The sequence below is a fragment of the Callithrix jacchus genome, chromosome 2 (genome assembly GCF_049354715.1).
Source record: "Callithrix jacchus isolate 240 chromosome 2, calJac240_pri, whole genome shotgun sequence".
NCBI classification, from domain to species: domain Eukaryota; kingdom Metazoa; phylum Chordata; class Mammalia; order Primates; family Cebidae; genus Callithrix; species Callithrix jacchus.
The window spans coordinates 22,883,823-22,955,911 of NC_133503.1; the positions used below are offsets into that span (position 1 = coordinate 22,883,823).

The following is a 72,089-nucleotide window of genomic DNA, read 5'->3' on the forward strand; positions in this document are numbered from 1 at the left end:
GGCTGGTCTCAAACTCCTAACCTCAGGTGACCCACCTGCCTCAGCTTCCCAAAGTGCTGGGATTACAAGCGTGAGCCACTGCGGCCTAATTTTGTATTTTTAGTAGAGACAGGGTTTCTCCATGTTCGTCAGGCTAGTCTCGAACTCCTGACCTCAGGTAATCCACCTGCCTCGGCCTCAATGCTGAGAATACAGGCATGAGCCACCGCACCTGGCATGAACTTATACTTTTCTTTCTTTCTTTCTTTTTTTTTTTTAAGATGGGGTTTCACCCTAATGGCCAGGCTGGTCTTGAACTCCTGACCTCAGGTGATCCACCCGCCTCAGCCTCCCAAAGTGCTAGGATTACAGGCGTGAGTCACCACTCCTGGCCAACTTACACTTTCTTATGTGAAGGCCAGCATCAGTATATTTTTCAGTTGCATCTATGGGTTGCATCAGTCTCGTTCTCTGCATCTTGTAGGAGTTGTATACATGACCAGGATCAGTATGAGTCTCATGTAGTCCTTCTCAGATAAGAGCACATGGCTTGTTAATCTTCCCTGTCCTCTCTGTTCCATTTATTTTATTTTATTTTATTTTTTTGAGACTGAGTTTCGCTCTTTTTACCCAGGCTGGAGTGCAATAGTGCAATCTCGGCTCACTGCAACCTCCGCCTCCTGGGTTCAGGCAATTCTCCTGCCTCAGCCTCCTGAGTGGCTGGGATTACAGGCATGCACCACCATGCCCAGCTAATTTTTTGTATTTTTAGTAGAGACGGGGTTTCACCATGTGGACCAGGATGGTCTCGATCTCTTGACATCGTGATCCACCCGCCTCGGCCTCCCAAAGTGCTGGGATTACAGGCGTGAGCCACCGCACCCAGCCTTTTTTCCTTTTTTTTTTTTGAGACAGAGTCTCGCTCTATCGCCCAGGCCAGAGTGCAGTGATGTGATCTCACCTCACTGCAACCTCCACCTCCTGGGCTCAAGTCATTCTCCGCCTCAGCCTCTCAAGTAGAGTAGCTGGGACTACAGGCATGAGCCACCACACCCACTAATTTTTGTTGTTGTTTTTTTTTTTTTTTTGGTAGAGATGGAGTTTCGCCATGTTGGCCAGGCTGGTCTTGAACTCCTGACCTCAAATGATCCACCCACCTCAGCCTCCCAAAGTGCTGGGATTACAAATGTGAGCCACCACGCCTGGCCTGTTCCATTTTCATTAGTGAGAAACTTGAGAGAAAAAAGATATTAGCAGAGCCAGATTCCTGTGGTATCTTTTTGACACTCATTTAAATAAACTGAAATGGGAGAATGTTTGAGATTAAAGCCTTCATGTACTCTGGAATAACAGGCAGCCAAAGGATTACTTTTCTGAAACAGAAAATAAAGTACACTGACCTAAGTTTCTGGGTCAGTCCTGTGAACTGTCTGTAGGTTTTAAAAGGCTAACTTTTTCCTGATAACCAAGTGTTTCTGATTTTTCGATCAAACCCTTGACCTCTCACTGAACGTGCTGGGCTCTTAAAGAAGCAGCCATTTATCCATAAGAGTCGGATACCTTAAAATTAAAACAAAAGAAAACAAAATAAACTCAGCAGTAGATACTTAATTACATCCGACTCTGAAGGGCAGGTTGCTTGTATGGAAAAGCAGTTAATGTGGCAGGGCACGGTGGCTCAAGCCTGTAATCCCAGCACTTTAGGAGGCCGAGGCAAGCAGATCAAGAGGTCAGGAGATCAAGACCATCCTGGCTAACGCAGCTAAACCCTGTTCTGTACTAAAAATACAAAATATTAGCCAGGCTTGGTGGTACACATCTGTAGTCCCAGCTACTCGGGAGGCTGAGGTAGCAGATCACTTGAACCCATGAGGCAGAGGTTGCAGTGAGCTGAGATCGTGCCACTGCACTCCAGCCTGGGCAACAGAGCGAGACTCCATCTCGAAAAAAAAAAAAAAAGTTATGTTTGTGCACAGGGTCCTAATTAAACCGTTCATCTTTCCTCTATCCTTGGACATAAAGAGGTCCCATAAAATCTCTTAGTGATTAGAAACCTACAGGCTGTTCTCCTTAGGAAGCACTGCTACTCAAAACAGCTCCCTAAAGTATAACTAGTGATTGAATTGTAATAGTTACCAAAAAAAAAAAAAAATCTTAAAAATCTAACTCCTAAAAAGTAAACATGGTTTTTAAATAACTAATTTTTTAAAAAATCAAAGACTTTATTGAATAAAGGTTACACAACATTCTTTAACATTTAAAACTCTGAGCATACTTCAGATGAGAAACAATTTTTATCATTCAAGTCTACAAAACAAAATAGGCTTATGAAGATTGAAATACAGACAAAAGGTAGCATGAAGCAAAGCTTAAATATTAAGCAACTAAAGCAATGAAAGTGAAATAACAACATGGTATGTCTAGATTTTAAATACCACCAAGTTTCATTTTTTTTTTTAATGAAAATTTGGTTTGTAACACAACAGCTTTGAGAATACACCATGAGAAAAAACAATTTACATAGTTAAAACCTGATCCTCCCAATTCTTTTGCTTTATATTATTACTTCTTGGTCATTTCCATCACTCTACACAAATAAAGAATTCTAAAGCAAAATTAAAAATCTTAATTATACAACTCATATAATTCCACCATGGCTTGGGAGTTATCTGGTTCTTGAAGTAAGCCTGAAAGGTACTGCTGGTGTTGTTATCTGAAAGAACAAGATTGACCCAAACCAAAGCTCTAGGCCACATAGAGTAGGGCACCCCTATAGGTATAGTTCATGTCATCTTTAGAATCCCCTGCTGCTACAGTTCCTGAGCTGACTTTTTCTGATCTGATAAAATATATAATGACTCCATATATGGAATTTTTCAAACAGACAATTGTAGAATGCAATCAAAACTTTAAATTATTTGCAGTATAATAAGAATTTACATTAAGCTCATTAGAAACAAGACTGCCTGCCTTTTCTTCAAGTTGTAAAACAAATCATAGACATATTAAACGTTTAAAACTCACCCAGAACCTTTTATTAATCCTGAGCCTGGGGTTAATAGGTAATTCCAAACTTATATAGTAACATTATGGAAAGTTGGACTACTTGAGCCAAGTGCTCAGTTATCTGTTACGTTGCTTCATAGGAATTTTACGGTTTTCTATTTTTTGGCATATTTTCCCTTTTTTTTGTAATAATCAATATGGATTATCTTTCTGGCTTAAAAAATAAATCAGTATTGCCACTAAAAAACTTCAGTTTTATTATTAAAAGTACGGCGCCATCAAATATAAAATGCCTTACAAATGTAGTACTAACAGGTCCATCTGGTTTTCTCATGTTTTCTCCATTCACTAAAAAAGAAAAATTAAGGTTTTTTAAAATAATATTTACCAAAGACAAGAAAAAAATTACAGTCTCTATTAGTAAGAATTCATGCTCCATGCATGAAAAGTTTGACACTGTTTTGAAGGATCCTGTTCCTGCCACTTGTCCCCCAGGGCCAAGCCCTACTGACACCTGTTAGAATTTCTTGCACTTAGGAGGGGCTCTCTGTAGAGAGAGGTTCACACCAAAATTTAGACGATGTCACCTTTTCTGAACTAGATAAAACCAGTAAGGATACAGACAATAATAAAAGGCTCTCCAGCTCAGCAGAATTAAGAACTAGCTCTTGGAGTATATATCTGCACTCCAAGATCAACACTAACCTATCCATTTTGAGTCAAAATTTGAAAGATAAGAATGTAATTATGAAAATGTGCACAAAATGTTAAATACTAGTGGCAAATAAATATATCTTAATATGTTCTAACAAGCAAACATATATTCAAGATAATACAGCCCTGCTTTATTAAAGAAAGAAAAGATCCAAATTTTGTTTGTGGGGTAGGGCGGGGCACTTTGCCATCCTTTCAGCAGGATGTTACTTTCTGTTGTTTCTACTGGCACCCTGAAGGAAACACTGGCCTTGGCATCTGTGACTATTGCTGTTTTATAGGAGAGCCATTTTAGAAATACCTTTGCTCATATCTGAACTAGTTAACCTAAACCTTGGAGAAAGCACAGTTTAAGAATGAAAAATAATTTAGCATTTCTGCATCATCCCATGCCTTTTAGGCCTGTCCAAACTGTACTGATAAGAACTTCACATTCAAAAGAAGTTACTGTCAGTGTTTCTTCATACATAAAATTCAAGTGAGCTCTTCTATGTGTATTTCACATCGTTTTCCTCCTCATCTCATGTATAATTTATTGCAATAGTTTATTTTTTATAAAATATTCCCTAATACCTTTTCTTCGGTTTAATATAGCACAATTTGCAAGTGCCCCTTTATAGACTGTTGTTTTTAACCACTGCCTTAACATTTACTTCTTAGAGCAGCTTTAAAAACTCCAATTTCATTCAGTCCTGATGCTCTGGTGTTCTCTGTGTCATTGTGGTACAGGTCCATGAAACCAGCAGCCTGCTAATGTCTTTGTGCTGAAATATAGTAAAGAAAAGGAAGAAAATGTAGTTAAGCACAAGCAATTATATGAGAAAAACGATGTCCTTGTTGTTTAAATTAAGCCCTATATAGATTGTGGGATCACACCTGATTTTTTCTTTTAAATCGGTTAAACTTGACCAATGTTGTTTTGCGAAAACAACTTACTGCCACTCTAAACCAGCAGAAATATTCATGTTATTTCTAAAGTATTATCAGGTCAGTTTCCAACATAAGTAAAACGGCTGTCATCTTTACATAATCAATGTGCACTTGAATGTTTTTTTTTAAATACTTGCTTATAAATATTTGCCTAATGACAGGGAATTTAACTTTGTTCTTTATATTGCCATTTCACAGTATAATACTCTGAGAGTCAGCTAAGTTGCTGGGGACTGCTATGAAGCACCAACAGCTTTCTACTAGCACAGACTAGCCTACAGTTTTAAGGAGCAAATTTATATACAGAGCCAGGCTATGTACAAATTAGCAGCAGGTCACACTGTCCACATATTTGCAAAGAGCAAAAAAAGAAGGGAGTGGAGAGTGCCTCCTCAGAAGTAGACACAGCATATCAGAAGGTATCAAGAGCACCATTTTGATACTAGAAGACAACACATGTACACTGGTTAGACTGACCAGTATCCCATGTTACACCAGTAAACCTGATTATCAGCAGAGGCCTCTTCACCATACCTCCAACAAGAAGGAGGACAATAAGCAGAGTATTTATAAAGGGCAAGGCTTGTAAAAATACCTGCTAAATAGCATGAGCAGAATGCCCAACACTACCAACCTCCCTCTATTACTACAAAGTAGAAAGAAGCCCACCGAAACCCTCTACGGTCCCTGGTTATGCCTCTCAAACCTGGAAACCCAAGTACCAATGCGTGTTTGAATTCCAAAAGTGATGATCCGTGGAAAGAAAGATGAATTTTTTTGGTCAAATTCATTTTTAAAACAAAAATGGTATTTCAGTGGAGTAAAAACAGACACAACAAACACAATGCAACAAGGAAAACAGAAAAACCACTCGTCCTTCCCATTCTTTAACTTCCAAACATCTCACAGGAGGTATCTTTCCCAGGATTTAACAGACTGACTTGATTCTATGTTGCCTTCTGGTGTTGCCATGCTTCATTCGCTTACTAGATCAAGGCCTACAAAATAAAATTCACAGGGTATTCTATCACGTTTCCCCTCAAGCAATGAAAAGTGACCTTTAGGGATAAATACTACACACATCAAGATGAAAGGTGAATGTAGTCCTTGCCTCTGGGAAAAAAAAAAATGATTTACACTGTCTTAAAATTTGACATTCAGCTCAGTTTTTACTTTCTAAAACTAAGATACTGTATTAATATGATTGCAATACTAAGAGGTTTAGGCTCACACAGAACTATGGAAGCAAATGTTCCCATTTTATAAACTGAAAGAAAAAAGGTAAATAGCCAATCCCATGTACAATTTCATTTCCTTTTATTTATGACTCTCAATATTTGGCTTCAATTTTAGTGAGGCCTATTCAAGTTCAGTTGAAGTCTAGGGCAGGAAAGGCAAGGAGTCAAGCAGATCTTACTATTCCTATGAGAGGTGCAGAAAAATAAAAAACAATATTCCCTCAAGAGATCATCTTAAGGGTAGCTATCACTCCTTATAAGTGTAGATAACTGTCCAAAATCCCAGCTGCAATCTCTAACTCAAAATTTGCCATTCTGACCCAGCTCGCAAATTACAGCTTCCATCCAAGTATACAGCTCTTCACAAGCTGTACAGCCACCAGAGTATTAAACAGCCTTACTTTGAGGAAGCAATAAAAGTCCTAAGTTTCAAAGCAGCACAAACACACACAAAGAAATCCCTGAACTTTTGCTGCCCTGTAAGGGCCCAAAATAAGCCTTTTAGGCATTATCCAAGGAGTTATTAATAAATGTACTTAAAGAAATAGACTACATTTCAGCACTATCTTTTACCACCCTCAGGAATTTTGACTTGCTTTATGTAAATGATAATGGTTTTGAGACTAATTCACTAAGAATATATATACATATATGTGTTTATATATATATTCTTATATGTACAGTAAGAAGTAATGACTAAGAAGTTTAATGAATATAAAAGTGACAAAAAAAGACTGAGATAGTGAAAAGATAAAAGAAATCCAGTATTTTCGACTTTCCATGGAGACTCAGTTGCTATTTGACATAATTCTACAAGGTAACACCCAACTTCTACCACCTTAAGAGAATCTACTCTCAACTCAAGGAAGCTCATAAGAGACTCCTCTTTTTAGCATGGCAGGTAGTATCAATGGAAAGTTATTTTCATTCATTAAAACTATCACCTACCGAGGCACACCCAGCTACCAAGGCCAATGAAAACTAAAGAAAAAGAACTAATGATTCTTTTAAGTCTAGCCTAATCTACTTCAGGAATGATTAAGTGATGACATGATGCCCTCTTCACTTTGTGGCAGGGCTTAAAACAGACAGACCTGCCCGTTTCACTGTTAACTTCAATGCTCCCAGTCTGAATCCACAGTGGTCTGTCAGACACTGTAAGGGAGCAGCAGGACTCGTCACTGTCTGATGTAATAGCTGCCATTTGTTGAGACCTATGGTAGAAAAAACCAAGTTAACAAAAATAAAGCATTTGAGTGTTTTAATCCATCCATTTTACCAAAAAATTGTTTTAAAATAAGACCAAAATTCAGGTGAATTTTCATAACAAATTTATTCTGGATAACTTGCTGGCTTCACAGAAAGAGAAGCTTTGGTACTAAATGAAAACAGACTTGAGAGCTGTGTAGACACAACAGCCTTGGCCAGGAGAGGGCCGGCCCAAGTCAAATCCGCAGCAAGATGCCAAGGGCACACCAAGATTCTGCCCTCCAAGCAAACTTACAAATGAAAGGGGAAATGCTAACTCACACTGAATGGTCCTAACAAAAAACTTTTTACTAATCTAACATTAGCCTAGTGTTGGAGAAGTCCTGATCTTCTCAGTCAGTATTCTAATATAAGGCTCAACCTGTCATCCTTACCCATACTACATAATAAATGAGCTCAATTACCCTTTTGTGTATTTTTTGAGACAGAGTCTCACTCTTGTCACCTAGGCTAGAGTGCAGTGGCTCAATCTCGGCTCACTGCAACCTCCACCTCCTGGGTTCAAGCAATTCTCCTGCTTCAGCTTTCTGAGTAGCTGGGACTAAAGGTGAACACTACCACACCCAGCCAATTTTTGTATTTTTAGTAGAGATTGAGTTTTCACCATTTTCACCAGGCCCGTCTTGAACTCCTGACCTCAGGTGATCCACCCACCTCCCAAAGTGCTGGGATTATAGACGTGAGCCCCACGCCTGGCCTCTTTTGACCCTTTTTTGCAAAATGACCAAAAACTTCCTGAACCTCTTTCTGCTTTAATCCCAATAACCACACTTGCATACTACGCAGGACCTAAATTTACTGTGTGAGGTAATACCTCATTGAATTAATAGTTAAAACAAGATTTTTTATGACACTTAAGCTTTCAAAACAAACTTCAAATACTAAGCATAATTTAAATGAAGGACTGCTATCTTAAGCCTAATTTTTAAACATATTTGCTTGTTTGCTTACTTTCCTAACTATAAATAAAAAAACCAATTCACCTATCACATCAATGTAGTGACCTCTGGGATCATTAGTTAGATAACATCCAGTCTTTATAATAATTGTTGTTTTTATTGCTAAGTTAAATTAAAGCAGTAGTATATAATGAAACTTTATAAAAGACATTTCTGACCTTGAAAAGGAAAGATTTTGTATATACCTGATCTAGAAAAATAATTACTTCTGAATTTTTAATTTTTTTTTTTTAAAGATGGGGTTTCACCATGATGGCCAGGCTGGTCTTGAACTCTGACCTCAGGTGATCCACCCACCTTGGCCTCCCAAAGTGCTAGGATTACAGGCATGAGCCACCGTGCCCAGCCAATTCTGAATTTTAACTCAGGGGAAAATAATTTTGTAGGTGAGATTTAATAATGAGGTATTTATCCTTCTGTTCATGGAAAAACTTAATACACCATTAACTATAACCCAGCAGCAATCACACAAGAATAAGGAAAGCTGAATGCACTGGAAGTTATCTTTTGAACCTTTCCCTCCATAAGTAAAACTTGTTAGGTTTCAACAGTTCTAAAAAATCTCCTTTTCAATTTTAAGCAAGGAGTCAAGATGTATCAGAGAATGATCTCATCTTTCCCTGTGTAATTCCTCACCTGCAACCCCCTGAAATATCAAAATATTAACAAGCCAGTCCCTGGTCCACAGTGCCTGGCTTGAGTCTTGTGCTAATGTTTAAGATAATCTTCCCCTCAATGCTTTTAGAATCTCAAGGCTTTGCTTTAGAAATTTACCACTAGTACAGGATATCCATTCATTAGGAAGAGCCAAGGACACCCAGCTGTGATGCAGTAAGTGGAGGGATAGACCAATAAAAGGTGGCAGTTTCATCGGAAATTACTTATTTTGTCCTTCAAGAGAAAGCTTAAGTGCAACAATGGCAACTATTGTTGGGAAGCAGCAGAACTGTAATGGGGCAAATCAGGAAAGGGTAACCCTCAATCTCCCTGTTAGCATGCATGAAAGTAGAGCATATTAAAGAAAGCCCACAATTAAAAACTAAAAACTTAAGAGCACAGACATGTACCTATTATCTCACTGAACACTCAAAATGAATTTTAATACAGTAAAGTATGATGCAACATGAACAAGCAGGAAAACCATCAACAGTATCTCATCTTACAATAGCTCTTCTGGTTTTCTAACCTTAGTGCTATTTTTCTAACCAGCTCTTTTACTAGAGTTTAGACAAACTGCACGTAATTCTTCCCAGCATACCAAGATGTGCCACTCCTAGCCAGATTTCTTGCTAAAATCTAAGCTGTTGGGGGAGATGACATATTTGTGATTAAGAGCATCCCAAAAATGAGCCATGAATAAAAATGACTATCCTCTGGAAAATATGGCCACACCACACACAGATCAAGGCCTTGGAATGTATGGCATTTCCCGCCTAGAAAGAGGAGACAATCTACTCAATCATACAAGCAGCAATAAAAACGAAAATGTTCAAATTAATCTCCACTTTTTCACTATATGGCAAAACATTAAAATAATAAAATGCTACAGTTCCAAGGGAACACGCCATCTATGCAAATCAGCTAATTTACCTAAAAGCTGACAAGTGTAGCTTTGTACTTCTAACATCTTTGTAAAGTTCTCCTAATAGGACCTCCACTGCATTGAGCCCCACAATCTCAGATACTTGTCATGTGTCATGGGAAGGATATGGGATGTGCAGGGCATCTGAGATGGCCATCGGTCATTAGGACATGTCTGAACGAGAATTGCTCATCATTCATTCACAAGAAGACAATCACTTCTCCTCATGCCAGGCCCTGTGTTTGGCATAAGGAAGAGCAGAATGGGAAAGTGAGCACTAGATCACTGGAATTTGTGTGTTAAATGAATGGGGCAAGAGTTGAAATGTGTTAACGCAGGTCTCCTTTAACCACAATCCTCATGACCTTCGAGTCAGTTAACCACTACAAATGTGTATTAAACTTAATGAGTTCATGCTACTTCCAGAGACTTGTGAATGATCATGCTATGATTCTTGAAATTTTCAGGAATAACATTGTTATAACATATTTCCATTTATACTGAGTACATGTTGCAGAAAGATACTATCAAAAGCTACCAGAATTTGCTGTGCAATACAAAGTGATTGCAGTGGTAGTAATGATAGCAAGTATGTATACAGCCTCATGCAAGACATTTTTTTTACTGCGCTAAATACTCTTCTAAATTCTCACAATTACCCTATGAGGAGATATCATTATTCTCCCTATTTCACAGGTGATGGCATTGGAGTAACCTGCCTAAGATTACATAGTTTGTAAATGGCTGATCCAACTCAGGCTTTGAATCTAGCAAGTCTGGCTCAAAAGCTTGTACTTTGAGCCATGTGCCTGAAACATGAAAGGGAATCTTTTTTTTGCTCAATAAAATCCTGCTATTAAGCACTGCTGTTGCAAAACTGCTTTTTTTTTTTTTCTTTTTTGAGACGGTCTCATTCTGTTGCCCAGGCTGGAGTGCAGTGGCACGATCATGGCTAACAGCAGCCTCAGGCTCCCAGGCTCATGTGATCCTCCCACCTCAGCCTCCCAAGTAGCTGGAACTACAGGCACAAGCTACCAAGCCCACCTAATTTTTTCTTATTTTTTGTAGAGGCAGAGTTTCACCATGTTGCCCAGGCTGGTCTCAAACTCCTGGCTCAAACAATTCTCCTGCCTCGCCTCCCAAAGTGCTGGGATTACAAACATGAGCCAAGGCACCTAGTCCTAAAAATGTTAATGAATGCTTAAACTCACCTGCATCACTGGCAAGTTATATATATATACTCCTAAGTATCCATTTCTATCTTTTACATTCAAGTCGATGACACTCACATTATAAAAAATTTTCCGCAGACAATCAAAAAGAGCTATGATATTTTACCTGACACTCCTAGGCTTTTTCAGTAGCTTTTAAGTGAATCTAAATGAGGGACACTGAGAAGAAAGGGAGGGAGGAAGGAAGAGAGGGAGGGAGGGAGGGAGGAAGGGGAGGAGGGAGGGAAGGAGGGGAGGAAGGAAAAAGAGAGGAGGGAAGGAAGAGAAAAAGAGAAAGAAAAGAAAGTAGAGAAAGAAAGAAAAAAGAAAAAGAAAGCAAGCCCTTGCTAAAGCCTGATATGCATTTTTTTTTTTTTTTTTTTTTTTGAGATGGAGTCTTGCTCTGTCACCTGGGCTGGAGTGCAGTGGCACAATCTTGGCTCATTGCAACCTCTGCCTACTGGGTTCAAGTGATTCTCCTGCCTCAGCCTCCTGAGTAGTTTGGACTACAGGCACTCACCACCACGCCTGGCTATTTTCTTTTGTATTTTTAGTAGAGATGGGTTTTCACCATATTGGCCAGGCTGGTCTCGAACTCCTGACCTCAGATGATCCAGCTGCCTCAGCCTCCCAATATGCATTATAATTACAAGGTTTTTATTTGAGAAGAGGAAAAAGTGTGATTATAAAGCTAACACTTTAGCTATGAAGTATTTGGCTTTTCCTTGTAGATTCTGACAACCAGGGTAGAAAAAGTTATGAGAAGTTTTAATCAAGGTTTATGATTAAGACTCAGATTTCCAGCCGGGCATGGTGGCTCAAGCCTGTAATCCCAGCACTTTGGGAGGCCAAGGCGGGTGGATCACGAGGTCAAGAGATCAAGACCATCCTGGTCAACATGGTGAAACCCCGTCTCTACTAAAAAAATACAAAAAATTAGCTGGGCATGGTGGCGCGTGCCTGCAATCCCAGCTACTCAGGAGGCTGAGGAGGGAGAATTGCTTGAATCTAGGAGGCGGAGGTTGTGGTGAGCCGAGATCGTGCCATTGCACTCCAGCCTGGGTAACAAGAGCGAAACTCAGTCTCAAAGAAAAAAAAAGACTCAGATTTCCAAGGCAGCATAAGGAAATAACGGTCACATTCATATGATACAAGGAAACTTCCATATTTAAATAATGACTATGTTTTCAACTTCTTTTTAATGATCCTTTACAAAAATATCAGAAATGTGAAAAAAATAATTTAGCTGGGTAGCACTTTGGGAGACCAAGGTGGAAGTATCACTTGAGCACAGGAGTTTAAGACCAGCCTGGGTGACATAGTGAGACCCCGTCTCTACAAATACGTTTTTAAAATTAGTCAGATGTGATAGTATGTGCCTATGGTCCCAGCTATGAGGCTAAGGCAGGAGGATCGCCTGAGCCCAGGAGGTCAAGGCTGCAGTGAGTCATGATTATACCACTGCAGTCTAGCTTGGGTGAGAATGAGACCCTGTCTCAAAAAAAAAAAACAAAACCCAAAAATATTTAATTCACATTTAAACCAAGTTTGCAACTGGTCTGTTTTTACCATCAAAGCTTTAGGGGCCAGGCACAGTGGCTCATGCCTATAATCCCAGCACACTGGGAGGCTGAGGCAGGTGGATTACCTGAGGTCAGGAGTTGAGACCAGCCTGACCAATATGATGAAACCCTATCTTCCTGCCTCAGCCTCCAGAGTAGCTGGGACTACAGGCATAAGCCACCATGTTCAGCCTCAAAGTTTTTTTTTTTTTGTCATATTTTAATAATACGGATATTATTTTTTGAAAATTACTTGCTTTTTCCATTAACTGTTGGCCATACAGTTAATGGAAAACAAATATGCCTTGATATAAAAGTTTATGCTACTGGAAGAGAACAGTTTTAACCCAAACCAACTAACTACTAGGTACGTGTAGTCACATTAATTCACCTAAAAATTTGTCAGTTATACTTCTTAAAATGGAGGCACTGAGGCCGGGTTCAGGGGCTCACGCCTGTAATCCCAGCACTTTGGGAGGCCAAGGTGGGCAGATCATTTGAGGTCAGGAGTTCGAGACCAGCCTGACCAACATAAAGAAACCCTGTCTCTACTAAAAATACAAAATTAGCCGGGCATGTTGGGACATGCCTGTAATCCCAGCTACTTGGGGGGCTGTGGCACGAGAATTGCTTTAAACTGGGAGGCAGATCAGAGATCATGCCATTGCACTCCAGCCTGGGCAGTAAGAGCAAAAGTCCGTCTGAAAAAAAAAAAAATGAAGACACTGGCTGAGCTGAGCATGGTGGCTCATACCTGTAATCCCAGCACTTTGCAGGGGCCAAGATGAGAGAATCACTTGAGCCCAGGAGTTTAAGACCAGCTTGGGCAACAAAGGGAGACTTTGTTGCTACTAAACATTTTTTAAAAATTAGCTGGGCATGGTGGCAGACACCTGTAGTCCCAGCTATAGTGGGAGCCAGGGCCTTAAGGCTGGAGAACTGCTTGAGCCCAGGAAGTCTAGGTTGTGATCTTGCCATTGCATTCCAGAGTGCAACCCTGTCTCAAAAATAAAGAAAAATGGGGGCACCAATTGGCATTGTAAGCAACAGTTATTTCCTTGTATAGAATGTAGGTTGATCAGGAAGGAATCCTGGGAGTGGGACAGTGCCAGCAGCATATTCCAGCCACACCACTGACCAAGAAAAAAACACTCCTGTAACTTAATTTCTAACACCTTCTAGACAGTGACATCCCAAATTGAAAAGATTTCTATCAAAATCAAATTACAGATGGAAGGTGATGGTTGAACAATATTGTGAATATATTTAATGCCAGAGAACTATATAATTATTTAAAATGATTAAGATGATAAATTTTACATCTATTTAACCACAATTTTTAAATACCACATACAAAAATCACAGTGCTCTGTTAATAACAAGGAGAAAATGATTTCCATGCAATGCCACAAGACATAGGAAAAAAAAAAACCTGTTTAGATCTCTAAATGTTAGGTCTCTAACTTGAGTAAAGATAAGACAAAGAGTTGTTTCTGTTATTGTCATTTATCCATGGTAAAGACATCAAAATTCCCTGAAAAACTAAAAATATACAGATCAGCTATATCACTGTGACATTAAACTTCCTATTCCTTCATTCAAAATAGCACAAAAAAGCATATTATTATTAGCTAATGCTTTCATTTTTTAATCCTGTTCATTTGTTAAATGAAGGATACAGTGAATCTGCACAAATTGTATATTTGGATATTAAGGGCCTATGAACTAACTCAGATACAGGTAGAAGTAACTAACGTACCCTCAATGTTTTATTTTCTCCTGGAAATTGACATAGCATCAGCCTCTTGTTGTATATCTGAATTCCCTTATATATCCCAAGTTTGTTTTTCGGTTTTTTGTTTTTTTTTGAGACAGAGTCTTGCTGTGACCCAGACTGGAGTGCTGTGGTGAGATCTCAGCTCACTGCAACCTCTGCCTCCCGGGTTCAAGCGATTCTTCTGCCTCAGCCTCCTGAGTAGCTGGGATTACAGGTATATGCCACCCACCCAGCTAATTTTTGTTTTTAGTAGAGACAAGGTTAGTAGAGATGGGTTTTCTTTTTTTTTTTTTTTTTGAGGTTTTGCTCTTGTTACCCAGGCTGGAGTGCAATGGCACGATCTCGGCTCACTGCAACCTCCGCCTCCTGGGTTCAGGCAATTCTCCTGCCTCAGCCTTCTGAGTGGCTGAAATTACAGGCATGCGCCACCATGCCCAGCTAATTTTTTGTATTTTTAGTAGAGACGGGGTTTCACCATCTTGACCAGGATGGTCTCGATCTCTTGACCTCGTGATCCACCTGCCTTGGCCTCCCAAAATGCTGGGATTACAGGCTTGAGCCACCGTGCCCGGCCCAGAGATGGGTTTTCACCACATTGGCCAGGCTGGTCTCAAACTCCTGACCGCAGGCGATCCACCTGCCTCAGCCTCCCAAAGTGCTGGGATTACAGGAGTGAGCCACCATGCTCGGCCATATCCAGCAGTTTTTAAGAGATTGTTTTAAAAGCTGTAATATTAGAACAATAACAAAATGAAAACAAAATTTGCCCCAACTTAGGAATTGGGTCTTCATTCTCGCTGGAAAATTCTCTATTGGAGGCCATCACTAGGCACAAATTCCTGTATCAAAACATTCATTTTTCTAGACATTTATCCATATCTTCAGCTGTACTAATAAAAGGGAAAGCATGCAGCACAGACCATAGAAAATTCACAACTTAAAAGGAAAACCTAATTTTAGATACAAATTACAGACAAGGCATTTCCGATTCCCAATTCAGTTATTCTATAGACTTGTGACCTTTCCTTCAACGTAACCAATTTTTAGAAAAGTACAACCTGCTTTAATAGGAGTGTAACTCAATATTTTGCAATTTAGATACTCAGCCTCACTACATTTAGTGATTTTAGTCCTGTCCTTGACTACAGTCTGTTTTCACATCAAAATTCCTGCCTATTCAACTTAGTGCTAATCTACATATTACTACTTCCAGATGTTTTTCTCCATCAGAACCGTCTAGGAACACACCATCAAGTCATGCAAAAAGGCTTCAGACTAGTGAATCCCAGTTTCCCTATATCACTGATGTATAGGGTTTTTTTCAGAGACAGGGTCTCACTCCTGCCCAGACTGGAGTGCAGTGGTGTGATCACAGCTCACTGCAGTCTACTACTCCTGAGCTCAAATGATCATAGCCTACCAAGTAGCTAGGATACAAGCAAGTAGCTGGGGCTGTAAGTGTATGCCACCATACCCAGCTAAATTTTTATTTTTCTGCAGAGATGGAGGAGGGTATCGGGGGGTCTATGTTGCCCAGGCTGGTCTCAAACTCCTGGCCTCAGTGATCATCCCACCTTGGCCTCCTAAACGTCTAGGAATATGGGAGTGAGCCACCGCACCTGGCCTCTCATCGTTAATTATTTGATCTTTGGTTCCACATCTGAATGGATGTTCCTTCCAAATGATTATTCAGCTTCCTGGTCTATAAATTCTAGAAAGTAAAAAGGAAAAAATACTCTGACGCTTTACATTTTTGAGAATTTCTAGAAATACACTCTTAGCTTTTACATCTCTTCACTTGGTTGCTCCCCTTGCCAATCCTTTGTTTTAGCCACAACTCTTACACCACAGATTTGGTCTAAGCCAGTTTATTCCCACTGCAAGGGGAAAAAATACCCACTTCTGTTCTCTCCGTATCAAGAATAAGTGCCTTCTTTTGTCATTTCAAAGAGAAATATAAAGTGGCTACAACTACCCAATTCAACTCTATCTCCATCTGCAGTAGATACTGGACAGATTTACCTAAGACATTTCCATTTGAATAAGTTTTTAATATATAGCTATTGGATTAGTGTTTAGAATACACATTTAAGATTATAGAGATTCTTCAAAACTTGCTTCCCTACTGAAACTACAAATGAAATATGCCAGACTGCCAATTTAAAGTGAAGGGATCATTTGGCATAATATCATTTGTGATATGCTCAACCTTTTCCTCAAAGGTATGTTCTACAAAACTATTATAGTCAACAATCATGATTTTTTTTCTTCTCTTTCCCCATGGCTTCTGAAACAAATTAAATTTGGTTTATGCCACAAGAGCACATTTACCCAGCACTTGACCATATTAGTAATGTACACTTCAGATGATAAAACTCACCCAGATCAGGACACAAAGCCTTGGAATTACTATTTTGGTGACTTTTAAGACTTTCTAAACTTTAGATTGCAAACTTTTAAAAACACCTGAATGAGTAAGTTCATTAATCTGAAACAAATACTTGGAAAATATTTTAGGATAGTTTCTTATAACTTCTTAACCACACTGTGAATTTCAATCAAATAATTTTTTAAGTATAGTTGTTTCTGTTTGCAGGAAAGAATATGTTCTACTCAAGTGAAACATCTATTTTTAAATTGTGTGTTTATTATAATCAAAAAGCATTGACTGAGTTCCCCAGAAGAAATTCTACTTGCTTTTGCAGAAATTCGTAATCAGTCCATAACCTTAAGAAAGCTGACAAGACTACTGATTTTCAATCTCCATTAATCTTTTCATTATGAGTTCACAGTAACTAAGACATTTCAAACTGGATTTAGAAATCCACAAAAACTGCTAAGTCTTAAATTTCTAAAAGTTTTGAAATTAACTGTCCGAAAGTTGTTAGACATAAAAAGTACAAAAGCAACTTTAAAAATCTTGAGACAAACTTTCCTCCACAGCCAATCAGATATATTTCTCACTAATAATACAAAGCTAAAACTGGAAAATAAGAAATCAAATCGTAGGGACAGATGGACCATGTAGAAAAATAGTAAGCTATGTTACTAGCCCCAAAAGCAGTGATACATGAGGCAGAAAACCAAACAGAAGACACCACTTGTAATTACCCAAATGTAAAAAAAGGAAGCATGTGATGAAATATTAAGGCTAAAAATTAAAATTCACACATTTATGAGAAATTGGCAGGAAGAGGATATCAAATCTAGAAGCATTATCAAACCTCTATACTACAAAATCTTATTTTGAGAATACAGTAATTCATCTCTCATTATTTGAAGTTTTCTAATCTCAGATAATATATTCCCTGATAGGGCAAATAGCAAAATAAAAGTTTGATTTTTCATCTCTTCTAAACACTCTTACAAAGAATAATTTTCTACCATCTTGAAATTTTTCAAAGCTTTTTGAGAAACACACACAAATAATTTGGATTTAGTTGATTTTATTTACAGCTTTTTTGTTTTTGTTTTATACATTTCAGAGCATTACACAATTACATTTTCTCATTTTCTGACCTGCAAACAGATACCTTAAACGGAAATTATTTTTTTTTAATTATCAAATTAGGTTACATCCAAAATGCAACAATTACACAAATAACAATTAATTCACAAAGTGTAATTTTACTGGGACATATCCTAAGAATTTAGGAACAGCCAGTCAGGAGAAATCTGACCAAATTTAGCAATCAACTATTTACATATCCAAAGTCAAACCTATCTACACTCCCAAACCAGAAGCTTGAAAGTATTGATTAAATACCCACTGGACAAACGACAGTGATGACTAAAACCTATCTAGTCTTGACAGTTTTAATCCCAAATACTGGGCTATTTCCCCAGTCTGTAACTGAACAGCAAGCATCTGTTTGTCAAACACCTAACCATCTAACTTGTACACCGTTATGTGCATAGAAAGGCTAAGTGTTCATTATTTAAAAAACAAGTAGTCATTAAATATCCACATTATTCCCCCAGCTCACCAAGCCCTTACTGCAATCCCAAATACGCAACCTGTGTCACATAGTGACAGGCTCTATTTCAAATATATATGTATATATACGTATATATACAGTATTAGGTACAAATGGCAATTAACAGTCCCTACAAAAATTCAATTCAGTTGAGGCTATGGCTCCTATGCCTTGGGATGGTTTTGGACTTCAAAACTGAAAAATACTGCTAAAATCTCAACACAAAATTTGATTATATGTTCAGTTTAAGCTTCTCAGTCTAAAAATGGCTATAAGGTTAAGTATTAAAAAGCCAACCGAGTGCAACTTCTCTCTCCAATCTGGCCAAGCTATTTTGTAGAAATTATCCCTAACTCGACTAGAAAATCTGTGGTGACTTCCAATGGTCTTGCCTACCTTACTGTCCATGTTCAGGTTTCAAATTGTGTCAACAAAGCCCGTACTTCAGGGGTCAGCTGCTTGGCAGCCTTAGCTGCCTCTGTGATAGCCTTGCGATACAGGCCCTTTCTCTTCTTATTAAAGCGTGACTGGAAGTTTTCTAAAAAGGGGGAGAGTTGTGAAAGAGCAAGGAAAGATGTTGTTGGAGACCCAAACCATGAAATACGGGCCTCCTGTCGGACTAAAAGGCCGTTATCTTTCCGGCTCACAGTTATAGTAAGAATACGGGCTGGCCACCAAGGGAAGCCATATATCTTGGCCCAAACAATGTCCCCTACACATATGGTCCTGCCATCTGGTGTGACGCATTTAGAGACATTTTTGGAAAAGATTTTCATTTTCAAGGAATTACTGAGCTTTTTCTCTTCCTTTGAAGAGGAGGAAGTGGAGGAGGTGGAAGGTGCATGCATACTGCCTGGAGGAAACTCAAAGCTTTCAGAAGAACTACACTCAGAGTTGGAAGATTTCAAATCATCTGTGCTATCAATGCTGCACACTGAAGCACTGGAAGAGTCAGATTTCTTTTGATTTAGGGTCATGTAAACAGAGATATTGCTTTTGCTGCCCTTTTTGCCCAATGTCTGTGGTTCATCCTGCTCACCAGGCACATGCACTTCATTTGTGTCCTGAACCTCACTGCTGGCCTCTTCAGGGCCTTTTGAGGGACTCTGATTTTCTGAAGGGGCCTCACCTGCTGAGCGGGTAGAGGTGCAGCGAGACTGGGGCTTGGGTGCCATCTTGCCACTCCGCATTTTCTCAAGTCCTGTCTTCAGAGAAGAATCATTTTCTTCATTCCTGTACCTCTGTGGTTTTAAACGAACCCGGGGTGGAAGGGAACCTGAGCTAGGATTCTGATATCGACGTGTGAAATGGACTTTTGAATGTGCATTTTTGGAAGTAGAGGTTTCATTTTGCTTCTTTTGTGCCTTTTCTTTGGCAATTTTTAACACTTCCCGAGCTTTTGCATGATCCATGTTCTTACTCTGGAGAACTTTTTTAGTACTTAACTGAGCTTTTGATGTATTTGCCTGAGCAGAAACTTTTACTACTCTGCCTCTGCTGTGAGCAATATTTGAAACCTTAACCACAGCATTTCTTTTCTGACTCTCATTTTGGTTTTTCCCATCCACTTTATGGTCACTTTTCAGTTTTTTGTTCACAGTAGTTATACTTTCATTTCTCCGTTTTTTATCTTCATATTTAGAAGAGTCACTTGCACTACCTTTTCTAATTTCCTTTTTTTCAGCAACAACACTGTTTTTACATTTATCACACAGAACTTGCCTGGGTCGTAATTTAATAGCATTCATTATTGAAGTGGGTTCTTCCCTGTACATTTTTCGTTTAGGTCGCTTAATTTTCCGAGGAGGTGGCTGAGGTATTGATTGGTTATATGTGTCCCTGATAAACAAAGGGGGAGGATAAGGTGCTCCTTCATGGAAGAGAGGTGGTGGTTTGGAAGTCCACAGGCTTTCAGCCAAGCTCAGCTCTGGAGGCGGGACAGGAGAAGGGTCATCGGGAACAGCACCATTTGCTTCACACTTGACTTCTGTCCCTTCTTGGAATGTATTACTTTGGAGCTGCATGGCTTCTGGTTTATCCTTATATTCCCTTTTGGGAAATACTGTCACAGGGATACCATGGGGCCCAAACCTTTGAAAGAAATAAAAGAAAAAAAGAAGACACTAAGTCAACATTTATAATTCAATTTCTTAAACGTAAATATCCGATGCTTATTTATATAACCTTTCCTGAAAATGATTTCATATTAAAAAACAAAAACACAAAAATCTACTGACTATCTCTTCGCCCAAAAGTCCAAAGACCTTCATTTCTTTAGGTCCTACATTTTTGGTAAAAACAAACAGCTGCCCTAAGCAATGCCAGAAGAGTTGACTTTACTTGAAGTAGTTCTTTCCAGTCTTGAATCAGAAAGAATATTTTCTCAGATAGCTTTATGTTAAGTATCACATATATTACATTCACTGAACCAGATACACAACATTTTCAGTAAATGCATCTACAAATTTGTGACATATACATGTATTTCTTCCTCTGGTTAACACAGCTTTCAAAACCTCCACAAAACAAATCCTGCCTCAACTCTCCAAAACTATTTAATGAGTAAAATCCCATCTCAACTTTATTGGTTAATCACTGAAGATTCAAATAAAGTTTCTCTTTTACTCCTGCATCCTAACTCTTTAGCTCCCTATTCTGTCTCTCAAAACACAAAAATATCAGGAACTCAGATACTCAAACTACCTCCAAAGCAAATAGTTACAGAGCTGTGGCTTTAAAACTTTTTAAATCATCTCACATTAAGAAATATATTCGCAGCCAGGCGCAGTGGCTCACACCTGTAATCCTAGCACTTTGGGAGGCTAAGAAGGGTAGATCACGAGGTCAGGAGTTCAAGACCAGCCTGGCCAACATGGTGAAATCCTGTCTCTACTAAAAATACAAAAATTAGATGTGCATGGTGGCAGGCGCCTGTAATCCCAGCTACTCAGGTGGCTGCTTGAACCCAGGAGATTGAGAACTGCTTGAACCCAGGAGGTGGAGGTTGCTGCAGAGGGCTGAGATTGCACCACTGCACTCCAGCCTGGGTGACAGAGTTTAAGACTCCATCTCAAAAAAAAAAAAAGAAAAAAGAAAAAGAAATATATTTGCATTGCAATCCAATAAAAACATTTATGAATGTATGCATATATATATATATGTATATATATATATATACATATATATATATGTATATATATATATATACATATATATATATATATATATACATAAATACACACACTTAAGCAAAAGTTTCACCAAATACTTAACCAGGTATTTCATGATACATAATTTCTTTTCTACTCTGGTCTACTTCATTTGTTTTAAGGCTAGTCAGACCCATTAAACTGATTTGAAAACTCCATTACAGGTCCAGACCCTGTTTGCAAACCACAGTACCTAATATGAATCTTTAAAATTCTCAGTTTTTAATAGCCTTATTTCATAAACAGAGTTAGAAGTAACAGTTGTTTGACATGCCTGGACTGAATATCAAGAACCTGATCCTTAAAATAAACCTGCTACACTAAGTTTTCCTCACATAAAATCAAATCACACTACCAAATAATTTCGGCATATATGTTAGCATGTTGACCGGATACGCTATTTGATTCCAACAGTATTTAACACCAATACAACTGTAATGCCAATTCTGTAAGGCAAAGGTGCTTCGATCTAAACCCAAGGATTGGCTTCAAGCAGCCAGTCACATGGAACCTACAAAACCAGATGCCAATGTTTTATATGTTTTTCTACATAAGAAATCTTCAGTGCTCAGATTCTCTGAAATGTTTTTTTAAAGACAGGATCTCACTCTGTCTTCCAGGCTGCAGTATAGTGGTACCATCACAGCTCACTGCAGCCTCGACCTCCTGGGCTCAAGCAATCCTCCCATCTCAACCTCCCAAGTAGCCAGGACCACAGACACATGTCACCATGCCTGGTTAATTTTAGTATTTTTTTGTAGAGACAGGGTTTCACCATGTTGTCCAGGCTGGTCTTGAATGCCTGAGCTCAAGCAATCTGCCTGCCTCAGCCTCCCAAAGTGCTGGGATTACAGGTGTGAGCCACAGTGTGTGTCGTGAAAAATGTTCTTATGCTCCCAAAAAGGTTCAGAATACCTTTACTATGAAATCTTGATATTAGGTACTAACAGCTGCAGACAAACCTAAACGTGGGCAGGATTTACAGAGCCAGCATACACCAGCTATTATTCTAGCACCTGAATACTTTTTTCCCAAAGTCTTTGTTAGCTTGGCTACCACAAACCAACAACTTAGAACAAATACTTATAAAACATAAAAAGGAAAGGCTTTTGGCCGGGCGTGGTGGCTCACACCTATAATCCCAGCACTTTGGGAGGCCGAGGTGGGTGGATCATAAGGTCAAGAGATTGAGACCATCCTGGTCAACAAGATGAAACCCCGTCTCTACTAAAAATACAAAAATTAGCTGGGCATGGTGGTGTGCGCCTGTAGTCCCAGCTACTCAGGAGGCTGAGGCAAGAGAATTGCCTGAACCCAGGAGGTGGAGGTTGCGGTAAGCCGAGATCGTGGCATTGCATACCAGTCTGGGTAACAACAGTGAAACTCCATCTCAAAAAAAAAGGAAAGGCTTTTTTTTACCTAAGGTAGGACAAGACTGGCTAGTCTAAAAAGGAAAAGTACCCTCATATTGTACCAGACTACACAGAAAGCTGCTTTTTCCATTCTAGCTTCTGGTAACCAAGTGTTTGCTTCCTGACTACTTAATTCAAAGTAACTTTAAGCATTTAACCTTTTCTTATAATACATAGGTTCTCACTAATGACTTTTTCAAAAGATGACAAGAAAAAAGAGGTGTGTCTTATTTTAATGCAGAACCAACATAAACAATGTGACTTATTTAATGTGATATCACTATTTGCATTAACAATAAAATTTTCTAACTCATAAGGCATCATTTTGCCCCCATCACATGTTCACATGATGTTTCAAAAGCTACATGAAAAGAAGTACCCTTTCTTTTATTGATTTATGAATTTTTTTTTTCTTTTTGAGACAGAGTTTCGCTCTTGTCACCCAGGCCAGAGTGCAATGGTGCGATCTCGGCTCACCGCAACCTCCGTCTCCTGGGTTCAGGCAATTCTCCTGCCTCAGCCTCCCGAGTAGCGGGGTTAAAGGCACGCGCCACCATGCCCAACCAATTTTTTAGTAGAGACAGGATTTCGCCATGTTGGTCAGGCTGGTCTCGAACTCCTGACCTCAGGTGATCCTTCGGCCTCCCAAAGTGCTGGGATTACAGGCGTGAGCCACCATTCCCGGCTTGATTTATAAATTTTTTTATAGAGAGTCTCATTCTGTCACCCAGGCTGGAGTGCAGTGGTGCGATCATGGCTCACTGCAGCACTGACCTCCTGAATTCCCAGGAGTTGAAGACCAGCCTGCACAACATAGGAAGACTCCATGTCCCTACAAATAGGAAAATTAGCCTGGTGTGGCGATATGTACCTGTGATCCCAGCTACTTAGGAGACCGAGGTGGGAGGATTGCTTGAGCCTGGGAGGTCAAGGATTTAGTGAGCCATGTTCATGCTATCGCACTCCAGCCTAGACAAGAGACTGAAACTTTGTCTAAAAAAAAAAAAAAAAAAGCTGGGCACAGTGGCTCACGCCTATAATGCCAACACTTTGGGAGGCCGAAGGATCACCTGAGGTCCGGAGTTCAAGACCAGCCTGACCAACATGGCGAAATCCTGTCTCTACTAAAAACACAAAAGTTAGCCAGGGGTGGTGGTGGGCGCCTGTAGTCCCAGCTACGCAGAGGGCTGAAGCAGGAAAATTGCTTGAACCTAGGAGGCAGAGATTGCAGTGAGCCAATGTCGCACCACTGCACTCCAGCCTGGGTGACAGAGCGAGACTGTCTCAAAAGAACAAAAAATCAAATACAAAAACAAAAAACACCTAATATTTACTAGAGGTTTTTGGTTTTTTGAGACAGACTCTCACTGTCGCCCAAGCTGGAGTGCTGTGGCGCAATCTTGGCTCACTGCAACCTCTACCTCCTGGGTTCAAGCTACTCTCATGCCTTAGCCACCTGAGTAGCTAGGATTACAGGTGCATACCATCACGCCCGGCTAATTTTTATATTTTTACTAGATAGGGTTTCACCATGTTGGTCAGGCTGGTCTCAAACTCCTGGCCTCAAGTGATCCACCCACCTCAGCCTCCAAAAGTGCTGGGATTATAGGTGTGAGCCACTGCACCCAGCCAAATTTGCTACAGTTTAGATTCCTTCCCATATCTTTAATTTTTACTCTCAGTACAAGTATGGCCCAATTACTTTACAGCTGTTTATATCAAGTAATGGTATCTCATATGTTTATCTTTATGAAGTTCAGTAAGAATGTTAGTATTTTGCAACTGGATTTTTATTCTTTGCTGTTCCCTCATAAGCATACAAAATACTCAAGCATTAAATGCTTTTAATAACATAGGGAAGGAACACCTAATTGTGTAATGATGAGTGAAAACTACAAAAAGAAAAAGGAGGGAGGGGGTAATAAAACTGGTAATTGTGTGTGGGTAGTAAATGACTGGCAAAGCAGAAAAATATTTCTAATAATAAAGCATCCTCAAAGGACTAAAAGGATAAATCACTTTAAGAAGAAACAAGGATCACATGTCCTCACTTCATCTCAGTAATGATGCTGTCACCCTTACACAGATAATACCTAGGGCAATGTTAACAAACTAAGGATGAAGACATTAATTCTGAAATCAATTTCAGGGGTCACACTATGATTAAAATAAAATCAGAGTATAAAAAGAGTAGAAGTAGCTGGTCCAAGTGCAGTGGTGTTTACAACTAATTGATCACAACCAGTTACAGATTTCTTTGTTCCTTCTCTCCACTCCCACTGCTTCACTTGACTAGCCTTAAAAAAAAGAGTAGAAGTAAATATCTGTAACTGCAATGAATCTGTTACATGTATATAAGGATATATGGATCCAGATGTAAAACAGATTTCTAACTATGCTAAAATGTTTGAAAGCCACTAACCTATGAAACTATAATCTTAAAAAGAATATAAAGTAGAAACAAAACTATAGTCCTTTAGAAACCCTAATTTGTTGCACCCTGACTCAACATGGTAAAACCCCGTCTCTACTAAAAACATAAAAATTAGCCTGGTGAGGTGGCACATGCCTATAATCCCAGCTACCCAGGAGGCTGAGGCAGGAGAATTGCTTGAACCTGGGAGGCAGAGGCTGCAGTAAGCAGAGATCACACCACCACACTCCAGGTTGGGCAACAGAGCAAGACTCCGTCTCAAAAATAAGAAAAAAAAAACAACCCTGATTTCTCAAGTACAGTCTGTGAAAAAATACATCACAACTCCATGGAGTGTTTGCAGTGGAAATTCCTAAGCCCTGCCCAAAATATAAATCATAAAACTTTCCTACAATGGAACCGCGATCTGATATTTTAGCAAGTACCTTTGCTTTAGCTTACTTATGTCTCATGCTCACAAAGATTTTAATGAACACTTAGTGTTTAGTTGAAAGGCTAACTGGGGCTGGGCACGGTGGCTCACGCCTATAATCCCAGCACTTCGGGAGGCCGAGGCGGGTGGATCAAAGAGATCGAGACCATCCTGGTCAACATGGTGAAACCCCGTCTTTACTAAGAATACAACAAATTAGCTGGGCATGGTGGCGCATGCCTGTAGTCCCAGCGACTCGGGAGGCTGAGGCAGGAGAATTGCTTGAACCCAGAAGGCAGAGGTTGCGGTGAGCCGAGATTGTGCCATTGCACTCCAGTCTGGGTAACAACAGCGAAACTCCGTCTCAAAAAAAAAAAAAAAGAAAGGCTGACTGGTATCCCTTGCTTTAAATTTTCCAAAAGAACTTTCTACAAATACTCCCAAGAGTTGAGTTAAAAAGATGCCCCACCCTTCCTTTGTGCAGCCTAAAGACATGTTAATGTATTAGTGACTCATTCTAACCACTACTCAAAGATTCTCAAGTAAAACTATTCAGGTATTATGGCTTAATTAAAAATGTTGCAACTTTCTGCAAATCTGTAATTCTTTGAAAATAAAACTTTCTGTGAATCTAATTCTATTCAAAATTCTTTTATTTCTTTTATATTTAATAGAGATGCAGTCTCTCTACATTACTCCTGAGCTCAAGCAATTGGCCCACCTTCCAACAGTGGTGGGATTAGAGGTGTTAGTCACAGTCGGTCTCAAAATTCTTTTAAAATGACTATCTCCTTAATAATTTAGGAGTAATAAGTGCCAAGTATTTTTTGGTGGGGGGGACAGTCTCACTGTGTCGCCCAGGCTATAGCATAGTGGCCTGATCTCAGCTCACTGCAACCTCCACCTCCCGGGTTCAAGATTTTCAGGCCTTGGCCTCCCAAGTCGGTGTGTGCCACTAAGTCCAGCTAATTTTTGTATTTTTTGGTGGAGATGGAGTTTCTCCATGTTAGCCAGGCTGGTCTCGAACACTTGGCCTCAACTGATATACCCTCCTTGGCCTCCCAAAGTACTAGGATTATAGCCGTGAGCCACTGCACCCAGTGACACAAAGGAACTATTAAACCCTAGTGTTCTTTCCTCTTAAAATTTATTCCCACTGCCAAAATGTTAAGACAAAAGAACACTAGGGTTTAATAGTTACTTTGTGTCACCGGGTGTAGTGGCTCACAGCTGTAATCCCAACAGTTTGGGAGGTCGGGAGTTCAAGACCAGACTAACCAACACAGAGAAACCCCATCTCTATTAAAAATACAAAATTAGCTGGGCGTGGTGGCACACACCTATAATGCCAGCTCTCCGGGAGGCTGAGGCAGGAGAATGGCTTGATCCCAGAAGGCGGAGGTTAAGGTGAGCCAAGATCATGCCATTATACTCCAGCCTGGGAACAAGAGCAAAATTCCGTCACAAAAAAAAAAAAAACAAAAAAACAAAAAAACTTTGTGTCAAGACATGAGGTTCCTTTTCACTATGAGAAAGAATCAGTAGGCACATCTGTAATCCCAACACTTTGGGGAGACTGAGGCGGGTGGATCACCTGAGGTTGGGAGTTTGAGACCAGCCTGACCAACATAGAGAAACCCTGTCTCTACTAAAAATACTAGAACAGCTAACATAGCAAAACCCCATCTCTACTAAAAATACAAAAATTAGCCAGGCATGGTGGCACACACCTATAGTCCCAGCTACTTGGGAGGCTGAGGCAAGAGAACCGCTTAAGCCCAGGAGATGGAGGCTGCAGTAAGTCAAAATATCACACCACTGCACTACAGCCTGGGCAACAGAGTGAGACTTCCTCTCAAAAATAATTAATTAAAAATAAAAATAAATAAATAAAAATTAGCTAGGCGTGATGGTGGATGCCTGTAGTCACAGCTACTTGGGAGACTGAAGTGGGAGGACTGCTTGAGCAGTGACTGCACCACTGCAGTGGTCACTTTTTGAGACAGAGACCCTGTCTCAAAACCAAAACAAAAACAGGCCAGGAGCAGAAGTGGTGGCTGATGCCTATAATCCCTGCCCTTTGGGAGGCCAAGACAGGAGGATAACTTCAGGCCAGGAGTTCAAGACCAGCCTCATCAACATAGCTAGATGATGTCTCCAAAGAAAAAGGAAAAAGAAAACACTAATAATACCCAGATTCACTTTATTTTAAGCCAATGTTTTTAGAAACAACCTTGCCTTACAAACAGCAGCAGATTAAATCACAGAAGAGGTAAAAACTGAAGCAAGCTTATCTCTATTTCATCTCTTTGTGAGATTGGTTACAACGTCAAGATTTAACTGAGAAAAAAATAAAATAGCTAAATGCAATAGAAAATTTTACCACAATAAATTAAAAATGGAATTATCATACAATCCAGCAATCCCACTTCTGGGTACATATACTAAAGAACTGAAAGTAGGATCTCAAAGAGGTATTAGCCAAAAGCTAGAGGGTGGAAGCAACCTAAGTGTCCACTGACACATGAAATAACAAACGGGGTCCAAAGTGGCTCCCGCCGGAGGTCGTGGCACTTGTGAAGGCGAGGTCATGAGTTCAAGGCTAACCTGAGCAACCTTACAAGGTCATACTGATTTGCAAAAAAAAAAAAAGAAATGACAAACAAACTGTGAGCTAGATAGAGACATATAAAGAAAAAAAAAAAAAAAATTGGCTGGGCCTGGTTCACATCTGTAATCCCAGCACTTTGGGAGGCAGAGGCAGGCAGATAACCTGAGGTCAGGAGTTCAAGACCAGACCAGCTAACATAGCTAAACCCCATCTCTACCAAAAATACAAAATTAGTCAGGCATAGTGGCACATACCTATAGTCTCAGCTACTTGGAAGGCTAAGGCAGGAGAACAGCTTGAGCCTAGTTAATATTTTCAAGCCTTAAAAAGGCTGAAATATAGGCCAGGCATGGTGGCTCATACCTGTAATCCAGCATTCTGGGAGGCTGAAGCAGGCAGACTGCTTGAGGCCAGGAGTTCAAGACCAGCCTGGCCAACATGGTAAAACCCTGTCTCTATTAAAAATAGAAAAATTATCAGGGCACAGAAGTGTACACCTGTAATCCCAGCTACCTGGGAAACTGAGGCACAAAAATCAGGTGAACCCAGGAGGCGGAGGTTGCAGTGAAGACATCGTGCCACTGTACTCCAGCCTTGGTGACAGAGTAAGACTGTGTCAAAAAAAAAAAAAAAAAAGGAAATCATGACACATGCTACAAGATGAATAAGCCCTGAGGACATTAAGTAAAATAAAGCCTATCATAAAAAGATATCGTATGAATCCACTTACAAGAAAGGTATCTGAAGTAGTCAAATTCCCATAAGCAGAAAGCAGAATTGTTAATAGCAGGTAGAGGAGAAATGGGAATCTGTTGTCTATAATAACTATTGAATTTTAGTTTTGCCAGATAAACTTCTGGAGATCTGTTCCACAACAATGTGAATATACTTAACACTATTTTGAACTGTATGCTTAATGGTTAAAATATATTTTGTTATTATTTTTTATAATTTCAAAAAACTCTTACAAATATAATATCTAAGGCAGGCATGCCCACAAAGCCAAGTTCAAGGCCAGTCTGGGCCACACAGAAAGAACCAACTGTTAATAAACAAAATGCAGCTAGTCCCGGTGGCTCATGCCTGTAATCCCAACAATTTGAGAGGCTGAGGTGGGTGGATCACCTGAGGTCAGGAGTTCAAGACCAGCCTAGCCAACATGGTGAAACTTCGTCTCTACTAAAAATATAAACAAATTAGCCAGACGTGGTGGCAGACGCCTGTAATCCTAGCTACTCAGGAGGCCAAGGCAGGAGAATCAGTTGAATTTAGGAGGGGGAGGTTGCAGTGAGCTGAGATTGTGCCATTGCACTCCAGCCTGGGCAACAAGGTGAGACTTCACCTCAAAAATAAATAAATAAATAAAAGCAGTCAGGAACAATGGCTCAAGCCTATAATACTAGCTACTCGAGAGGCTGATCACCTAAGGCCAGGAGTTCAAGACCAACTAACATAGCGAGACTCGATCTCATAATTAAATAAAAAATGAAAATATGAGCTGGGCGCAGTGGCTCACGCCTGTAATCCTAGCACTTTGGGAGGCTGAGGTGGGTGGATCACCTAAGGTCAGGAGTTCAAGACCAGCCTGGCCATCATGGTGAAATCCCCATCTTAAAAAAAAGAAAAAAGAAAAAAAGAAAAGAAAATATGAAAAAAATAATAAATGTGTATCTAGCTAAATATAGAGGGGAATGTTTTACGAGAAGCAGTACACTGATAGTTAAAGATTTACTAGTGGTGCCAGGCATGGTGGCTAACAGCTGTAATCCCAGCCCTTTGGGAGGCCAAGGCGGGCAGATCGCAAGGTCGGGAGTTCGAGACCAGGCTGACCAACACAGTGAAACCCTGTCTCTACTAAAAATACAAAAATTACCCAGGTGCAGTGGCACATGCCTGTAATGCCAACTACTTGGAGGCTGAGGCAGGAGAATCGCTTAAACCAGGAAGGCAGAAGTTGCAGTGAGCTGAGATCGTGCCATTGTACTACAGCCTGGGTGACAGAGCGAGACTCCGTCTCAAAAAGAAAGAAAAAAAAAAAAAAAGAATTATTAGTGAAAGGGAAACAGTAATTACATAACAGAGAAACCGGACAACACCCTAACCTCAGGGAGAATCAAAGTACATATTGCCAATGAGGGCACATGGCTATCATGGGCCTGCAGAGGCAGTGTTCCGAGATCATCGCAACATTGCCTGCATAACCTAAACCTCTCAGGAGTAAATATCAAGCAAATCCAAATTGAGGAACAGTCCTTATTATATAATTGCTACATAATTATATTGCAAGTAAATACACAATCATTTACTGGAGGAGAAAAAACACTCTGAAGGAAATTTTTATTGGAAAAATTGAAGAAATAATGAAACATGAGATACAAAGTAAAGTAATCTATTAATGTTTCTTTAATTTGAAAACTATATTGTGGCTATAGTTTTTCTTTGATCTTAGAAAAGAAATGCTCAAGCATTAAGTAGAATGATGTTTTCAACTCAGTCTCAAAAGTTCAGGAAAAAAAATTACATAGAGAATGATAAATTAAGTGTAGCAAAATGTTAAAAACGAGTGACTGTACTAAAGAGTTTACAAGAATTCTGTTTTAAATTATCTAAAAATAAGAAGCTAAAATATAGTGCTTTTTAAAAGCAAGAATTCAGTATACTTCGGTTCCACCAATACTTCTAAGCAAAGAAAGCACACAAAAAAGAAAATTTGTACCACTTAAGTGTAAATGCCAGCAAATTCACCTCAATTATCAATATGCATCAATCTATATGAAACATAGTGAGAACTCTACCTCTTAAAAATAAATGACTTTTTAAAAAAACAAGTATGCTAACTGGTCTGATAGTATAAAACAGTCTCAGCCCTAGGACACAGCTTCAGTAGGTGAGACCAGACGTACCAGTCAATGCTAATTGAGGTAACAGTCTTCGAAGGAAAGAAATCACTGTGGATTAGTGACCAGGAAATGGGCTTGGCAGGGAATGGGACCTTGAAGAGTTCAAGCAGATTAAGTAAAGAGCAAAACAAGGAGTGGTAAATGGTAAAGACTAGTTATCCATTCTGAATATTACTAAGGATTCAGAGGCTTAAATAAGCAACAAAAGAGATCCATCTAGCAGAAAAAGAGGAGGGCATGCTAGTGAGTCTGCCTGAGTGGAAAGGGTTGCCAGTCTAAGAATGTGATAGATGGAGAATAACCAGTCTCTTAGTAAGGGGGCTGGCCAGGAGCAGTAGCTCACGCCTGTAATCTCAGCACTTTGGGAGGCCGAGGTGGGTGGACCACTTGAGACCAGGTGTTCAAGACCAAACTGGCCAACATGGTAAAACCCTGTCTCTACTAAAAATACAAAAACAGTTGGGCACAGTGGCTCGTGCCTATAATTCCAGCTACTCAGGAGGCTGAGGCAGGAGAATCGCTTAAACCTGGGAGGTGAAGATTGCAGTGAGCCGAGATTGCACCACTGCACTCTCGCCTGGGTGACAAGAGCAATACTTCATCTCAGAAAAATAAAACAAAACAAATAAAAATATAAAAATACAAAAAACCTAGCTGGGCATAGTGTGTATGTCTATAATCCCAGCTACCTGGGAGGCTGAGGCAGGGGAACCACTTGAACTCAGAAGGTGGAGGTTGCAGTGAGCTGAGACGCACCACTGCACTCCAGCCTAGGCAACAGGGTGAGACTCTGTCTCTTAAATTAAAAAAATTTAAAAATTTAAAAAAAAGAAAAGAAAAAGAGGCTGGCTAAGCACAACAGCAATGGCTCATGCCTATAATCCCAGCTACTCAGGAGGCTGAGGCAGGAGGATCACCTGAGGCCAGGAATTTGAGATCAGCCTAGGCAACAGGGAGACCCCGTCTATACAAAAAATTAGCTGAGTGTAGTGACGCATACCTGAGGTCCCAGCTACTTGGGAGGATGAGGTGAAAGGATCGGTTGAGCCCAGAAGGTTAAGCCTGAGGTGAGCGGTGATGGCACCACTGCATTCCAGTCTGGATGGCAAAGCAAGACCTTGCCTCAAAAAAAAAAAAAGAAAAAGAGAGAGAGACTACTAGTGAAGTCTAAATGTGTCTAAATCACTTTGTTAAAAATGTGGCCAGGTACCGTGGCTCATGCCTGTAATCCTAGCACTATGGGAGGCTAAGACAGGCAGATCACCTGAGGTCAGAAGTTCAAGACCAACCTGGCCAATATGGCTAAACTGCATCTCTACTAAAAATACAAAAAAAATTAGCTGGGTGTGATGGTGGGCACTTGTAATCCCAGCTACTCAGGAGGCTGATGCAGGAGAATCACTTGAACCCAGGAGGCAGAGGTTGCAGTGAACTGAGATCATGCCACTATACTCCAGCCTGGGTGACAGAAAGAGACTCTCTCAAAAACAAAAAACAAAAAAATTTAAGCACAGCCATCCTAGTCTGATCCCATCATTTTAAAATTACAAAGAAGAGCATAAAAATAACTCCCTTTCCCTTACATTCTCAAAAGTGAGCCCTTTTCAATAATTATTAGAAAGCATACTGGGTAACCAGGTGCTGTGGCTCATGCCTATAATCCAGGCACTTCTGGAGGCCAAAGCAAGAGTATTGTTTGAGCCTAGGTGTTCGAGACTTTATTGTTACTAAAAAATGAAACAATTAGCCAGGTGTAGAGGCACAGGCCTGTAGTCCCTGCTACTCAGAAGGCTAAGACAGGAGGATCACTTGTGACCAGGAGTTCACGGCTGCAGTAAGCTGTGATCATGCCACTGCATGCCAGCCTGGGCAACAGAGACCCTGTCTCTAAGAAGAAAAAAAAAAAAGAACAGGCCAGGTGCAGTGGCTCACAGCTATAATCCCAGCACTCTGGGATGCTGAGGTGGGCAGATCATGAGGTCAGGAGATCAAGACCATCCTGGCTAACACAGTGAAACCCCGTCTCTACTAAAAATACAAAAATTAGCAGGATGCCATGGCACGTGCCTAATAATCCTAGCTACTCAGGAGGCTGAGGCACAAGAATTGCTTGAACCCAGGAGGCCGAGCTTGTAGTGAACCTTAGATTGCACCACTACACTCCAGCCTGGTGACACAGTGAGACTCCACTTCAAAAAAAAAAAGTGGGGGTGTCAAGAATAATACTTCATAGGTATTACCTGAAACTTCTACAGATCCTTTCAAAGCATTTTAAAGATGCTCCTATAATACTGTAGGTCATAATACAATAGGATGCAGGTTCAGTGGATATTCAAAATCAAACCCATATTAAGTGACTTCAAAAGCTACTGTCAGGTCAGGAGGAGTGGCTCACGCCTGTAATCCCAGCACTTTGGCAGGCCAAGGCAGGAGGATCACTTGAGGTCAGAAGTTTGAGACCAGTCTGGCCAACATGTTGAAACTCCATCTCTACTGAAAATTCAAAAAATTAGCCAGGCATGGTGGTACACACCTGTAGTCCCAGCTACTTGGGTGGCTTAGGAGGTCAAGGAGAACTGCTTGACCCCAAAAGGGAGAGGTTTCAGTGAGCCTAGACTAGACCACTATACTCCAACCTGGGCAACCAGATGAGACTCTGTCTCAAAAAAAAAAAAGTTACTGTCACATTCATCCTATTATAGTTCTGCCATTTAGCACCTACTTCATAAAAGCAATAATAGTTTGGCTGGGCACAGTGGCTCACACCTGTAATCCCAACACTTTGGGATACCAAGGCAGGCAGATTACCTGAGGTCGGGAATTCTAGACTAGCCTGACCAACATGGAGAAACCCCATCTCTATCAAAAATGCAAAATTAGCTGGGTGTGGTGACACATGCTTGTAATCCCAGCTACTCAGGAGACTGAGGCAGGAGAATCACTTGAACCCGGGAGGCAGAGGTTGCTGTGAGCCAAGATGGAGCTATTATACTCCAGCCTGGGCAACCAGCAAAACTCCCATCTCAAAAAGAAAAAAAGCAGTAATAGTTAATACTTATACAGCACTTACTATATGCCAGGCACTATTCTAAATGTGTAATTACATCAAGTGATTTAATCACACAGCAAACCTATTAGTAAAGTACTATTATTGTTCCTATTTTATAGTTGAGAAAACTAAAGCACAGAAAAGGAAAAGTGACCTTCCCAAGGAAAGTGACCCAGTGGCTCTCCCAGTAGAGGAAGGATATGTATACAGGTAGTAGCCCAAAGTCAGCTTCTTAACCACTTTCTCCCCTCATTTCATTAAGTTACTTAACCTCTCTTCTCCACCAAGAGAGTGGAGGAGCTAACAGGCCCACATGCTCTTTTCTGAATCCTGAAGCAGTAGACAGGCTTCAGAATTCACATTTTTTCTGGTTTTCAGAAAATAATAAGCATGCCATTAAGCATCAAGCATATTAATATTTCAGCAGTTAAATAAAATGCAAGCATACTCACACTGAATGGGATGGATAAACAGATAAAACAGCCTTACATCATTGCAGGTCAGGTTAGGTTTTGTCACCAAAAAACTAACAAAAGAAGTCCAGTTTTCAGAGCCTTTTATATTTTCAAATTGCATTAACAAACTTGATAGAATTTTCAGCAAGATTAAATAAGAATACATATACATGAGAACGTATAGGATCTAGTACACAGTAAGTAGGTAGGCAGAATATATGGTAGCTATTACATTAAAATTAAAATATATTTGATTTTATTTTCTAAATATCACTGGATAATTTAAATAAAATCTCCAAGTATTACAAGGGCAGTCTGCAGAGTACCCAAATAGAGGGGGGGTGGGAGAGAAGATGACTTTAGCAACATTAAAAACAGTATCTTATAAAATCAACTGGTAGGAAGGGAGGCTGAAAAAATAAAGATCTTTCCGACCATAAAAAATTCTCAATCGTGGTCAGGCAAAGTGGCTCATGCCTGTAATCACAGCACTTTGGGAGGCCCAGGCAGGCGGATCACTTGAGGCCAAGAGTTCAAGACGAGTCTGGCCAACATGGTGAAACCCCATCTCTACTAAAATTACAAAAAAAATCTGCCAGGTGCAGTGATGCACACCTGTAATCCCAGCTACTCAGCAAGCTGACGCGCAAGAATCACTTGAACTTGCGAAGCAGAGGTTGCAGTGAGCCGAGATCTTGCTACTGTGCTCCAAACTGGGCAACAGGGTAAGACTGTCTCAGTAAAAGAAAAAAAAATTAATCTTTAAAAAAAGTCTATTCAGTCTTTTATAAATCACAGACAGCTCTGGATAGGGAAAGGTTTAAACTCTAATAATTTTAAATTCCCAACCATGTGCCTTCAAAGACTCCTCTAAAAAAACCTTACTGGATAATTGTTTGGAAATAAAGATGGAAACAACTATAGATATAGAAAACACTTATGCTTCAGTTTTTTCAAAAGAAAAAATAGTATCTGTACAGTATTAAAATTATTTAACTCCCTAAATAGAAATTCCTTTTTAAATAACTATCCAAGAAAATTATAATAGTCACAAAGTGGGCAAAACATTTTAAGATCGGACAAATCTTGATTTCATTTTTGTATTAATATATCGATTACAGCAACATAATTGACATTTTACAAATAAATGCCAGCATAAAAGAATCTTTTTTATGAGAGACCAAGGTTGGGGGATCACCCGAGGTCAGGAGTTCAAGACCAGCTTGGCCAATGTGGTGAAACCTCATCTGCATTAAAAATACAAAGAAACTAGCCAGGCATGGTGGCACGCATCTGTGGTTCCAGTTGCTTCGTAGGCTGAGGCAGGAGAATTGCTTAAACCCGGGAGGCAGAGGTTACAGTGAGCCAAGATTGCGCCACTGCACTCTAGACTGGGTGACAGAATGAAACTCCATCTCAAAAAAAAAAAAAAAAAAAAATCCTCAAATAAAGGTTACCTAACAACTTACTTTATTTTAGTCTTTAAATCCATTTCAAACTCAGTCATCCAGCACTTACTAAACACTGATCTGTGCCTAACAGGCTTCAAAGCTGACAGTTGTACTTCCTCTAATGAACAGGTAGGTTTCATTACTGCCAGGTCCAGGCCAATCAAGGCAAAACAGCATGTTATCTAATTTAAGATGTAGGACCATATAGAAGAAATATGATTTCCAAAAGTGTCCAAAGTTCACTCTATCGAACTGAAGAGCAATTAATGTTTATAGCAAATAGCTGTTGCCTGGGTGAATGAGGAACAGAGAACTCTTATTTCTAACTGCCAGGTTAACTACCCACCAAAACCATAAAGTGGTATGGCAAAATATAGTTAAGTACATTTTAATTAGAACAAGGTTGTTTTCAAATCTTGGAGAATTGCATTCAAAAATCTTGGAGAATATCATTCAAAAGGGCATCTTAGATATATCTGCTATTATCTACCATTTACAATTTTAGGCAATTTGTTTAAGTAACCTCTGAGTCTTGGTGTCTATCTATGAAATGGGGATTGCCGGGTGTGGTGGCCCACACCTGTAATCCCAGCACTTTGCGAGGATCACAAGGTCAGGCTTTCGAAACCAGCCTAACCAATATGGTGAAACCTCATCTCTACTAAAAATATAAAAATTAGCCGGGAACGGTGACATGCGCCTGTAGTCCCAGCTACTCAGGAAACTGAGGCAGAAGAGTCACTTGACTCCAGTCTCCATCTCAAAAAAAAAAAAAAAAAAAAAGAAATGGGGATTAATAGAATTTATTTCAACAGATTTTCCAGAGTTAAATGAAACAATGTAAACAAAGTAGTTGGCACATGACTTAGTATAGAAATTGGAAATACATAGTAGCTACTATAAAATACAGAAAGTAAAACTTGGCAACCTTCTTAGATGGCAGAAATATTCAGGAAAAAATAAAAATTTTAAAATTTAAAACCTCACACATACAAAAAAAGAAATATGCAAAACAGTGAAATTAAGTATTATAGAGATACAGGTTTTAAAAGGCTATAAAATCTACTATTGTATGTAAGACAACTACATAAAATTGGTTCAAGGGCAGTGGCTCATGCCTGTAATCCCAGCACTTTGGGAGGCCGAGGCGGGTGGATCACGAAGTCAAGAGATCAAGACCATTCTGGTCAACATGGCGAAACCCCGTCTCTACTAAAAATACAAAAATTAGCTGGGCATGGTGGCGCATGCCTGTAATCCCAGCTACTCAGGAGGCTGAGGCAGGAGAATTGCCTGAACCCAGGAGGCGGAGGTTGCGGTGAGCCAAGATCACGCCATTGCACTCCATCCTGGGTAACACAAGCAAAACTCCGTCTCAAAGAAAAAAAGAAATGAAAATTATGGACTACTTATAAATTCAGGAAATCATTTGCAAGACTAATTACCATCTCTACAATAAGGATTTAGATAAGCCACCCAAGTTACCCATCCCCACATATAATACATTGCTTAGAGGGCCGGGTGCAGTAGCTCATGCCTGTAATCACAGGATTTTGGGAGGCTGAGGGGGGTGGATCACCTGACGTCGAGAGTTCAAGACCAGCCTAACCAATATGGAGAAACCTGTCTCTACCAAGACATACAAAATTAGCCAGGTGTGGTGGCACATGCCTGTAATTCCAGCTACTTGGGAGGCTGAGGCAGGAGAATCGCTTGAATCCAGAAGGCAGACTACAGTGAGCCGAGATGCCATTGCAGTTCAGCCTGGGCAGTAAGAGCGAAACTGTCTCATACACACACAAAAAACACATTGCTAGCCGGGCGCGGTGGCTCAAGCCTGTAATCCCAGCACTTTGGGAGGCCGAGGCGGGTGGATGACAAGGTCAAGAGATTGAGACCATCCTGGTCAAGATGGTGAAACCCCGTCTCTACTAAAAAAGATACAAAAAATTAGCTGGGCATGGTGGCACGTGCCTGTAATCCCAGCTACTCAGGAGGCTGAGGCAGGAGAATTGCCTGAACCCAGGAGGCGGAGGTTGCAGTGAGCCGAGATCGCGCCATTGCACTCCAGCCTGGGTAACAAGAACGAAACTCCGTCTCAAAAAAAAAAAAAAGTTAGACTCCATCTAAAAAAAAAAAAGAAAAAGAAAAAGAAATCCCAAGTCCAATAAAACATGCCATGCCTGGTATAGTTTGTTTATAACACATCTAGTTAGCGTATAAAATCTGCTTTTAAGTTTTATTTTTAATTATATAATTTGTTACACGATTATTTATTTTTTCTTTTCTTTTTATTTTTCTAGAGTAGCTTCTCCATAGACAGAGGAGGGCTACCCCCTCGGCATAATGGCCCAGAGGATTCTTTAGACTCAGAATGAAACCAGGTTTAATGCCCAATAATAATCACTTCTGAAAAATTCCATATTAATGCAACATGCAAAGGAAGAACTCACTCACAACACATACGCACAGTAGTGGGTGTCCTAAAGTTGTGTGGGTCAGAGAGTTATTGGTACCTGCCTCTTCTGTGTTTTACTCTGTAAAGCCTTTATTGACATCTTGGCATATAAGCAGAATAATCACCAAAAAATATTACTTTTAATGTACCACAACACAATCATTCAAGCATACTACTTGAGGGCCTAAGTTCTCAACCTGGACACTGTAGTATAAGCTACTGATACCACTACTCACTGCTTCACCAGAATGGCTGTATATTTTTCCCACCAAAAGTAGGGCTATTGCACCATACGTTTCATGGTCTCTGTAAAGAAAAGAAATCATTGTCTTGGTTTATATTTCCTCAAAAAACAAGCAAATTTTCTACAAACTGCTTTTAAGAACTTAGTGAAAATTGAAGTTTCCTAAGGAAATCATTAATTATTTTTAATGCAACAGTACCCCCATATACACAAAGTTGGTATTTGTAAAAACATCAATTCTGAAAAACAGCTAGTTATATCCTTTAATAAACATGCACCACAAAATTAAAATGCACAAGCATTTTTTTAAGAGATAGGGTCTCACTATGTTGCCAAGGCTGATTCAAACTCCAGGGTTCAAGCGATCCTCCTGCCTCAACCTCTCAAACTGCAGGGATTACAGCAAGAGCCACCATGCCCATCCACCCAGTTTTTATTTATTTATTGTTTTCTTGAGACAGAGTCTCACTCTGTTACCCAGGCTGGAGTGCAATGGCATGATCTTGACTCACTGCAACCTCTGCCTGCCAGGTTCAAGCAATTCTCATGCCTCAGCCTCCTGAGTAGCTGGGATTACAGGTGCACACCACCACGCCTGGCTAATTTTTGTATTTTTAATAGATGGCATCTCGCCACATTGGCCACGCTTGTCTCAAACTCCTGACCTTAAGTGATCCACCCATTCAGCCTCCCTAAGTGCTAGGATTATAGGCATGAGCTACTGCACCCAGCCAAGCATTTTCAAGCACATTTACTTCATGATTTCTTATTTCATGTGATGCCCACCCACCCACAAAAAAAAAAGATTCAGAAAGACCTTTCAGGATTTTTACTTTTTTTCCCCCTGCAATTCAAAAGCTTCTGCGAGGAGGTTTTTAAGGATTTCCCAGTGGTTTTATAACTATGAGGAGTGAAGAACTACCTTTTCAGAAGCCTGGGCTGAAGGCTTTTGCTCTTTTCAAATTGTCTTGAGTGGTTCAATTTTCTTATGTCTGCAATTACTAAACTTGGGGCTGTTTTTAAGGGATAGACCTAAAAGTTTGTCAGCAGGTAGGATATCCATGATCATTTCTACTGACCCAAAACAAGGAGAGGCTTTTAAGAGAGGCCCTGATAAGGCTGTTGTTCTTGCCCTTTCAGTTTGCTCCTGAGGGGAAAATAACTATTTTAAAACAAGGAAATACAAGAGGATGAAACTGGAAAAAAAAAAATATACAGAATGTAAAAAAATTCTACAAAGTCCATGAGTTAACAGTAAGTTGCAAGTGAATAAAAGTAACAGCAGAACTACAGATAAAAAGGACAAGACAATCAACCAATTGCAATGCATGAGCTTTATGTGGATCCTAATTTGAAAACTGAACAGTCTTGAGCTTTTTCTTTCTTTTTTTTTTTTTTTTTTGAGACGGAGTCTTACTCTGTTACCCAGCAGGCTGGAGTGCAGTGGCACAGTCTCAGCTCACTGAAGCCTCCACCTCCCGGGTTCCAGTGATTCTGTTGCCTCAGCCTCCCGAATAGCTGGGATTACAGGCGCATGCCACCAGGCCTGGCTAATTTTTGTATTGTTAGTAGAGATGGGGTTTCCTCATGTCGGCCAGGCTGGTCTCAAACTCCTGCCCTCAACTGATCCACCTGCCTCAGTCTCCTAAGGTGCTAGGATTACAAGTGTTAGGCACCACGACTGGCCAAAGATCTGACATTTTAATAGTGACTGAATATTTGATGATATAAAAGAATTACTGCTATTATTTCAAGTAATAATGATAGTAAGATTGTCATTTTTAAAGTGTTTATCTTGGGCCGGGCGAAGTGGCTTAACACATCTATAATCTCAGCACTTTGGGAGGCCAAGGCAGGTGTATCACCTGAGGTCAGGAGTTCCAGACCAGCCTGGTCAACCCCATCTCTACTAAAAATACAAAAAATAGTATAGTAGTAGTCCCAGCTACTTGGAAGGCTGAGGCAGAAGAATCACTTGAACCCGGGAGGTAGAGGTTGCAATGAGCCAAGATTGTGCCACTGCACTCCAGCCTGGGCTCAAAAAAAAAAAAAAAAGTCAACAAGGCCAGCTGTGGTAGCTCACACCTGTAATCCCAGCACTTTGGGAGGCCGAGGTGGGAGGATCATCCGCGGTTGGGAGTTGAGACCAGCCTGACCAACATGGAGAAACCCCATCTCTACTAAAAATATAAAATTACCCAGGTGTGATGGTGTATGGCCTGTAATCTCAGCTACTCGAGAGGCTGAGGCAGGAGAATCGCTTGAATTTTGGAGGTAGAGGTTGTGGTGAGCTAAGATCATGCCATTGCACTCCAGCCTGGGCAACAAGAGCAAAACTCTGTCTTAAAAAAAAAAAAGGTTCAACAAAAAGGCCAGGCGCGGTGGCACATGCCTGTAATCCGATTACTTTGGGAATCCAAGGTGGGCAGATCATCTGGGGTCAGGAGTTTTGAGACCAGCCTGGCTAACATAGTGAAACCTGTTTCTACTAAAAATACAAAAATTATCCAGGCTTGGTGTTACAAGCCTGTAGTCCCAGCTACTCAGCAATCTGAGCAAGCCTCAAAAAGAAAAAAAAAAGTTCCACAAAAATATGACACAACCAATAATTTATTATTTTGTCTAAAAATTATCATTTAAGTTGACTGCAATGGTTCATGCCTGTAATACTAGCACTTTGGGAAGCTGAGGTGGGAGATTACTAGTAGCTTGAGGCCAGGAGATTGCAACCAGCCTGGGTAATGTAGCGAGACCCAGTTTCAACAAATTTTTTTTTAACTTGCCAAGCATAACGGGATGAGCCTCTCATCCCAGGTACATGGGAGGCTGAGGTGAGAGGATTGCTTGGGCCCAGGAGTTCAAGGCTGTAGTGAGCTATGATCATACCACTGCACTCCAGCCTCTGTGATAAAGTGAGACCCTGTCTCTAAACAAATAAAATAATCTAAACAGTTTAGAATCCTGATTAAGGACAAAAAGGGAACACGGAAACCCAAGTGGAATTTGTAGGGTTAATTGATTATTCTCATCTGCTAGTATTTAGACTATTTGCATTAGACATTGCTAATGAGCTCAGAAGTAAGCAGGTAATTTAAACTAAGAGAGCTGGGTATAAAACAACAGTGGCCAGGTGCTGTGGCTCAGTCTGTAATCCCAACACTTTGAAAGGCTGAGGTGGGTGAGCCTGGGCAACATGGCAAAACCCCATCTCCACCAAAAAGATCAAATTAGCCAGGCATGGTGGCATGCACCTGTAGTTACAGCTACTTGGGAGGCTGACATGGAAGGATTGCTTGAGCCCAGGAGGTTGAGGGTGCAGTGAACTACAAGCATGCCACTGCATTCTGGCTTGGGTGACAGAGCAAGACCCTCTCTCAAAAAAAAAAAAAAAAAAAAAGCCAGGCCTGTAATCCCAGCTCTTAGGGAGGCAGAAGCGGGAGGATAGCATGAGCCCAGGAGTTCGAGACCTGCCTGGGCAATATAGCAAGACCCCGTTCTCCACAAAAAGGAAAAAGACAAAAAAAAAAAAAAAAAAACACAGTGGAGGAGCACAGAGTAAACTAGGGAATGCATGCTTCATTTAAAGGCATCCAGTGTTTTATAAGACAGTGTCACTCTGTCGCCTGGGCTGGAGTACAGTGGCACGGTCTCAGCTCACTGCAGCCTCTACCTCCCAGGTTCAAACAATTCTTCTGCCTCAACCTCCTCCTGAGTAGCTGGGATTACAGGCACATGCCACCACATCCGAATAATTTTTTGTATTTTTAGTAGAGACAGGATTTCACCATGTTGGCCAGGCTGGTCTTGAACTACTGACCTCAGGTGATCCACCCACTTCAGCCTCCCAAACTGCTGGGATTACAGGCATGAGCCACCACACCCGGCCAGGCATCCAGGCATATAATGCTAAAACAAAGTCTGATTTTCACCAGACACTAAAAATATCCTCAAAATCACTGTATCATTTATGGGCCAAAGCAAACTACCTAGAAGAAAGGAGGACATAACAAACCAGTATAGTATAGGGAAAACCAGGCCACCTAGTCATTCTGTTCATTTTACATATAAACTGAGGCATAAGTTTGTTTGCTTGTGTCTAAGTGAACTGCCCAAAGCTAAATGAATTAGCCTAAGAACTAGGAACTAGAGCTTAGTGAGGCACAGTGATTTGCCCAAAGTCACAGTGCTAACAGGAGAGGCCAGCACCAATACTAGAAATTAAAGCCCAAGCACCCTAACATTCTGTCCAGGTCAACAATTTACTATTTAGCACCACTTTGTTTTCTTTCTTGGGTTACATATGTCCAGCTCCATTTTTTTCCACAGAATGATTCTCCTCAAAAATGTGTTCTTCAACCAAATAAATCTGAAAATAATGCAAAAAATAACACAACAGGGAGGGGAAGAATTTCAGATGATTACAAAAGCAGACTCTTAGTCATCCACACACATATATTAAATCCTGTGTTCTAGACTCGAACATCTTTTCCACATAGTAAATAGCTCTTCCAATTTTACAAAGACATTTCTGTCCCGTGCATAACATCAGCATAAAATATGGAATTTATAAAAGCAATAACTAGCCCTTTTGAAGACTGAAGAAAAGCACAAATACATTTACACATTTAGTCTCCCAAATATTAATTCTTTTAACTATCTCACTAGAGAGGCAAGAACCAAAACTTCAGAGCTTACTATGTATTCCCTAGTATTCAGCTAAGGAACTAGCTGAGTCTCTAGAGCCAGGTTTCATGGCTTTTACCCAACTAATGAATCTGCTTGGCTCCAACACCCATATCCTTTATATTATCCCCACACAGGCAATGAAATCACGAGAAGCACTAACTTCCAGAAATACGCAATTCTTTACTTTCTACTTAAAATAAAACTTAGCAGCCCAAGTAGCTTTCTAATATCCAACTAGAAAAAGCAGAAGTCGCTGGCACGGTACCTCATGCCTGTTATCCCAGCACTTTGGGAGGCCGAGGCAGGCAGATCATGAGGTCAGGAGTTCGAGACCAGCCTGGCCAACATGGTGAAACCCCATCTCTACCAAAAATACAAAAATTAGCCAGATGTGGTGGGTGCCAGTAATCCCAGCTACTCAGGAGGCCAAGGCCCAAGAATTGCTTGAACCCGGGAGGCGGAGGTTGTAGTGAGCTGAGATCATACCACTGTACTCCAGCCTGGGTGACAGAGCAAGACTCTATCTCAAAAAAAAAAAAAGAAAAAGCAGAGATTTTAGAATGAGATTAACCTCCTTGCTTTGCCACTTACAAGCTAACTGGCCAAACTAAATGAGCTTCCATTTCCTCCTGTGTAAATGAAAAAAAAAAAAAACACTATCAAGGTTGTAAAAAAACTAAAACATAGGTTCAATGTCTGGCATATAATGGGCACTCAGTAGAAAGCTCATTATTTTTACCTAGAGGTTGAATTCAATGGCCAATTCAAATAAGATATTTTAAAGCAACTGATGAATACTAAAGCCTTAGTAGAGTCTATATGAAGTATCTTGGCTGGGTGCAGTGGCTCACGCCAGTAATCCCAACACTTTGGGAGTGTAGAAGTGAGAGGATCACTTGAGGCCAAGAATTCAGACCTGGTGCGGGGGCTCACACCTGTAATCCCAGCACTTAGGAAGGCTGAGGCAGGCAGATAAGCCTGGCCAACATGGCAAAACCCTGATTCTACTAGAATCGCTTGAACCCCGGATGCAGAGGTTGCAGTGAACCAAGATCATGCCATTGTACTCCAACCTGGAGGACAGAGCAAGACTCCATCTCAAAAAAAAAAAAAAATAAGAAAAAAAAAAAAAGATTTCAACCAGCCTGAGCAACATGGTGAGACCTCCATCTTTACAAAATATTAAAAAATTAGCCAGGTATGGCCGGGCCAAGTGGCTCATACCTATAATCCCAGCACTTTGGGAGGCCAAGGCAGGCGGATCAAGGGGTCGAGGCAGGCAGATCAGGAGGTCAGGAGGTTGAGACCAGCCTGGTCAATATGGTGAAACCCTATCTCTACTAAAAATACAAAACTTAGCTGGGTATGGTGGCACTTGCCTGCAATCTACCCATCTCACAAAGTGCTGGGATAGATCCTATTATAAAATATTTTTTATTAAGCCATTAGGGAATCATATCAGACTTTTAAGTTTTTCTTTTAATATTCTGAGTATAACATGTATGAGATATAGCCCCTGCCCTCTAGAAGCTTATTAACTGAGAGAGATCAATTGCGGAAATGGTAGCTGGGCGCAGTGGCTCATGCCTGTAATCCCAGTGCTTTGGGTGGCTGAGGCAGGCAGATCACTTGAGCCCAGGAGTTCCAGAGGAGCCTGGGCAACATGCTGAAACCCTACATCTACCAAAAAAAAAATAAAATAAAATAAATAAATAAATATATATATATATATACACACACACACACACACACACATATATCTCTCAAACTAAAAGCTTGCTTAAAAAATAATTAAAAAAAAAAAAATACATTTATATATATATATATATATATATATATAAAGATCCTCCCACCTCAGCCTCCCAAGTAGCTGAGACCACAGGCACACAAGCCACCATGGTGGCTTTATATATATATATTTATAAGCACTGTTAGCAAGACACCAAAACTCAATTGCAATTCTCTACCAAAGAAAATTTTTTAAAAATAAAGCACTAACACAATGAGTACTTATCCATTCCATTTCCAAAAACAACTTACCTTCTGCACCTTCCTTTTGCAGATTTGAAATCCAGATTCTCACACAATCACTGGCCATCTCTTCTGTTTGATTCAATAGCATACACACTACTGAGTGTCTCTCACTATTAAATACATCAATAGAAAGCACACTCACCTTATTCTGCTTTCTAATTATGAAAACAGAAATGCAGGCCAGGTGCGGTGGCTCACGCCTGTAATTTCAGCACTTTGGGAGGCCAAGGCAGGAGGATCGCTTGAGCCCAGGAGTCTGAGACCAGCCTGGGCAACACAGTGAGACCCTGTCTCTGTTCAATAAGTAAACAAACAAATATAAACAGAAGTGCAAATGCCCTCATCCAAACTTATTATTTTTTGAGACAGTGTCTCACTCTGTCACTAGGCTGGAGTGCAGTGGCGCAATCTCAGCTCACTGCAACCTCCACCTCCTGGGTTCAAGCAATTCTCCTGCCTCCGTCTCCCAAGCAGCTGGGACTAAAGGCGCGCACCACCACACCCAGCTAATTTTTGTATTTTTAGTACAGACAGGGTTTCCCCATGTTGGCCAGGATGGTCTCGATCTCCTGACCTCGTGATCTGCCCGCCTCAGCCTCCCAACGTGCTGGAATTACAGGCGTGAGCCACCACACCCAGCCAAAATTATTTTTTAAAAGATACTTGAGATTAAATAATACAGAATAACTGCCTTATCTTTCTCCCCAAAAACACTATACTTCAATATGAAATTTTAAATGGCTTTTTTCCCCAAATGGGAAAGGATTCCTGTGTCTTCATAGGAGAGTAAGCAGTTTAAAACATACTAATAAGCCATTGCAAACAGGTGAGATACCATCAGAGTGTGTGCTGTTGCAGGAAACAGAATGGAAAGCCGTGAATGGGAGTCTCTGCACTTCATATCTGCAAAAGAAGAGAATAAAAAGGTTAACTTGGCCAAGCGCGGTGGCTCATACTGTAATCTCAGCAGTTTGGGAGGCAGAGGCAGGCAGATCACGAGGTCAGCAGTTCGAGACCAGCCTGACCAATATGGTGAAACCCCATCCCTACTAAAAATGCAAAAATTCGCTGGGCGTGGTGGTAGACCTGTAATCCCAGCTATTCAGGAGGCTGAGGCCGGAAAATCACTCGAACCCGATAGGCGGAGGTTGCAGCGAGTCTAGATCGGCCACTGCACTCCAGCCTGCGCAACAGAGCAAGACTCTTAACTCAAAAAAAAAAAAAAAAAAAGGTTAATTTAACTCCAGACTTAGATTCTCTTCCTGTTTAAAGCAGTGCCCAAACACATTTTAAATCAAAAAATGAAAATGTGGTGGTTAAGCCAAGTTTGTAGATGAACTCAACCTTCTTGTCCTTAATACATAAACTGTATCCCCAGTGTTAAAAGTTATTTGAACATTTTTATGCTACACCACCTTGACATTAGAGGATTAAAAAAAAATATCTCCACTCTTTAAACTTTCCTTACAACTACCATTAAAATTAGCAAAATATGCATCTCTATTGAACAGTTAACCTAATGGGAATGACTTCTAACCTAAGAATTACAGTTAAAAGGTTTATTTTAACAAATGCTCTTCCCTCTGTAAGGAGTGACAGGTAACCTTTTGGGAACCCCAATGTACACACCCCTTTCTCCAACCCTGCTACAGTTAAACGTTAATTTTAGGACAAACATACCAATGCCTCCTCGAAAGCAATGCCCACCCGCCCAGCACTCCGTTCTCTGCAAAAATCCATCTGCATTTTGCATTAACCCACTAGTCCCAGTGAGGGTGAATCCAGGCCAAGTCGCAGAAGAATTACCGGGCGTGAGGGGTGAGACCTGCGAGCCCATCTGCACCCGCGCCCTCCCACCTGGTGGCACACCTGCCCCGCAGGCGCCCACCTGGGGCCGGGACCGCCCCCTCCCGGCCCCGCGCGCCTGCCCCACTCGGAGCGCGTTCCACGCGCCGCGCAGGACCAGAGGGCGGTGCAAGCGGCGGGGCCCCGGGCAGCGGGGAAGCGAGGGCTCGGGGAAAGGGGGCCGCTCCGGGCTCGCTCCCTCCCTGGGGACCCAGCGGACCGCACCGTGCTGGGGGCGGACGCGGTACCTTTTGGACAGATCCATGAGGACCCCGGAGAAGAGCTTCTCCCCGAGGCGGAACGACACGACGAGGGCGTCCTCAATGATGTGGTCCAGCGTGACCCGCACCTCCGAGCCGGGGATCAGTTGCGACACCGTGGAGTCCCCGCCCGCGGGCGGCACGAGCGCCGGAGCTGCGGGATGAGGCAGCGGCGGCTCCTCGCGCTCCTCAGGAGCCGGAGGCTGCTCCTGCAGCGGTGCAGAAGAAGGTGGAAGTTCGGGCCCTCCCTGAGGCGCGGCTACCGCCGACTCCGCCACCCGAACGGACAGTTTCTCCTCAGCCTCCAGCTCCGGCCCTGCCGCCTCCGGGCTGCGGGCGAGCTCCCCCGGTGGCGGCGGTGGCGGCGGGAGCGGCGGCTCGTCGGCCTGAGGAGCGGACTGCTGCCCGTCGGCCTCGCCATCCGGCACAGACGCTTCAGTGGCCGTGACCGGTAGGGGATCAGTGCCGGCCTCACTGCCGGGGATGGGCTCCATCTCCGGCTCGGCCTCGCCGGCGCCCCCCTCCCCGGGGGACGCTGCAGTCGCTGCCGCCTCTGCAGCCACGGCCGCCATTTTCTTCCTGGCTTCTCCCTCCTCCAACTCCGGCTGCAGCGGCGGCGGCGGCAGCGCTGCTTGGTTCCCTGGGCCTTCCCCTCCCTCCCGCGAACACTTTCGTCCCGCCCTTTCCCTGATGCTCGTTTTTGGCACCTCGCCATTGGTTCCATCCTACAGCCCTCCCGCACTTATGATATTTCATTGGCCAGGGTCAGACGTCTATCATCTACTCAGTCCATCCTTCACATGCAGAGTAAGAACTTCTCATTGGCCAGATGTGTTGTCAAGTGTGGAATCTGAGTGGAGGAATAGGGGGCGGACTCCAAGGGGGCGGGAGAAGTCACAAAAGAGGAGCCATATACTCATCGCCTCCTGCTATAGGCTGGAGGAGGAAATAAAGTTTTATGGTTGGCCTACGCTCCTGCCCATTATCGGTCAGGTCTTCGGAGGTGGGAGAAAGGAGGGAATCAAGTAAAGTGCCCCTTCTTTCAGAGGCGGCGGAGGGGAGGAGTAACAACGGGTTGAGGGAGGGGAAACCGCTTCCCAAGAATCTCTGCGCAGAGATCCTTAGAATAAATGTTATTTCTAGGCGCGGACTTCTTGCGGCCGCGTGTGGGCACGACAGGCTTCTTTGGGAAAGACAACTAAAGTTTGAAATACAATCCTACAGACACTTTCTGAGTGCCTACTATGCTAGTCACTGCACTAAGTGCTGGGGTTTTACAATGTTCAAGACGTTCTCCATAACCTAATGGCAGCTGGCTCATGGCAGCCACTCCAGCTGCCAGGAGGAGTACGAGGAGTATTTTCCTTGACTTCTCTCCACTTCCTAGGAAGAAAGTACCTACTTAGTAATATTTCAAAAATAGGAAAATGCTCATGAAAGAGGAGAGCTATCCTCACTGGATTAAACTGATGACTGTTCCAGAAAGGAGTCCTGAGACATTGCTGGACTGATATGTGAACACTGCTTGTTCTCTCCAAATCCACTGCAAAGTGGATGCACTTGGTGCCTGCTAAAGCCTTTTTCTTTCCTGGCTTCTATGCCACGAGAACAAAGCTCTCTCTCTTTAGTGTCCTGACGCCCCGACTTCTCTTACTCCCAGGTCAAGTCTCCGTTTGTTATCTCTGGAAGAATCTACTGTAACTATTTCTCTCAATGGCACCTCAGGGTCAGCCTTTCCTCTGGTTGAATACCTACAGGAGAGAGGGAAGAAAAGCAGCTAGCACTGAGTGTGAAAAAATAAAATCCTAAAGAATAATTACAGCTAGTGTCTTTTGAGTACCATGTACCAGGCACTAGTACAAACACTATAGCATATCATCTCAATCCTTAAAATTTCGAGACACTAAGAGGGTGTCCAAGGTTACTCGGCTTGTAAATTGCATAGTCAGAATTTCAGTTTTACATAGAAAAGGCTGAAAATAGCAATAAACAAATATCACCATATGCTCTGCCTATTTCAAACCAAGTGGCTCTTGGGGAAAGGCCAGTAGAAGATCCCAATCAGGGAAGTTTCAGAATATCATTTAAAAATACAGAAAGAAACAAATGTACTTAGTGTTCATTTTGCACCAGAGTTTTTCCCAAAAGCTCTCACTTAAAATCCTCTGACTTAAATCTTCTCTCTCTTTTAAAGATGAGGAAGCCAAGCCTTAGCCATGTTAAACATCCTGAGGGGACCAGGCACCGTAGCTAAGCCTGTAATCCCAGTACTTTGAGAGGCCAAAGTGGGCAGATCACCTGACGTCAGGAATTTGAGACCAGCCTGATCAATATGGTGAAACCCCCTCTCTACTTAAAATACAAAATTATCCGGGTGTTGTAGCAGGCACCTGTAATCCCAGCTACTTGGGAGGCTGAGGCAGAAGAATCACTTGAAATCGGGAGGCAGAAGCTGCAATGAGCCAAGATCATGACATTGCACTCCAGCCTGGGCAACAAGAGTGAAACTCCATCTCAAAAAAATAAAAAATAGGGCCGGGCGCGGTGGCTCAAGCCTGTAATCCCAGCACTTTGGGAGGCCGAGGCAGGTGGATCACGAGGTCAAGAGATCAAGACCATCCTGGTCAACATGGTAAAACCCCATCTCTACTAAAAATACAAAAATTAGCTGGGCATGGTGGCGTGTGCCTGTAATCCCAGCTACTCAGGAGGCTGAGGCAGGAGAATTGCCTGAACCCAGGAGGCGGAGGTTGCGGTGAGCCAAGATTACACCATTGCACTCCAGCCTGGGTAACAAGAGCGAAACTCTGTCTCAAAAAAGAAAATTAAAAAATAAATAAATAAATAAATAAGATATTAAAGGTCACACAGCTACCTAGCAGCAGATCCTATCTAACCTGGGTCCTTCCAAGTACATGACTTTCACTCAGTCATTCATTAAACAAAGAGTTATCTCCTACAGACTAGATACTTGCCGTAAGCACAGATTCTGCCTTATAAGGTTTTCACCATAATACTTTGTCTATAGTTCACCATAATCAATTAATTAAACATAACATGTAGTCTATGAAACGCCTAGACCCTAAGGTCTCACATTATATAATCTCCCACAAGGAGAAAAATACAGTTCAGGTCCTGGGACCTGATGCCTTCTTGTAGTAATTCATTGTAAGATGCTGCAATGAGTAATTTACGTTTCAGATTCATAGCAGATTGTGGTATACCAAGTCACTGTCATAAGCCACCATTTCATCCTGTAACTCAAGAGCTACTACTGAAAAAAAAAGGACTACTACTGGCTCCCAATGCTCACATGGAGCATACCTTCTTCTGCTTGGCTTTCAAAGCCCTCTCTGGGTTCGCACCTGACCTTTCAAGTTCTCTTCTCCATTACTCTTCGAGCATCCTAATACGAGAAGGATTTGGTCCTATATTCATCATTCACTTATTAATTCATTCAACAAATAGATATTAAATGCTTCAGTTACTGGACTAGTCAGGCAGAAGGCATGCAATAAAGAATACAAAAGGGCCAGGCATGGTGGCTTATGCCTGTAATCCAAGCACTTTGGGAGGCCAAGGCGGGTGGATCATGAGGTCAGGAGTTCAAAACCAGCCTGGCCAACATGGTGAAACCCCGTTTCTACTAAAAATACCAAAAATTAGCTGGGCGTGGTGACAGGTGCCTGTAATCCCAGCTACTTGAGAGGTTGAAGCAGGAGAATCGCTTGAACCCAGGAAGCAGAGGTTGCAGATCATGCCACTGCACTCCAGCCTGAGCAACAGAGCAAGACTGTTTCAAAAAAAAAAAACAAAAAAGAGGCTGGGCGCGGTGGCTCACACCTATAATCCCAGCACTTTGGGAGGCCAAGGCAGGTGGATCACAAAGTCAAGAGATCAAGACCTCGAGACCATCCTGGTCAACATGGTGAAACCCTGTCTCTACTAAAAATACAAAAAATTAGCTGGGCATGGTGGCGCTTGCCTGTAATCCCAGCTACTCAGGAGGCTGAGGCAGGAGAATTGCCTGAACCCAGGAGGCGGAGGTTGCGGTGAGCCGAGATCGTGCCATTGCACTCCAGCCTGGGTAGCAAGAGCGAAACTCCGTCTCAAAAAAAAAGAAAGAAAGAAAGATTTAGAAACTGCCCTCTTGAAGATTATTTTTCTAGTTGGACAACTGGAAGATGAGCCAACAGTGAGTAAACTAGATGATCACAGATGTGTGCAACATCATGAGAAAAATAAATAGAGTGAGGGAATAGAAGTAGCTGGCAGAGGGGCTGAAAGATGTCTTTTTTAGAGAAGGTGGTCACAAAATCCCTCTCTCAGGATTAAGGAAAAGGCAGCCAGCTATTGACTTTGCTGGATGAACATTTGGATCAAAAGGAACAGCAATTGCTTGAAGTTCTGAGGCAAAAGAGGGCTTGGCTTGTTCCAGAAACAGAAGGAAGACCAATCTGGTTAAGGAATGAGCAAGAAGTTCAGTAGATGAAGTTTAAAAGGAAAACAGGGCTGGGCACAGTGGTTCACGCCTGTAATCCCAGCACCTTGGAGGCTGAGGTGTCCGGATCAGGAGGTCAGGAGATCAAGACCATCTTGATCTTGATTTTTGGTGAAATCCCGTCTCTCCCAAAAATACAAAAATTAGCTGGGTATGGTGGCACGTGCCTATAATCTTAGCTACTCGGGAGGCTGAGGCACAAGAATTGCTTGAATCCAGGAGGCGGAGGTTGCAGTGAGCCGAGATGTCATTACTGCACTCCAGCCTGGTGACAGAGTGAGACTCTGTCTCAAAAAAAAAAAAAAGAAAAGAAAAAAGAAAAACAGGACCCAAATCATGTTTTGTACTGCAGATACAAAAGCAAGGGATTCTCCCCACAGGGAGCTCCAAATATAGCAGAAAGCCTGGGCCAGCCATGGTGGCTCATGCCTGTAATCCCAATATTTTGGGAGGCCAAGGCAGGAGGATTGCTTGAGCCTCGGAGTTTGAGGCTGCAGTAAGTTATGACCATGCCACTGTACTCCAGCCTCACAACAGAGGGAAACTCTATCTCAAAGAGAAAAAAGAAACCTGGTTTTTACATGTGCTTTTGTAATCTATTTGCCTCTACATTCAGCCTCCTCCTGGCATGGAATTGGTATGGAGGATGCCATCGATGTTTGTGTAATGGATAGCCACGTGATATTTGTAACTGACTAAGTGATTGAATGGATAGTTGAAGAATTGGACAGATGGTTGAATAGATGGATGGACAGTTGGATGAATAGATGAATGGCAGGGATAAGGAAACTAGCTGATTGCTGAAGCAGATCCTCACTCTCTCTCTCTCTCTCTCTTTTTTTTTTTTTAAATAAAGACGGGGTTTCACCATGTTGGTCAGGCTGGTCTTGAACTTCCGACCTCAGGTGATTCACCCGCCTTGGCCTCCAAAGTGCTTGGATTACAGGCATGAGCCACCATGCCCGGCGATCCTTACTCTCGTGAGCATACTTTGATCTCAACCTCTGCAAGATACTATAGTTTGGTGGCTAAAACCTCAGAGAGTTGAAGTAAATAAACCTGTATCTGCCAGGCACAGTGACTCATGTCTATAATCCCAGCACTTTAGGAGGCAGAGTCAGGCAGATCACTTGAGCTCAGGAGTTTGACACAAGCCTGGACAACATGGCAAAACCCTGTCTCTACAAAAAATCCGAAAATTAGCCAGGCATGATGGTGTGTGCCTGTAGTCCCAGCTACTCAGGAGGTTGAGGTGGGAGGACCACCGGAGTCCAGGAGGTTGAGGCTGCAGTGAGCTGTGATTTCACCACTATACTTCAGCCTAGGCAACAGAGCGAGATGCTTTCTCAAAAATAAAAAATAAGGTTGGGCACGTGGCTCATGCCTGTAATCCCAGCACTTTGGGAGTCTGAGGTGGGTGGACCAGCCCAACCAACATGGAGAAACCCCATCTCCTTGAACCAGGAGGCGGAGGTTGCAGTGAGCTGAGATTATGCCATTGTACTTCAGCCTGGGTAACAAGATCAAAACTCCATCTCAAAAAATTAAGTAAATAAATAACCAAACGAGTAAATCGAAGTAAAAACCCAAACACAAGGGTGTTGGTCCCTGGAGAAGAATAACTATGGCTAAATATGACTTAGTGGTTTTCTCTGGGTCTGGTTTCTCAGGAAATAGAGTTATAGACAGAAGACAACATGGAGAACATGACCAAATTTGAAGAAATGAGTGAATTGCTCCTCCTGTTCTGGGCCTATTTCTGACTAGGTAATCAATAGTTCTCTTCTAGAATTAGATCATCTGCTCCCAGACCAAGGCTGTGATGGATAACTACTGACAAATATGTCATTCATTGCTTCTGCGTGTGTGTGTGTGTGTGTGTGTGTGTGTGTGAGAGAGAGACAGACAGAGAGAGAGTCAGTAGTTCTCAGTGTATCATGTATAGGGGGATCTCTATGAGAATCTGCTAAAAAGTTATTTTGTGCTTTTTTTTTTTTTTTGAGACGAGGTTTCGCTCTTGTTACCCAGGCTGGAGTGCAATGGCACGATCTCGACTCACCGCAACCTCCGCCTCCTGGGTTCAGGCAATTCTCCTGCCTCAGCCTCCGGAGTAGCTGGGATTGCAGGCACGCGCCACCATATCCAGCTAATTTTTGTATTTTTTGTAGAGACGGGGTTTCACCATGTTGACGAGGATGGTCTTGATCTCTTGACCTCGTGATCCACCCGCCTCGGCCTCCCTAAGTACTGGGATTACAGGCGTAAGCCACCGTGCCCAGACTATTTTGTGCATATTATATGATTTTTTTTTTTTTTGAGACAGAGTCTCGCTCTGTCACCCAGGCTGGAGAGCATTGGTGCAATCTCAGCTCACTGCAACCTCCACTCCCTGGGTTCAAGTGATTCTCATGCCTCAGCCTTCCAAGTAGCTGAGATTACAGGTGCACACCACCATGCCTGGCTAACTTTTGTATTTTTAGTAGAGACAGGGTTTCACCATGTTGGCCTGGTTGGTCTCGAATTCCTGACCTCAAGTAATATGCCCACCTTGGCCTCCCAAAGTGCTGGATGACAGATGTGAGCCACTGTACCTGACTGATATTATTTATATATGGTACGAAACCAAACAAAACAAATTTATGCTGTTTGAAGTCAGGATGGGGGGTGATTCTTGATAGGAGATGAGGAGGAACAGCACAACTAGTGACTGAAAGAGAATGTAAGTGGTGCTTTTTGGGATTCTGATAATTTCTGATTCTTGATCTGAGTACTGTTTACACAGGTATGTTCAGCTTTTAATAATTCATCAAGCTCTGCAGTTATGTGTACTTTTCTATAAGTATATTTATATCAGTTATCTATAACTGCTAGTGGTCTTAGTCTTAACAACACATCTTTATTACCTCACAGTGTCTCAGAATGAGAAACCCACGCAAGGCTTAACTAAGTCCTATCTTTCAGTCTCTCACAAGACTGCAAAGCAAAATATTAGCTGGGGGTGTGGTTTCATCTGAAAGCTCAACTAGGGAAGGATATATATGATGATTAATTTTATGTGCCAGGTTCACTGAGGCAAGGGGTACCCAGATTAAACCATATTTCTGGAGTGTTGAGAGGATGTTTCCAAATGAGATTAGCATTTGAATCAGTAGACTCAGTAAAGTGGATAGACCTCAGCAATGTGAGTGGGCATCATGCAAGCTGTTCAGGGGATAAATAGAGCGAAAGGCCAAAAAAGGAGGAATTCACCCCTTTTGCTGCTTGCCTGCCTGTTGGAGCTGGAACATCAGTCTTCTTCTGTCCTTAGAGTGGGATGTACATCATTGGCTTGCCAGATTCTCAGGCATTTGGACCTGGACTAGAATAACACCAGGCTCTCCTGGGTCCCCAGCTTGCAGATGACAGATTAAGCAACTTTGCAGCCTCTGCAATCAAGTGATCCAATTCCTAATGACAAATTTCTTCCAAAATATATATATTTGGGGGTATGTATTTTGGAAGTACACTTCCAAGGTCACTCACATTTTCATCTGCATCAATCTTGTCCAACCGGCAGCCCATGGGCACATGCAGCCTCACACAAATTCGTAAACTTTGTTAAAATATGAGAATTGTTTTCTTTTTCTTTTTTTCTTTCTTTTTAGTTTAGCAGCTATTATTAGTGTTAGTGTATTTTATGCGGGGCCCAATTCTTCTTCCAGTGTGATCTAGGGAAGCCAAAAGATTGGACACCACTGATTTACGGGATTCCTTGGTGGCTGCTGACCAGAGGCTGCCCTCAGCTAATTGCCACATGGGTCTGATCCATAGGACAATCAAAGCATGCAACTTGCTTTGTCAGAGTAAGCATACGAGAGGAGCCAGAGAAAAAAATGGTGTGACCAAGAAAGAACTCACAGTCTTTTGTCATCCGATCTCAGAAGCGGCATTCCAGCACTTTTGCTGTTCTCTGTTCAGAAGCAAGTCACCTGGTTCAGCTATTTACAAGGTGGGAGGGTTCCACAAGGGCACAAGAGGCAAGGATCATTGAGAGCAATTTCAAAAACTGATACCACGCAACTTAAAAGTTTGAAGAACTGAGCACGGTGGCTCATGCCTGTAATCCCAGTACTTTGTGAGGCTGAGGCAGGCGGATCACCTGAGGTTAGGAATTCAAGACTAACCTGACCAACATGGAGAAACGTCTTTAAAAAAAAAAAAAAAAAGAGGCCGGGCGCGGTGGCTCACGCCTATAATCCCAGCACTTTGGGAGGCTGAGGCGGGTGGATCATGAGGTCAAGAGATTGAGACCATCCTGTTCAACATGGTGAAACCCCGTCTCTACTAAAAATACAAAGAATTAGCTGGGCATGGTGGTGTCTGCCTGTAGTCCCAGCTACTCGGGAGGCTGAGGCAGGAGAATTGCTTGAACCCAGGAGGTGGAGGTTGCAGTGAGCTGAGATTGTGCCATTGCACTCCAGTCTGGGTAACAACAGTGAAACTCCGTCTCAAAAAAAAAAAAAAAAAAGAAAAGAAAAGAAAAAACAAAAATGTTTGAAGAAATGTAAACAAAAGATTTCAGATGGGCCAGGTGCAGTGGCTCATGCCTATAATCCCAGCACTTTGGGAAGCCAAGGCAGGCAGATCACCTCAAATCAGGAATTCGAGACCATTGTGACCAAAATGGTAAAACCCTGTCTTTACTAAAAATACAAAAATTATCCAGGCATGGTGGTGGGCGCCTGTAATCCCAGCTACTAGGGAGACTGAGGCAGGAGAATTGCTTGACCCAGGAGGTAGAGTTTGCAGTGAGCCAAGACCACACCATAGGTTGGGTGTGGTGGCTCACGCCTGTAATCCAAGCACTTTGGAGGCCAAGGTGGGCGTATCACCTGAGGTCGGGAGTTCAAGACCAGCCTGACCAACATGGTGAAACCCTGTCTTTATAAGAAAAAACAAAACAAAACAAAACATCATTGCACTCAAGCCTAGGCAACAGAGCAAGACTCTGTCTCAACAAAAAAAAAAAAAAAGAAAGAAAAAAAATATTTCAGATGGTTTTTCACCCAGACTCCCTATATACTCATCTACAAACTCTATTAAAAGTTCCTGCTCACACCCACTACCACCTGCTTCTGCTGACAGATTCTCACTTCACACCAGCAGGTAGAAGAGCCATCATATTACAAAGATAAATCCCAATATTGAGTTTAATCTCCATAATGAAAGCCAACATTAATCAAGTCATTTATTGAGCACTTACTATGTACCAGGCAGAGATAGCAACCAGATAAGCTTGGGGGAATCAAGTAATAAAATTTGGGCCGTATCCTGAAACATCTTCCCCATAGTCTTGGGGTGTACTTTCACATGTCTCCCCCTTTTTCTTTGTATATTCCTAACAATCGCCATGTTAATAATTTCTTAAAAATTGACCTCACAGGTACCACTTTGGAGGGAGTGGTTCTAGGTGAGCCATTTGGTTTGCCTGGGACTGAGGGGTTTCCTGGTATGCAGGACTTTAAGTGTTAAAAGTGGGACACTGAAGCCGAGCTCATGCCTGTAATCTTAGCACTTTGGGAGGCCGAGGCAGGCAGATCACCTGAGGTCAGAAGTTCAAGACCAGCCGGGCCAACATGGCTAAAGCTTGTCTCTACTAAAAATACAAAAAATAGCTGGGTGTGGTGGTGCACACCTGTAATCCCAGCTATTCAGGAGGCTGAGGCAGGAGAATTGCTTGAACCCAGGAGGCAGAGGTCGCACTCCAGCCTGGGCAACAGAGCAAGACTTCATCTCAAAAAAAAAAAAGTGGATGCTGCTGGGCAAATCATGACGGTTGGACGGGCTTCATGCAATGTGTCTTGCAGAAATGAACACTAATCATTGCAACAACCCAGCAAGGAACCGAAGCCTCAGAAAAGTCAAAGAAAACTTTGAAAGCTGAAGACGGAGATTAGGATGGGACTGGGCTTGTCAGTCTCAAAAGAATGCACTCTTGGCAACTTTGATCTTTTGGCTATTTCTTTGTTTCCTTAGTCATCTCCTGGGACCGGATCCTTGGCCAAATGGCTTATTTGTATGCATTTTCTGGTCAAAACTTCTAGCTCCAAGCCCACAAGTCAAATCTGATCTTAGATTCTAAACACCCTTGATTGTACCCATCACCCTAAAAAAATTCTAGAAACATTTATTTACTTGACTTTCTTATCAGCTATTAGATTGTTCTTTTTTTATTTTTATTTTTTTGAAACAAAGTCTCCCTCTGTCACCCAAGCTAGAGTTCAGTGGTGCGATCTCGGCTCACTGCAACCCCTGCTTCCCAGGGCTCAGGTGATTCTCCCACCTCAGCATACCAAGTGGCTGGGAATACAGACACATACGACCACATCTTGCTAATTTTTGTTTTTTTGTAGAGAAAGGATTTCACCATGTTGCCAAGGCTGATCTTACACTCCTGAGCTCAAGCAATCCACCTGCCTCCACCTCCCTAAGTGTTTTGGAAGGCCAAGAGGGAAGATTGCTTGAGCTCAGGAAATGGAGACCAGCCTGGGCAACAAAGCAAGACCTTGTCTCTATAAAATAAAATAATAATTTTGTGTGTGTTGGGTGGGGGCAGGGTCGCATTCTGTTGCCCAGGCTGGAGTGCAGTGGCATAATCTTGGCTCACTGCAACCTCTGCCTCCCAGGTTCAAGCCATTCTCCTGCCTTAGCCTCCTGAGTAGCTGGAATTAAAGGTGCAAATGACCATGTCTGACTAATTTTTGTATTTTTGGTAAAGCTGGGTTTTCACCATGTTGGCCAGGCTGGTCTCAAACTCCTGACCTTAAAAGATCCTCCCACCTCAGCCTCCCAAAACACTGGGATTACAGGAATGAGCCACTGCACCTGGTCAAAATAATTTTTTTTTAATTAGCTGGGTTTAATGGTGCACACCTACAGTTCAGCTACTTGGGAGACTGAGGCAGGAGGATCCCTTGAGCCCAGGAGTCTGAAGCTGCAATGAGCTATAATCATGCACTGCACTCCAGTCAGGGCAACGGAGCCAGTCCCTCCATCAAAAACAAACGAACAGGGTGGACGTGGCTGCTCAAGCCTATAATCCCAGCATTTTGAGAGGGTGACGTAGTGAATCACCTGAGGTCAGGAGTTCCAGACCAGCCTGGCCAACATGGCGAAACCTTGTCTCTACCAAAAATACAAAAATTAGCTGGGTGTGGTGGCAAGCGCCTGTAATCCCAGCTACACGGGAGGCTGAGGCAGGAGAATCACTTGAACCCTGGAGGTGGATGTTGCAGAGAACTGAGATCACATAACTGCACTCCAGCCTGAGCAACAGAGTGAGATTCTGTTTCAAAAAAAAAAAAAAAAATATATATATATATATATATATACACACACACATACATATACATATACATATACATATACATATACATATACATATACACATACATACATATACATATACATACATATACATTTGTGGGCCCAGCACAGTGGCTCGTGCTTATAGTCCCAGCAACTTGGTAGACTGAGGTAGGTGGATTGCTTGAGCAAGGGAGGTCCAGGCTGTAGGGAGCAATCATTGTGCCACTGTACTCCAGCCTTGGCTACAGAGTGAGACCCTGTCTCAAATTAATAATTCATAGAAATGACCAAATAAGTAAATAGTTATTTCTAGGTGGTACAATTAATGCGGAATTTCTTTTCGTTTTGGCCATCTAGATTTCTCAATTATCCTAATTTTCTAAATATTCTACAGAGATCTTTTTTTTTTTTTTTTTTTTTGAGGCGGAGATTTGCTTTGTTGCCCAGGCTGGAGTGCAGTGATGCGATCTTGGCTCACTGCAACCTCCGCCTTCTGGGTTCAAGCTATTGTCCTGCCTCAGCGTCCTGAGTAGCTGGGAATATAGACACACGCCACCACGTCCAGCTAATTTTTTGTATTTTTAGTAGAGATGAGGTTTCATCATGTTAGCCATGATGGTCTCAATCTTCTGACCTCGTGATCCACCCACCTCGGCCTCCCAAAGTAGGAGTACAGGTGTGAGCCACCACCCCCCGGCCAATAAACATAATTTCTTAACGGGGGATCTTTACATTGTGTCTCTGGAAAATAAATACAGAAATAAATGAATAAAATAGGGCCTGGGTCGCCTAGTAATAGGAAGATCCCAAACGTGGGTTTTCTAGACAGAGTTTGCAGAAAAACAGGAGTGACTGGGTTCCCCGGGATCTGATGGGTTGGAGGGACAGAAAGTTCCCCTACGAGAAGCCAGAGCTCCACCAGCCTAGCATTTTGTTCTCCTTTGGGTCACGGCACTTTTTTTTTTTTTTTTGGCCCTGGTATCTCTGCTGGGGGTAGGAAGAAAGTCCCAGAAGAGTTTTTCGTATACTTTAAATGATTCATAAGGCGCTTTCCTCCTCTAGCGGAGGCGAGGCCTGGGTGTCGGCTATCTTCGTGGCGTTGCAGTGGAGGTGGTGCAGCTCCCACCCCCGCCCTCAGCCGCAGGCCCACCCACCCTGGCCTGGGGGAACCGTGAGAGGCAACTCCCTTCCGTAGGAGCTGGCTCCTGTATTCAAATCCGAATTCCGCCCAGACTCAGTCCACTCCATCCAGCTCTGTGGATGCCGACTAGGAAGGGAACAGTTGAAGCCAATTTAATTGTCCTTTCTTTGTTCCCGTGACCTTGAGGCACTTAACTCAGCGGAGCTCGCGGTGCGGGGAGCTCGGTAGAGCTCTGGAATGAAAGGCAGGAGACCTTGGAGGGCTCTTGGAGCCTGCACTCTTTCGTTCTGCTTTGGTCACCATAGTGACTTCTGTCTGAAGCCTCAACCCTGCGGTTATTGCTCGATATTCATTCATAATAAGGCCACCCCTGAGTTTTCTGCCCACTGGGGGACCGAGTACCACGTGCGTTGAAGTCACAAGGCTGAGGCGCCGGGGCCTTTAAACACTGCGTGTCAGGGAGGGTGGGGCGGGCCTACGCTGGGCACAGCTCAAGTGTCAAAGTCGGGAAGAAATTCACATCCCATCTGGTCCTGTTCCCTCAGTTTGCAGAGAAGGGACTTTGCCCACGGTTTCTCAGCCCTTCCGAGGGACAGCAGGGACTAGAACTGGCGCCCTCGTCTCCTGGCCTAGTGCTCACTGCATACCATCACTCAGGGCCACGCAGGGCCCATTGTCCTGGTCCAGGTTTTCTAATACCTTGAACTTTGGGGCTAAGCACAGGGCTCAGTTTCCACAGTTGTCACTAAAGGTGATGGGAATTTATGGTAATCAGCTCATAAACCCCTAGTGAAAGGTCTGAACTAGATAGAATTCCCTTAGCCAGTCAAAAGACTTCTAGTTCCGGTACAGATTTGTAAGTAAATTAGCTCATTTAATCCTCAAAATCACCCTGTAAGGTAACTACTATTACTCCTTTTTAAAGTGAGAAACCTGGGACTTCAATGTGTGTCTGAATAGAATAACTTGGAGTCAGAAGTGAAATGAATCCTCACTATAGCCCCGGGGGCAGAGCAAGATTCCATCTCAAAAAAAAAAGACAGGCCGGGCAAGGTGGCTCAAGCCTGTAATCCCAGCACTTTGGGAGGCCGAGGCGGGTGGATCACGAGGTCAAGAGATCGAGACCATCCTGGTCAATATGGTGAAACCCTGTCTCTACTAAAAATACAAAAATTAGCTGGGCATGGTGGCGCGTGCCTGTAATCCCAGCTACTCAGGAGGCTGAGGCAGGAGAATTGCCTGAACCCAGGAGGCGGAGGTGGCGGTGAGCTGAGATCGCGCCATTGCACTCCAGCCTGGGTAACAAGAGCAAAACTCCGTCTCGGGGGAAAAAAAAAAAAAAGACACACACAGTCTCTTCCGGTCCTAGGAGCTTCGGGAACCGCGGCTTGGGTGCAGACATGGCCAAGTCCAAGAACCACACCACACACAACCAGTCCCGAAAATGGCACAGAAATGGTATCAAGAAACCCCGATCACAAAGATATGAGTCTCTTAAGGGGGTGGACCCCAAGTTCCTGAGGAACATGCGCTTTGCCAAGAAGCACAACAAGAAGGGCCTAAAGAAGATGCAGGCCAACAATGCCAAGGCCATGAGTGCACGTGCCGAGGCCATCAAGGCCCTCGTAAAGCCCACGGAGGTTAAACCCAAGATCCCAAAGGGTGTCAGCCGCAAGCTCGATCGACTTGCCTACATTGCCCACCCCAAGCTTCGGAAGCGTGCTCGGGCACGCATTGCCAAGGGGCTCAGGCTCTGCCGGCCAAAGGTCAAGGTCAAGGCCAAGGCCAAGGATCAAACCAAGGCCCAGGCTTCAGCTCCAGTTTCAGTTCCAGCTCAGGTTCTCAAAGGTGTCCAGGCCCCTACAAAGGCTTCAGAATAGATATCTTTGTCTGCCAATGTGAGGACAGAAGGACTGGTGTAACTCCCCTGGGGCTGCCATCTGCATGGGGCTGGGGTCCTCCTGTGCTATTTGTACAAATAAACCTGAGGCAGGATTAAAAAAAAAAAAAAAAAAAAGACACACACAAAAAAAAAGCCAGGTACGGTGGCTCATGCCCATAATCCCAGCACTTTCGGAGGCTGACACTGGCGGATCACCTGAGATCTGGAGTTTGAGACCAGCCTGACCAACATGGAGAAACCCCATCTCTACTAAAAAAACAAAATTAGCGGAGCATGGTGGCGCATGCCTGTAATCTCAGCTACTCGGGAGGCTAAGGCAGAACAGTTTGAACCTGGTAGGTAGAGGTTGGGGTGAGGTTAGATTTCGCCATCGCACTCCAGCCTGGGCAACAACAGCGAGACTCCATCTCAAAAAAAAAAGAGAGGTATAAAAAAAAGAGAGAGAGAGAGGTGAATGTGAATCATGTGTATCCTAACTCTGCAATTTACTGATGATAAGGAATTGTCTTAGAATTCATTAATAAAGGCACTGCCTTCCGACTCAGGGAGATTCAGTCCTGCCATTTCCTTGCTGTGTGACTTTGGATAGGACACTTAACTTCTCTGAGCCTGTGTTGCTCCAGCATAACAATAGAACCTACTTCATAAGGTCATTGTAAAGATTAAACAGTGTGTGTAAATCACGTAGCTCTGTGCTTGGCACTTCATAAGTGGATTATATTATTTCAATATTTAAAAGTAAAAGGCCAGGCGAGGTGGCTCACGCCTATAATCCCAGCACTTTGGGAGGCCAAGGCTGGTGGATCACGAGGTCAAGAGATCGAGACCATCCTGGTCAACAAGGTGAAACCCCATCTCTACTAAAAATACAAAAAATTAGCTGGGTATGGTGGTGCACACCTGTAGTCCCAGCTACTCGGGAGGCTGAGGCAGGAGAATTGCTTGAACCCAGGAGGCGGAGGTTGCAGTGAGCCAAGATCGTGCCATTGCACTCCAGTCTGGGTAACAACAGTGAAACTCTGTCTCAAAAAAAAAAAAAAAAAAAAAAATTAAAAGACAAAAAGAGAAAGTCTGCATCCCAGTGCCAGACTCATCCAGAGCCTAAGGTCTTTCTTTTTGTCAGCCTAGGAGCCAAGTGCTTGAAAAAAAAGGACATTCCGGGTGAGTAAACTGAATTTGAAAGATGATTTTCATAACTTGAGTTTTGTGTTTTTTTGTGATTTTTATTGTTGTTGTTGTTTTGTTTTTGTGAGACGAAGGCTTGCTCTGTAGCCCAGGCTGGAATGCAGTGGTATGATCTCGGCTCACTGCAACCTGTGCCTCCCAGGTTCAAGTGATTCTCCTGCCTCAGTCTCCAGAGTAGCTGGGATTACAGGCACGTGTCACTGCACCCGGCTAATTTTTTGTATTTTTAGTAGAGACGGGGTTTCACCATGATGGTCAGGCTGGTCTTGAACTCCCTACCTCATGTAATCTGCCCAACTTAGCCTCCCAAAGTGCTAGAATTACAGGCATGAGCCACCGTGCCCAGAGATTTTTGAGTTTATAAGAGACTCAAAACAAGAAAGGAAAGGAAATAGTTGAGTCAGTGTCTCTCTATAGCTTAGTTGTCAATACCTTCCAGAGCTAAGCTGCCCGACACGATGTCCACCAGCTCTGTGTGGGAATCAAACACATAAATTGTTTCTGTTCAAAATGAGATGTTCTGTAAATATAAAGCACACACCAGATGTTAAGACTTAGTGGGAGAAAAATATTTTGAAATATCTCATTGGCCTGGTGGGGTGGCTCACACCTGCAGTCCCAACACTATGAGAAGCCAAGCCAGATGGATCTCTTGAGCTCAGAAGTTCAAGTCCAGCCTGGGCAACATGGCGAAACCTCTTCTCTACAAAAAATACAGAGAAAATTATCTGGGAGTGGTGGCGCACAAGTCTTGGCTACTTTCAGGGCTAAGGCAGAAGGATGGTTTGAGCCCAGAAGGTCAAGGCTTCAGTGAGCAGTGTTTGTGACACTGCACTCCAGCCTGGACAACAGAGCAAGACCCTGTCTCAAAAACAAAACAGAAAAAAACAAAGCATTGATTTTTAAAATATTCATTGCATATTGAAATATTCATTGCATATTGTATTTTATTTATTATTTTTTTTTATTATTTTGGATGGAGTTTCGCTCTTGTTACCCAGGCTGGAGTGCAATGGCATGATCTCAGCTCACCGCAACCTCCGCCTCTTGGGTTCAAGCAATTCTCCGGCTTCAGCCTCCTGAGTAGCTGGGACTACAGGCACGCACCACCATGCCCAGCTAATTTTTGTATATTTAGTAAAGACGGGGTTTCACCTTGTTGACCAGGATGGTCTCAATCTCTTGACCTCATGATCCACCCGCCTCAGCCTCCCAAAGTGCTGGGATTATAGGTGTGAGCCACCGTGCCCGGCTGCATATTATATTTTAAATAAAATACATTATTGGCAGGGTGCATTGCCTCACGCCTATAATCCCAGTACTTTGGGAGGCTGAGGTGGGCAGATAACAAGGTCAGGAGATCGAGATCATCTTGGCCAACATGGTGAAACCATCTCCACTAAAAATACAAAAACAAATTAGCTGGGCGTAGTGGCCTGTGCCTGTAATACCAGCTACTCAGGAGGCTGAGGAAGGAGAATCACTTGAACCAGGGAGTCGGAGGTTGCAATGAGCCAGGATCACACCACAGCACGCTAGCCTGGTGAGACAGCGAGACTCTGTCTCAAAAATAAATAAATAGGCCGGGCTCAGTGGCTCAGGCCTATAATCCCAGCATTTTGGGAGGCTGAGGCGGGCAGATCACCTGAGGTCAGATGTTGGAGACCAGCCTGGCCAAAAGGCAGATCACCTGAGGTCAGAAGTTGGAGACTAGCCTAGCCAACATAGTGAAACCCCATCTCTACTAAAAATACAAAAGTTAGCTGGGTGTAGTGGCATGTGCCTGTAGTCCCAACTACTCTGGAGGCTGAGGCATGAGGATTGCTTGAACCTGGGTGGTGGAGGTTGCAGTAAGCTGAGATCACGCCACTGCACTCCAGCCTGGGTGACAGAGTGAGACTCTGTCTCAAAAAAAGAAAAGAAAAAGAAAAATCTGATTCCAGGCTGAGCACAGTGGCTCAGCTCATGCCTGTAATCCAAGCACTTTGGGAGGCTGAGGCAGGTGGATCACCTGAGGCCAGGAGTTTGAGACTAGCCTGGCCAACTTGTCAAAACCCAATCTCCACTAAAAGTACAAAAATTAGCCGGATACGGTGGTGGGTGCCTGTAATCCCAGCTACTCGGGAGGCTGAGGCAGGAGAATCACTTGAACCCTGGAGACGGAGGTTGCAGTGAGCAGAGATCGTGCCACTGCATTCTAACCTGGGTGATAGAGCCAGACTCTGTCTCAAAAAGAGAGAGAGAGAGAGAGAGAGAGAGAGAGGGAGGGAGGGAGGGAGGGAGGGAGGGACGGAGGGGGAGAGAGAGAGAGAGAGAGAGAGAGAGAGAGAGAGAGAGAGAGAGAGAGAGAGAGAGAGGAAAATCTGGTTCTAGCTCAGCCAGCCTGTGTCGGCCACCTCTGCACTTCTCCCCTCCACGCCCAGCCTTTCTCCTTTAATTCTGACAACACTTTGTCTGGAAGGTATTGTTTATCTACATTTTGTTACTGAAGGACAAGCTTGGGGATGCCAACTCTTCATTTTGCCAGGTAAGGTCAGCAAAAACCCCCTATTTTTATTTTTTTTGAGACGGAGTTTCGCTGTTGTTACTCAGACTGGAGTGCAATGGCTCGATCTCGGCTCACCGCAACCTCCGCCTTCTGGGTTCAAGCAATTCTCCTGCCTCAGTCTCCCGAGTAGCTGGGACTACAGGCACACACCACCATGCCCAGCTAATTTTTTGTATTTTTAGTAGAGACGGGGTTTCACCATGTTGACCAGGATGGTCTCGATCTCTTGACCTAGTGATCCACCAGCCTTGGCCTCCCAAAGTGCTGGGATTATAGGCGTGAGACACTGCACCCGGCCAAAAACCCCCTATTATTATGTACTATTATTATTTTATTAAAAAGATGACTTTTTTTTTTTCCCCCCTCTGAGCGGGAGTCTGGCCTTGTTGCCCAGGCTGGAGTACAGTGGTGCAATCTTGGCTTACTGAAACCTCCATCTCCCAAGTGCAAGCAATTCTCCTGCTTCAGCCTCCTGAGTAGCTGGCATCTGTCACCATGCCCAGCTAATTTTGTGTTTTAGTAGAAACAAGGTTTCACCATGTTGGACAAGTTGGTCTCAAACTCCTGACCTCACGTGATTCGCCCGCCTCTACCTCCCAAAGTGCTGGGATTACAGGCCACCGAGCCTGGCCAAAAAATCACTTTTAATGCCAATAAAATTTAAAAGTTTAACTATGTAAAACAGTGTTTTGCCCAAATAAGAGCAGTTTACATTTCCTAAGAACTTACTACCTTGCAGGTACTGGGCTAATATATGCTTTGTCCTATTTGGTTCTGCACAATCCATGAGGCTAGTGCCATTATGATCTCCATTTAACAGATGAGGAAACTGAGGCTTTGAGAGCCACTTGGCTAATAAGTGGGAGCTATGGGATTTGTACCCACATCGTATAAACTCTAAAGCCTATTCTCTTTTTTTTTTTGAGACAGAGTTTCGCTGTTGTTACCCAGACTGGAGTGCAATGGCACGATCTTGGCTCACTGCAACCTCTGCCTCCTGGGTTCAAGCAATTCTCCTGCCTTAGACTCCTGAGTAGCTGGGACTACAGGTGTGCATCACCATACCCAGCTAATTTTTGTATTTTTAGTAGAGACGGGGTTTTACCATGTTGACCAGAATGGTCTCCATCTGTTGACCTCGTGATCCCGCCTCAGCCTCCCAAAGTGCTGGATTATAGGCGTGAGCCACCGCGCCCGGCTTCTTCTTCTTCTTCTTTTTTTTTTTTTAAAGACAGGGTTTCACCATGTTGGTCAGGCTGATCTTGAACTCCTGACCTCAGGTGATGCTCCCGCCTTTGCCTCCAAAGTGCTTGGATTACAGGCATGAGCCACCACGCCAGGCCCCAGGCCTATTCTCTTTAAATTCTGCCTCCCCATAATTGCCCCAGAGAGCGATTGCAGTTTACATTTGGGTAAAAATTTGATGAGATTTAAATTTTTGTAGAATCTTATTATAGATTCATATCCTTTCCTCATCCTCCCACCCCACTCTGTTCTTGAATTTGGGAAAAGGTAATTAAAGTTGAAGTGACACAAGTACTTAAAAGGAAATCAACATATCTGCCTTCATGCTGCATGAATATGGAAGAGAGATTTCCATCTAACCACCTTTCTCATTTTCCCTTCTGATGGGAAATGTCAGGAAGCTCTCTTGCTTGAACCCAGCCCTTAGAGAAATTATGCAAAACTCCAGTGCCCCATATCCAGTGGAGGCCAAGGCTATATACTAGGGCCACTCCAAGGCTTCATCTGCATCTTCCAGGCAGTGCTCAAGGGTCTGCCAAGGGGTTACCACTCCAATTCCTCCTCTTTCCCACAGGACAGAGGATGTAGGACTGAGCTTCTCATATCTGAACTACAATGTATGTATGTATTTATTTTGAAACAAAGTATTGCTTTGCTGCCCAGGCTAATTTTCAAATTTTTTTCTGTAGAGATGGGGTCTCACAGCTGAGCACAGTGGCTCATGCCTGTAATTGCAGCATTTTGGGAGGCTGAGGTGGGCAGATCATTTGAGGTCAGGAGTTGGAGACCAGCCTAACCAACATGATGAAACCCCATCATTACTCGAAATACAAAAAATTAGCCAGGCGTTGTGGCACGTGCTATAGTCCCCGCTACTTGGGAGGCTGAGGCAAGAGAATCCCTTGAACCTGGGAGGTGGAGGTTGCAGTAAGCTGAGATTATGCCACTGTACTCCAGCCTGGATGACAGAGTGAGACTCTGTCTCAAAAACAAACAAACTGAGGGATCTGTGGGGATCGCTCCCATGTGAGGCCCCTAGGAAATGGGCCTCGCCATACGGTGAGCTTGAGCCCAGACACAGATCCCCGGTTGGGGGAGTCGACCTGAGGGAAAGCAGGAACCGAGAGATGGACTATGATATTCAAAATAATTAACAGACATTACTTTATGGATATGAGGACTTGGGAGGCATTGTGTCCACTTTCGGCTCCTTATGGTTTATTGCTTGATTTTGCTCATTTTAGACCCTTGTTACCTTCATTGTCAAATATTAAGTATTTACACTTGTTAACTTACTTACCATAACTTACTGGGCGTAACTGTAACTTACTTACCATAACTTACTGAGCATAACTGTAACTTACTTACCATAACTTACTGGGCGTAACTGTAACTTACTTACCATAACTTACTGAGCATAACTGTAACTTACTTACCATAACGTACTAGGCGTAACTGTAACTTGCTTACAATTGTTAAGTACTTACTGGGTGTAACTTACTTGCTGGGCGTAACTTACTGGGCATAACTGACTTACTGGGCTTAACTTACTTACTGGGTGTAACTTAGTGGGCGTAACTTGCTTACTGTAACTTAAGTATGTTAATCTGGCATAAACAACATTAACTTCAGAAAAGTATATAATGGAACATATTGCAAAAATAAAATTGCTGCTTGGACATAGCCTAAGCCAGCCCTCCAGACTCCGCTTTTCTTTTTTCTTTCACTTCCACGCACTCTCTCCCTCAGGTTGAATGAAACATCTACGTTGGCGGTCTCGCGGACTTCCTCAGGTCCCCGGCAGACGAGCCAGACCCCAACAACAAACAAACAAACAAAAGATGGGGTCTCAGTGTGTTGCTCAGGCTGGCCTCAAATTCTTGAGTTCAGGCAATCCTCCTGCCTCAGCCACCCAAAATATAGGGATTATAGGTGCAAGCCATTACACAATTGATTTCTGACTTGTCCACCTCCTGGCTGGCTTTCAGAAGCTCACCCCTCATGGAGATCATGTCAGGATTCTTTTTTTGAGACAGTGTCTCACTCTGTTGCCTAGACTGGAGTGCAGCGGCATGATCATAGCTCACTGCAGCCTCGAAATTCTGGGCTCAAGAGGGCTGCCCACTTCAGCCTCCTGGGTAGCAAGAACTACAGGTGTGTGCCACCAAGCCCAGTCAAAAGATCATGCCTGACTTCTTTTTTTTTTTTCTGAGATAGAGTCTCACTCTGTTGCCCTGGCTGGAGTGTAGTGGTGTGATCTCAGCTCACTGTAACCTCTGCCCCCCTGGTTCAAGCAATTCTCCTGCCTTAGCTTCCCAAGTAGCTGGGACTGCAGGCATGCACCACTATGCCCGCCTAATTTTTGTATCTTCAGTAGAGTTAGGGTTTCACCATGTTGGTCAGGCTGGTCTGCCTGCCTCAGCCGCTCAAAGTGCTGGGATTACAGGTGTGAGCTACCAAATATGGGTCCCAGTAAGGTGAGATGAACTTTCTCTTAGGCCCTCAAGCCTCTTCAATGTGATATTTCCCTTTGGAAAAGCAATTTGATCAATATGTAGAAAGACATTGATTTTCAATTCAATTTCTAAGGAAGTCATTGAAAAAAGACTTTATGTATAAAGATGTTTTTCACTGCATACTTTATTAAAGCAGGAATAACAGGAACAACCTAAATCTCACCAGTAAGGATTGGTAAATAAATTACAGTTCTGAGGGGTGTGGATCACGAGGTCAAGAGCTCGAGACCATCCTGGTCAACAAGGTAAAACCCCATCTCTACTAAAAAAATACAAAAATTAGCTGGGCATGGTGGTGCACACCTGTAGTCCCAGCTACTCGGGAGGCTGAGGCAGGAGAATTGCTTGAACCCAGAAGGCGGAGGTTGCAGTGAGCCAAGATCGAGCCATAACAAGAGTGAAACTCCGTCTCAAAAATAAACAAACAAACAAATAAATAAATTACTGTTTAGCTGCTTAATGGTGTATGACGCAATAATTGGAAGTTACGTGTAGGCTGGGCATGGTGGTTCACGCTGTAATCCCAGCACTTTGGGAATCCAAGGCAGGAGGGTCACTTGAGTTTAGGAGTTTAAGACCAGCCTGGGCAACACAGTGAAACCCTGTCCCTACAAAATATATATTTTTAAGTTGTCATTATAAAAGTTTGCATCAACATGAAAAAATGTTTATCACATAAGGCTAAAAGAATAGAAAGTATTACAATGTTTAAAAAGCATTAAGAAATCCTAATAGGCTGGGTGCAGTGGCTCACACCTGTAATCCCAGCACTTTGGGAGGCTGAGGAGGGCAGACGACGAGGTCAGAAGATCAAGACCACCCTGGCCAACATGGTGAAACCCCATCTCTATTAAAAAAAAAAAATCGGACACGTCTTTGTAGCAATATGTAAGAAAAAAAAAAAGAAATCATAGGAATAAATGCCATAAAATTTTAATAATAATGGCCATATTTCAATGCTAGAAATAGAAGCCATTTTCTTTTTTTTTTTTCTTTCTTTCTTTTTTTGAAATAGAGCCTTGCTCTTTCACCCAGGCTGGGATGCAGTGGCATGATCTCGACTCACTGCAACCTCCATCTCCCAGGTTCAAGTGATTCTCCTGCCTCAGCCTTCTGAGTAGCTGGGCTTACAGGCACCCACCACTATGCCCGGCTAATTTTTTGCATTTTTAGTAGAGACGAGGTTTCACCATGTTGGCCAGGCTCACCTTGAACTCCTAACCTTGTAATCCGCCTGCCTTGGCCTCCCAAAGTGCTGGGATTACAGGAGTGAGCCATTGCACCGGGCCTCTTTTTTGTTTTTGACGTAGAGTGTCGCTGTGGCTGCCAGGCTGGAGTGCAGTGGCAAAATCTCAACTCACTGCAACCTCCGCTTCCCTGGTTCAAGATATTCTCCTGCCTCAGCCTCTCAAGCAGCTAGGATTACAGGCGCATACCACCACCCCCAGCTCATTAAAAAAAAACTTTTAGTAGAGATGGTTTCACCATGTTAGCCAGGCTGGTTTCAAATGCCTGACCTCAAATGATCCGCCCACCTCGGCCTCTCAAAGTGCTGGGATTACAGGTGTGAGCCACCGCGCCCGTCCATAAATTTTTTTTTTTTTTTTTTTTTTTTGAGATGGAATTTCGCTCTTGTTACCCAGGCTGGAGTGCAATGGCACGATCTCGGCTTACCACAACCTCCACCTCCTGGGTTCAGGCAATTCTCCTACCTCAGCCTCCTGAGTAGCTGGGATTACAGGCACGCGCCACTGTGCCCAGCTAATTTTTTGTATTTTTAGTAGAGATGGGGTTTCACCATGTTGACCAGGATGGGCTCGATCTCTTGACCTTGTGATCCGCCCGCGTCGGCCTCCCAAAGTGCTGGGATTACAGGCGTGAGCCACAGCGCCTGGCCCATAAGTCTTAATTAGTTATATGCTTAACTGTTCCCACTGTTTACCTTCTCCACTTCCTCCTACTCTGCATCTAGAACAATGTCTGGTGCTCAGCAGTACTCAAAAATTGTAGAAGAGGCTGAGCAAGGTGGCTTATGCCTG

General features: G+C 42.6%; 1 protein-coding gene across 5 annotated transcripts; it reads right to left on the bottom strand.

Moving 5' to 3' along the window:
* Window positions 1-3,195: 3,195 nt before the first annotated feature.
* On the bottom strand, window positions 3,196-48,267 carry PWWP2A (PWWP domain containing 2A). 5 transcript variants are annotated; one of them, XR_004737932.3, is made up of 5 exons: window positions 47,653-48,267; window positions 19,334-20,295; window positions 6,962-7,081; window positions 4,353-4,463; window positions 3,196-3,333 (listed from the first exon to the last, which is right to left on the bottom strand). XR_004737932.3 is itself a non-coding variant. In XM_035283973.3 (4 exons), exons 1-4 carry the CDS (start codon window positions 48,234-48,236, stop codon window positions 4,450-4,452), a joined length of 1,680 nt encoding a protein of 559 aa, XP_035139864.1. In that variant the 5' UTR covers window positions 48,237-48,267; the 3' UTR covers window positions 4,218-4,449. The 5 variants fall into 5 exon arrangements, 3 of the variants coding, with proteins under 3 accessions (XP_035139864.1, XP_035139903.1, XP_008982477.1); XR_004737936.3 differs by lacking the exon at window positions 6,962-7,081; XM_035283973.3 differs by lacking the exon at window positions 3,196-3,333 and having other exon boundaries at window positions 4,218-4,463.
* Window positions 48,268-72,089: the final 23,822 nt, after the last annotated feature.

What these genes read in the sequence shown, in the direction of transcription:
- PWWP2A (XM_008984229.5), bottom strand. Translation starts at nt 48,236, where the DNA reads ATGGCGGCCGTGGCTGCAGAGGCGGCAGCGACTGCAGCGTCCCCCGGG. An exon ending in CTCATGGATCTGTCCAAAAG is followed by an intron (nt 20,296 to 47,652) that starts GTACCGCGTCCG and finishes TTTCTTTCAAAG; the next exon opens with GTTTGGGCCCCATGGTATCC.